Genomic DNA, 51,766 nt, shown 5'->3' on the forward strand with positions numbered 1-51,766 from the left:
ACACACGCCTTGGCAGCGCGCTAGGATGCGATTGCACACGCGGCGCCGTGTCCCTGCAGTGCCGCCCTCCGGCCCCGAGTGCTCGCATGAGGGCAGCGCCGAGCCGGGGGGCCGCGTGCGCCTGGGCTGCGCCGTGCGCGAGGCCGTGCCGCCCCCCACCTTCACCTGGGACCGGGTCCCCCCTGCAGAGCAACCCTTGCAACCCACCTACGAAGGTAAGGGGGGGGGTAACAAGGCACCTGGGGGTGGGGGGCTGTGTAGGGAGCCCGTACTGGGGGGGCCCTGCTGACGTTGCCCGTCCCCGCGGGGGCAGGGGAACTCCGGGCGCTGCTGACCCTGCACAACGTGACAGCGGGGACCGCGGGGCTGTACCGCTGCACCGTGGCCAACGCCTTGGGTGCCGCCTCCTGCACCCTGGAGCTCCGCGTCGATGCCGGTGAGTCCCCCGCGCCGCGACATACCCGCCCCAAACCCTGCAGACGGCACTCAGGTGATGCCCTGCGACAGCATCATCCTGCCTGAGCCCACGGGTGCTCTGTCCCCTGCGAGGATCAGGACACTGGATGTGCTGGACCAGTCCAAACCTACGATTTGAGCAGCCAAAATCCCCCCCCGAGGTGGGGCCAGGCTGAACGGCCCACGGGTACCAAACCGGGGCCTGAGAGAACCCCTAGGCCCAGGGATGCTTCCTGGGGTGGGGGGACGCGTCGGGTGCTGCGCTCACCCGCCAGGGCGCTGCTCACCCCGCGCCGGCGCCTCGCAGCTGCCCACGGCCCGCCGGGCTTGGCCGCGGGCGTCTCGCTGACGCTCACCATGGCGCTGGTGCTCCTGGCGCTCTTCGCCCTGGCACTCTGGCTCCATCACCAGAGCAGCCACAAGCAGCCGGAGGAGGAGGAGGAGGAGGAGGAAGAGGAGGAAGAGGAAGGGTCCTACAATGAGATCAGGTGAGAAAACCTTCCCCTCGCGGCCTGGAAACGCTCCGCTGATGCTCCCCCCCCCAGGGCTGGCTTCATTTCCGCCCCCTCCGTCTGGGGAGCCTCGGTGGAGCCCGGCCCTGTCCACCTCCGGTGTCTCCCCAGGATCGACAGCTTCTCCCCGGGGCGCCTGGTTGTCTCCAAGCCCCCCGCCAGCGAGGCCGCCCCGGCCCCTCGCCCGGCTGGGCCCCTCTGGGTCTTCACCACCTCCACCCCCAGCACCACGTACGCCCACCGGTGGGCGGCCGACGGGAGCCGGGACCCGCCGCCGGCGCGGAGCAGCCCGGCAGAAGGCTCCTCAGCCAGCAGCGAGGAAGAGGAAGGGCGCTGGCCCCCCGTGTGCCGCCGGGAGCACCCCGGGGTGCGGGCGTAGCCTGCGCCCGGAGCAGAGCCCGGCTGTGCCCCATGCCTGGGGGCACCCTGTCCTAGGCACGCATCCCCACCTTGTCACTGCCAGGTTGCAACGAACCCCATCTCCGAGCAGGGGCCCGGAGGGACCAGCCCAGGCACAAGCCAGGTGATGCTGCCCCGAGTGATGCCCAAGGGCCAGGGTTGATCCCCAGAGGGATGTGGCAGCACCCAAAGGGGCTGGTGGCGCCTGGCTTGGCCTCCTCCAACCACGGGTCCCCTCAAACCACCCCAGGCTCAGGGGCAGAGCGAGAGCGAGGAAGACGAAGGGCGCCCCAGGGGAGAAAAGCCCGACCACCCCTGGGTTTTACCCCCTCTGCAGAGTTCATGCCTACGTAGGTGCCAAGCTTTGCCCCTGGGCTCCGGTGTGGGGAAGGGGAATAAACCGTGGGACCTGGAAAAACAAATCACTATTTTTATTTATTTTTGCTTTTTAAATTCAGAGAGTTAAAAAAAAGTCTGTGCCCGCCGGGCCGGGCCAGCCGCAACGGGCAGGGGAGAAGGGGGTGCTCTCAGCGCCCCCGGGGCCCTGCCGCCCCCAGCACCCCGAGCGGGTGCCCGGAGGCAGGGCCGGCCGGGCCCAGGGGCCGCAGAGGGCAGCGCATGGGCCAAGGACGGGGCAGAGACGTCTCGCCGCTGCGAGACCCGCTGTGGCACCCCCGCGCCCCCCCCCGCCGCGCTGGAGCCGGGGCCGGGGCGGCAAGGCAGAGTCGGCCGCAAGCAAGCGGAGGGCTGGCTCGGCCGGGGGCGAGACGGAGGAGAAGGGGAAGGAGAGGGAAGGCAGTGCTGGAGGGGCAGCGGGAGCCGGGGCCAGCGCCCGGGCCGAGCGCGCGTGCACGAAGCGCGGGGGCGTGAGACAGGGGTGACGCTGGGCGCGCGGGCACCTACGGGCCGCCCCAGCGCACCCGCGCGGGCAGGGACAACACGGGCAAGGGGACAAACCAAACAGGAGGGTCCTTATGTCACACCGAGGAGGTACTTTCTAACGGGCGCCGGCTGCTCGATTTGGGCCCGGGGGGGAAGCGTGGGGGTGGCGCGGGGTGCTGCTGCTGCCAGTCTTGCTGCCGGGCGGCCGCGGGCACGGCGGGGCTGTCCTTGGCCGCCGGCCCCTCTGAGTCCCCAGCCCCGCGCGGTGCCGGGCGCCCTCCCCGGCCCCCGTCAGTGGCTGTCGTTCTTGATGACGATCTCCACGCCGTGCTGGCGGAGCTGTGCCCGCAGGATCAGGTTCTTGTTCTTCAGATCCTCCACCTGGGAGAGGGGCAGGAGTGAGGCGGAGCGCGTCACCCCGCTTGGCACCCCTCCGGCCGGCTGGGCACCCTGGCTAAACCACCCTCACGGCCCGCAGGATCCGGGCTGGAAGCGGGGATCAGAGCGAGACCTCACCTGCTGCCGCAAGACCTCGTTGTCCATCTGGAGCTGATCGAGGCCCTGCAGCTCCTCAGAGAGGCGGTGGTTGTTCTGTCGCAGCTCCTGGATGTAGTCGCAAGCTTTGGAGAGGATCCCACCTTTGCTCTGGGCCAGAGGGACAGGACGTGAGAAGGGATGCCGGGACCCGCCACCCACCCTGCTCCCATCCTGGGTCCCTCCAGAACCAGCTCCGTTCTTGCTGGCTCCACAAGCGCCACGCAACGAAACCAGCTCCTTTGCCACAGAGGAAGGGCACCCAGGGCCAGTGAGCGGCCCGGCAGCGCTGGGTGCTCCTCAAGTGCTCATGGGGACACAGGTTCCTCACCCCCCCGGCATGTCCCGCTAGCCCAGCTCTGTGCCCCCTCCACACAAACAGCCCTGTTTCACCACCGGTCTCTCATGCAGGGCTCTAGGAGAAGCGGTTGCAGCCCCTTCCGTGGCGCCGTGTCCCCACAGCTGGGCTCCGACAGGGTCTCTTACCTGCCCTGACTTGGTGTTCTCCATGGAGCAGTCTGGGATGATCTTGGAGAGCTGCACGATCCAGTTGTTAATCTTGTCCCTGCGCCGGCGCTCCACTGCAAGCAAAAGAGAGAACCGGAGCCATCAGCACCATCCCAGCCCGGAGACCCCCTTGGGGGCAAAGCGTCTCCCTCTAGCTGGGTCCCCAGAGGGAGCTGGCCTACGGTGCCGACCTTGACGGGGCGTCTCTCCCCACCCGGCCCTGGCTAAAGGATGGGCAGCACTATCCCAGCGCCCTCCTGGCTGCAGAGAAGTTGGGGTGCCTTGAGGAGGGCAGGGGTTGGCTTTAAAGGCCCAGGAACCCAACCTTTCGAAAGTCTGGGAAAGCAAAGATCAAGCACCCAAATGGCCTTAGCTCTGTCCTTGTAGCCGTGTCCGCACAGGACCTGAGACCACCTCCATCCTTAGCCCTAACCCCTGAGCTCAGCCCCTCGGACTGCCGAGCAGGACTAACGCTCACTCAGCCAGGCCAAGCCAAACCAGCTCTTCGTGGGATGACGGCAGGGTCCGGATTTGATGGATGGGCACCGATCTGCCAGCTCCAGAGCAAGGGGACAACCTGCCCTTCCTGGTGCAGCACAGCAAGCCCAGAGCTCAGGCTAACAGCCCCAGTTTGGCTCAGCAGCCTCCGGAAAAGCCGGGAGAAGGCCAATAGTGAAGGACAGGGGCAGTTTAACAGCTGGACTGAGGCACAGAGATGGGAAAATCGATTTCTTGGTCAAGCCACATGAGCACCTCTGGGTTTTGGCGAAGACGAGGGCTGTTGTTTCAGGCTAAGCAGGATGCACTTCTCAGCCTGTCCCCCCTCACCTTTCACATCATCTTTCAGGTGTTTTTGAGAAGTTATTTTTGAAGCCAAAAGAGCCAGGAATTGGCAAAATGCCTCCTGTCTGGATTCTTTCTCAAATTTCCACCTGCCTTTCATTTCTGGAACCGAACCTCTTCTCCAAGCCCAGCCTGAGCTCAATAATATTGCAGGACACTTCCAAAAGCTACTCTGCAGGGGTTTCGCCAAGCAATCACCCCTCCGGGCCACAGTCTCCACCTGACCGCTCGTGCTAGAAGACACCGACATGCCGACAGCAGGCACCAATATGCGCGAGGGGCTCAAAGCAGAGGCCTCGAGCCCCGGCAAATGCCGCCCGGGGCTGCCATGCCCCTCGGTCGTGTCGGTGAGCTCGCTCACACCAAGGGCAGAGCCAAGGCCTGTCTGGGTGCCTTACCTGTGCGTTCTCAGGCTTTCCAAGGTTTGAGTTTCTTTCAAGTTTAATCTTCTTAGCTCTGGCTTCCCTGCTTCTGATAATTACAGCTCTCCCATAAGAGGTTTTACCCTTAACTGATAAGAGCTTTGTGATATGTCCTTAGAGTTTTTCCATCTAGGTGGGAATAGATAAAGAGTTAACCCAGGGAAACCTCTGCTCCCTGACATTTCTGCAGGCCAAGTTTCCCTCAGAGAGAGCTACTGCCCAAAGAAGACATCTCTCTTCCTTCCCCAGGGCCCTTCCCAGCCCCTCCGGACAGTACCTTCGTTGTGCTGCGCTCGGCGTTTCTCGTCCCGGGTTGTCCGTGGCGCCTCTGATTTCCTAGGAGAAAAGCCAAGTGAAAGGTTTGGTCCCAGGGATGCAGGCAAGGGCTTTTCTGGCATCTCAAACTCTCCCCCCGCAGGCAAAGCAGCCAGCACAGTGGGTACCACATCGTGGGTACTGCGGAGACCAGGAATTCCAGCTCCCAGCCCTGCGGCACAGCCTGGCAGCACCGTTTAGTCGCAGCCGAGTCCTGGCTCTGCCCTGAGGCAGGATCAGCGCAACCCAATCTGTTCCTGAAAGTGCCAGGGAAGAGGCTCCAGGCCTCTATCCTGGCACAGCACAATCAAAACGTTTCCCCCGCCTCCCGCGCGGGTTTCTGCGGCTGCAGTTTAAGCCCGTGGCTACTTGCTCTGCTTCAGCAAGTGCCGAGGACAGTTGGGGACTTTGCCTGGGGACCACCCTCAGGGCACCTCGCGAAGCGCCCGGCGGCACAGGGAGGGGAGAGAAGAGGGGCAGATACTCACGGGGAGTAGGGATGGGTGCGGGGTGCGATGGATCTCTGCGCTCCACCCTGCAGGACTTCTTGGGGCGACATCATCACGAAGAATTGCCCTGCACGGTCAAAAATGGGGTCACGCAGGGAACGTGCCACAAGTCATCTCATCGCAGCAGGGACAACCAGGCAGCCAGACACAGCTAGAGGGGACCAGGACCTCCCGGGGGGGCTCCCAAGGGGACAGAGACGTGATGTCCCCCCATCTCCTCCCAGCAACAGTCAGCCCGGCTCGCAGGGAGCCCGAAAAGCCTGACGGCACGTGGAAAGGGCAGCCCGCTGCCGTCCCCATCACCCCGAGGCCCCCAGCCGTACCCGTGGGCGTGGGCTGCCCCAGGAGGGCCTCCGAGTTCTGCGTGGTGACGACAGCGGTGGCCGTGGTGCCTGCCCCGGCGGACGTGCTGGTGTCAGCCACGGCCGTGGTGGGGAAGTAGGTGTAGTGAGTCTCTGTCGCCGTGGCCTCCGTCTCCACCGCATCCTCGCTGGTGAAGGCGCCCTGGATGACGGCCTGGAGGGGAGGCAGGATGGACAGGGGTCCCCGAGTTAAGACGGGGCGCTGAGCAAAGACCGCAGGCACCACAGGGCCGGGGAGGAGAGCGTTGCAGTAGCCGAGCTCCGTTTCCGGAGTCCTGCCAGCCTGCAGCTGGGCGCCTCGAGCGTTTTCCAGCCTCACTGACTCAGCGCCGTCTGCGCCTGCCAGCACAAGCCGGCGCCGGGCGCCCTTGCGCCAGCACGGCTCATTTCTTAGCCTGGCTCCTGCGGGGCCGCAGCCCTTTCCCACGCGGCGCTGCCAGGTGGCCCCGCAGACGGAAGAAGGAGCTGCCGTGCCGGCCCCACGCGTTGTGGCTCTGCCCCGCCGCATCCCGCTGTGGGCAGTTGGGATCCGGGAGCCGGGGACGAGCGGAGGGGAAGGCCTTGTCCTGCCCTCTTGCCCTCCAGGCTGTTTCCCTGCCCACCTTGAGACCTCGCAGCAGGCTCCGGAGGGAGCCCTTGGACAAGGCTGGGGACAACGTGGCTCTCAGCGCCTACCTGTGTCATGGACTGTGCCGCCGGGTACCCGCTGATGGCACTGGTGCCCTCCGTCTGTCCGTCCAGCTGCCCGTCGGCCACTTGGATCACCCTGTACATCACCTGGGGGAAAGAGCCGTAACTACGGGGACGGGGGACAAGGACGCAGTCCCGCACCTCCCTCCTGCGAAGGTTTAACCCTGCCTGGAGGCCCTGGCGGAGCTCAGCACAGCGCATGATCATGCCAAGAGCATGGTCCCCCACTCCGCATGGTTGCTGTGCACCCCAATCCCTCCTGCTTCCTTCGTGCTCCCCACATCCCCTGCAGATCCTTCCAGCTGTAACGCCAAGGCATGGAACTGTCCAGAGGGGACAAATCCTGCTCCAACTCCAGCACCAACACAAAAACAAGCCCCAGTTTATCTCCTTCAGCAGTGGACTTAACCCCTGCGCTCATGGGATCCCCCACCAGGTCCTACATAGGGGAAACCAATCTGTAGGGTAAGTCGGTGTTTCTCCTTTCCCCTTTTTCCACATCCACGGGATGTTTCCGGGCTTGGAAGACACCCCACGCCCAGCCCGGCAGGGAGATGGAGAGGAGTTTGCGAGCCGCCGCGGCTCGGGTCCGTACCTGCGTCCCGCCGTTCTCTGTGCGAAAGACATACTTGATGTTGGGGTCGGGGAAAGTAGCTGCGGACTGGATGCTGGCAATGGCGACGCTGGTGGGATCCTCGCCTGTGGCCACTGCACCTTAAGGAAAGAAGGTGGGGAGGCCCATAACGGGGAAAGGGAACGGGCGCTCGCGGGGCCCGGCGCGGCAGCTGGGAGCTTTCCCTTCGGCATGGAGATGGGCTCGGAGCCAGCCCCTCTCTCCCAGCAGGGCAAGGCGGGGGAAAGATGGGATTTTAGTGGCTAAAGAGGGTCCCGTGTTACCCCAGCACCTGCCTCCTGCCACAAGACACCTGATGCTGGGGGTACATACAATATTTTGTGGGCTCAGGGTTGCCTTGCACTGCTCCATGTCGGAGCTGGAGCAGCAGGGAGCTGCCTTGAGCCACTCCATCACCTCCCACAGCCTCTCCCGCAGGTATATGGGGATTCATCCCTCCTCCCAAAGCACTGGGCACCGATGGGACTCCCACTCTGGCTGTGGCGGACACAGCAGGAGCTGGACTCACCGGCCTGGACATCCCCCACTGCTCTGCAACCTCCCGGACAGCCCTAAGCCCAAAAGCTCTACCACGGTGCGCTGTGCTTCCGCGAGGCCGGCTCGCCTCCCGCGCCAGCGCTGGGGATGGGGGTCCCCTCTCACCTTCCTGGATCTGCACTGTGCCCTCTTCCGTCTCGGCTGCTTTCTGCTGTCTGCAAACACAAACGAAGTCATGGTGAAGAGCGAACACGCAAGACGGAGACCGGCTGGGGGACCAGCAGCATTTCTGACCCTCTAACGTGGGATCGCTCAGAGGTCTGGGGTGTGGAAAGCTTAATTACTGGCTCCAAAAACACCACAAGCTTGGTCATTAGCTGGACCAGCTTCAGCATTAACCCTCAACCACAGCTTATGTTATCCGTGGAAAATTTGGATTTGGCCTGTGCAAGTGTCTCTGCTGAAGAGGGCCTTTGACAGGATGGGACGCAGTCGCATAGCTGTTGTTCCCATCTATTCAGCCCTGGTGCCCAAGTAACACGCTGGATAAAGGCATCTTTGTCAGCGCCGCGGCAGCCGGCCGCTGCCCGGGTACTCACCCCTTCATCTCTTTGCTCCGTCAGGCATCAGAAGAGCAGGTCTCCGATTTTCCTCCCGAGTTTCTCGCTTCAGAGACTGGTTTTCAGAGCCCTGGGGAGGAACAAAAGCAGCGTCTCAGAGGCGGCAGCCTCGCGGCCGACGGCGCTGCCTCCCTGGCCTGGGCGAGAGCCGCTCTCACGGGTTTTCCCCTCGAGGAGCTTGGCCGGGCTCTGCTCGCTTCCCCTGGTGGGGCTCCCCTTCGGCCATGGGTCTCAGCCTTCCTCCCGGAGCAGAGGATGAGGAACGGCCCTATCACCTCCGTCCCCCCTTGCCACATCCCTCAGCTGGGCCTGGTGGGACAGGCAGGGACATCGAGTCGAGCAGGGCCACAAGCGACTGTCCCGAGGCACAACTCCGCCACGAGCTGCAAACCCCCCCGGCTTCCTTGCATCCAGCCCAGCCCTCCGTGGCCTAGGGATGGCTTTTTGGCTCTGGGATATCCCAGGAAACGCTTCCTCCAACAGCACGGACCTGCCTGTCCTATCTAGACGGAACACGCCTAGGCTTGGTGAATGGCCCCAAGCCACCAACGGTCCCCGCTGCCGCCAGCTCTCCTGCCCTGCGGGACACGCGCCAGTGACCCAAGAGCCTCTCCCAACCCGCTCCAGCTGCGGGCTCCTTTCCAGGCCCCCCGTCTCCCTGTCCCTGCTCAGGTTTGTCACCCCCCTGAGGGGACCAACAGCTGCCCCGCGCGGGCCCTTTTTAGCCCGCGGCACGCTGTGACTTCGGCCCCGCCGGTTTGCACCTTTCCAGGACTCGGCCCCCAGCCCGGCGTCTTTGCTCTCCGGCCGGCGGATCTCCCTGCCGCCCCGCGAGGGGACTGGCCACGCGTGGCGGGGACGGGGATGTCCCCGCCGTCCCACCGCCTCCATCCTCACCCCGGCGCGTGGGAACCCAGCCGTCCCGGGCGGCACCGCTCACAAACATCCCTGCTTTTATATGTATTATTACGCACATATATATTACTTTGAGCGTAGTAAAGGCCAAGGATTGCCGAGCCCTCCCAGAAGGGCTTCTCCACCCCACGCCATGCCCTGGGATCCAGCCATTTGCCAGCTTTTACCTCGCTTCACTACGAGGATCTCAGTTTTTAGGAAACAAGCCCACGGCAGCCTCGCCAGCACCCTCCCCATCCCATCCCCATCCTGCCATCTCCGGGGCTGGGGCCGGCCCAGCACTCGGAGCATCCCTGGGAGGAGGCCAAGGGGCTCGGCTGGCATCAGTACGTCACCCTTGTGCCTTCGTTATATTAATTCCTTCCTCACTGACCTCGAGTCCTTCACGCATCACTGATGTTCAACTCGGGATCCACGACAGGTCTCCCCGCTCGTGCCTCACCTGCGTTTCCGGACTCGGGTCGCTTCACCCGAGAAGCAGCATCTCTCCCCGCTGAACCGAGCGTGTCGGTTCTCCGCGGCACCTCCGCCCGCCCGCCTCGTCCCCGACGTCGGCTGAAAGCCGCCGCGGGAGAGGTTCGCCGAGCTGCCTGTGTTCGAACGAGCGGCGCCCCGGCGCTCCTCCTCGCCGGCTCTCGCCCATTGCGACTTTACGCAACTCCCATCGCCCGGCGGGACCCGCTCGCGCCAAACGTGGGGCCGGCACCGGGATCACGTGGCCGCCCGAAAGCCCCAGATCGCTTCCACACTCGCCGATTCCAGGTTAACGCGACCGCCGCTGAAAAGGGAGCAGTTTTGTAACGCGAATAGCTTCAGCCTAAGAAGGTCACGCTGCACCGAAGTGGGCAAAGCCCATCGGGAACGTGCACGGAGACCGTCCCCTGTCCAGGACGTGGGGACAGCAAGGCTGTCGGACAAGCCGGGGTGGCTTTGCGCTGCCCGCCGCGTCCCCCCGCATCAAGGCTCAACCTGCCTCCCCAAGCCATGGAGAGAGGCACTGGGCTGGTCTCTTCTCTCCTCTTCCCGTCCCCACGCAGCTGCGTGGCTCTCCGGTTATTTTCGGCTTCTTGCTCCCGCGTTGCCCAACCGGGCTCATCCACTGAGCCATTAACACGTTGCTAACGAGGGCAGAGACGGAGCCACTGGCCGGCTGCGCTGCCGCTCGTGAACGTCGTCCCGTTCCTGGCACCGACCAGGACGGAGTTTAACACTGGGTGAAGGGCAAGCGGCGTTGAGACAGCTCTTGGCACGGGAGAGCTCAGCCCGAAAGCAAAGTCGAGGCAGGCAAAACGCAAAGGAAGAGGACGGAGTAGAAAAAGGTGACCCCGTCTTTCCGGATCCCTCTTAATCAGGCGGCTCCACCTTTTCGCCCCCGGCTGATGCCCCCCCCGGGCCGGTCCTGCGGCTCTCTGTAGTCCCCGCGGGCCTGGCGGCAGCTCCGGCTACATGAGGGTGACAACCACATGCCCGCGGAGGCAGCAGGCAGCGGCGACGGCCTCACCGTGAGACTTTGCTCTCGGGGAAGAGGCTGCTCCACCAAGCCGCAGCCCGGCGAGCCAACGGCTGACCTCTCCGACGACAGAGCCTCTGCCCTGTCCTGCCCTCACCTCTGGTCGCAATCAAAGCCACCAGCGTAGTAAATCCCTACGACTTTCCTTTTTAAATCGCCCACGGAGCTGGGAGCGAACAATCCAGCGTAACCGCAGCGAACAGCAGCGCCGCCGTTCGGAGGTGGAGGCAGTATGAAAACCAGCACACAGCAGCGACCCATTTCTCCGGCTGTGACATGACTGCGGGGATAAGAGACGTCCCTAGAAACGCTACACACAGCAACAACGCACGCAGCCTCGGGCACCGGCTCTCGGAGCCTGCTCCAGCCACCCCGGCCTCCTCCTCTCCTATAACAAGGGCAGGGGATCGACTGAGGTACCGGTTACCTGCTGCTCTCTGCCCTGAGCCAAGACCTGCTCCAGCCCCGTGAGGAGGCATTTGCCGGCTGGTATCTCTCCGACAAAGTGGGAGAGCAATAAACTGGCTCCTTCTGGACCGAAGCGCAGGGGGTGGCAGGTCCTGGCTATCGCCGGATCCGTGATAAGCCTTGTGGATTCCTGTGGGATGACAGGACTGCTGGGACCTGCAGGGAACTGGGACAGAGCCCCAAGACAGGAGCAGCCCTGGACCCAACGCCGCGTTAGAGCAAGGATGGGGCTCACGGCGAGCCTCGCCAAGCAGTCCTGCTCCAGCCGCCGCGCTGCCGGCTCCCCAGGTGATGCCTGCTGGCAGCTGGGAGGTGCGGGAGGATTTGCAAACAGAGACAAGTCCCGTAGGAAGGTATGCAGTCATTCCTGCCCCTGTCCGTGGCCGGCTCCAGCGGGAGCTGTGGGGATCCAGTACGTGCAAAACCCCAAGTCAGAAAACGAGAGCTCGGTCCTTTCTCTACCTTTGCTTCGCAGCCATTTGGGGGAACGGCAGCACAAGATGACGCAGACCTGCTGCGACGCTCCTTCGGCCTCGTCCAAACCCCGATCTCTGCCGGCATCACTTGTCACGGCTCTCCCAGCACCAGAAAGGACCGCGTCGCAGGAGCACTGCTGCCCACGGGTGTCCCCAGGAAGAGCAGCCAGCGGGCCGGCAAATCCCCTCGGGGGGCCGCGAGGACGAGGGCAATGCCTGTACGTGGGGCGAACCCGCAGCTCAGCAGAGGCTCCCGGATGGTTTCCGCTGCCATCGCAAGGATTAAATACGCGACACTGGTGGGCGCGTGACAGGGAATCACGAGCCGCAGACCCCGTCCACCAGCAAAAGCTGCCCGCAGGCAGGCAGCTCCGTTGAGACCCCCCTTAACAACTCGGGCGCTCTCAGGAGGAAGCGTGTCATCCGGCTCCGTAACGAGGGGGGAGCCTTTAACGAAGGGATCGCACAAAGACCAAACAGAGCTTCGCTTACCGTCCTGTCACTGTCCCAAGGGCCACTGCAGACAGAGCTAAGGCGTCACTTTGCTCAGTAAAACAGGGGCGCGAGTTGTCCCTGCAAAGCCAGGGCACACACAGGCACCATTTTAGGGCGATCTGGGGGACAGAGGAGTCCCCAGCAGCCCCCGCAGTCCGCCCCTCTTCCCCCTCCGACACGGGAGCTCGTTTCACTTTCACATCCTCGACACTTCCGCACTTCGATTTCAAGCACCGCGGGGAAAAGGTTATTTTCCTTCAAGTAAATAACTCTTCCCACCAGAGCTTTGCAAGCCAGCCAGCCAGCCGGAGGCTTTCTAGTGGACACCAGCTTTCTAATCTCCCAAGGGGATTTCATTTTATCTTTTTATTAGAGACCGAGCTGAACTGAGCAAATAATTCGGTTTTGACAGCAGTGACTCGACACATCTACAGGATGGATCTGCCCACAGTCAAAAAAAACCCTTGGCCAGGGCTGAGAATATCTGTGGGATTTAAAAGACCAGCTGCAAAGATGGAGGGGGGGCTCCGCATTTATGAGCCTCGTGTATATAAAATTGCTGCATTTTTAATCCCCCAAGAAGCCAGGGAGAGTTTATTAACTCCAATTAGGCCTCTCCTTGCCCAAACCAACCTGAGCATCCACGTCAGACCAGCCCCGGCGGTTCAGCCTTCCTCTCCTGTATTTTAGCAGCCAGTTAACCCAGGAAAACACCGGGTTTGCCCAGCTCGGCGGGCGAGGAACGCTTCCCAGGCCCATCTCCATGCAAAAATCACCGGGAAGGACGTGTGCCCTCTCCCTTCGCCGCTCCCCAGCCCGCTGCCAGCTCTCCCGCCCGCGCGACGGCACGCGGTGTCGGAGCCGCAACCGGCTCTTCTCCCATCTGTTTCTTTGTCACCCAGCTGGCGTCACTCGTCCGTCCCCCCCCCGCCATCGCCCGGGCTCGGCGGCAGCCCTCTTCCTCCTCCGAACGCCCGTCTCCCATGGAGCCGGCTGCCGCTGCGCTCCTCACAACGGCGCCCGCTCCGCCACCCGGCCCGAACGCCCCGGCGCGGGTTTGTCCCTCCGCCAGGCCACCGACGGCCGGGGCCTTCCAGGAAAGCTCTTTGTTTTTGCACCCTCCGAGACGCTTCGATTCGAGCCCAACCGGCCTTCGAAAGCGGTTGGCAAATCTATGGGCAATAAACTAAAAACCTGCAGAGCCCGTTTCGAAGCAGCTCGAGGACCTGCCTCGCGTCGGGTCAAGCGAAAAGCGCTTCCGAAGCCCGTCCGATTCCCTCTCTGCCTTTAAGCAGGACTACGACTTCCAGGCCCGGCTATACAAAAACGATATCAGTCAAGCCCAGACCAAACCATTTCCCGGTTTCTCGCCGCGGCAAGCCGGCCCGTACCCACCCCGCAGCTCGGATCCGAAAGCCCACAACCCTTCCCGGATGGAAAACGCTGGAGCAACACCCCACCACCCCCCCACAAAGGGGTTTTGCCCCGCGTTAAACCCCCCCCGCCGCCCCGGCGCACAGTTTCGCAGCGCGGCCGGCGAGCGTCCTCAGCTCGCCGCCGCAGCGAAGCATCCGAGCGGAAAAAAAAAAAGAAATAAACACCCAAAGCGACGGCCGAGCGCCCGGGGGGGGGCCGGCAGCGCCCGTCGCGCCGGGGAGGAGGCGAACAACGGGGGCTTTATCGCGGCGCGGGGGGCCGCGCGCCGCCGCCGGCCCCGGGGAGGCCGAGGCAGGCAGGGACGCCGGTGCCACCCCGCGATACCCTGGCCCGGCACCCCGGGGACAGGGAGCGCTCCCCCCACCCCAAAACACGGCCCCCTCCCACCCCGGGGGTGAGAGAGGTCCCTAGAGGGCAGGAAATACCCCCCGGAGAGGGATAGGGTAGGTGTGGGGCAGTAGAAAAAGGGGTGACAGGCTGGGGGGGGGGGCAATATGGGGTGCTATAGCCCAGGTGGGGGTGACAGGGCTGAAAGGCCAATGGGACAGTAAAAAAGGGGGTGACAAACAGCGGAGGGGGACAAAAATGGTTGCTATGCCCCAGGTGGGGGTGATGAGACCACAGGGGGGGTGACAGGGCAGTAAAAAAGGGGGTGACAGGCTGGCGGGGGGGGCCGATATGGGGTGCGGTACCCCAGGGGGGTGACGGGGCTGGAAGGGCAACGGGGCAGCCGTGGGGGGTGAACCCACAACAGGAGGGCAATGGGGGGGCTGCACCCCAAAGGGGGTGGGGGGCAATAGGATGAACAGAGCGATGTGGGGGGGCACTGTGAGGGGAATGGGGGGCTGTACCCCAAATGGGAGGGGGGGGTAATAGGATGAACGGAGCAATGTGGGGGGACACTGTGAGGGGAATGGGGGGCTGCACCCCCAAATGGGGGGGGCAATAGGATGAACAGTGATGTGGGGGGACATTGGGAGGGGACTGGGGGGCAGCACCCCAAATCGGGGGGGAGGGCTAGCCCCCCACTGGGGAGGAAGCAGGGCAATGTTGGGGGGCTAGTCCCCATCTGGGGGTGACATGACAGACTAGGGGGGATAAGGTGGGTAGGGGCTGCACCTCACAGGGGGCATCAAAGGGGGGGGCTTTACCCCCAGCTGGGTGGTAGCATGGGGGACCAGGAGAATGGGGGGCTGTACCCCAATGGGGGGCAGAGAAATGGGGGGGCTGTACCCCACGGAGGGGGAGTCTGGGGGGAAGGCACAGGGATGAGGGGGTCTTACCCCAAATGTGGGCAGTGCGGGATAGTGGGGGGGGCCCCTACCCCACTGGGGGGGCATAAGGGGGTGGGCAGGGAAATGAGGGGGGGCCTACTCCACTGGGAGGGCCATGGGAACGGGGATCCTACCCCACTGGGGGGGGCATGGGAATGGGGGGACTCCATACCCCACTGGGGGGGGGGCAGGGGAATGGGGAGGCCTACCCCACTGGGGGGGGGGGAGCCATGGAGATTGGGCAGGGGAATGGGAGGGGGGCCATGGGAATGGGGGGGCCCTACCCCACCGAGGGGGGGGGAGGCCAAGGGAGGGCAGGGGGCGGGGCGGCCCTGCCCCACGGGGGGGGGGGGCAGCGGGGAGACATAGCGGGGCAACCCCCCCTCGGGGGGGCAGCGGGGGAGTCAAGAGGGGCCCGCATCCCGGGGGGGCAAGGGTCGTGGGGGGAGGGAGCGGGGCCCCCCCGGTGCCCGCGGTCCCCCGGAGGCCCCGGCCCGGCCCGTTACCTCGCTCTCCCGGGCCGCCCTGTGCGCGCTCGCCCCCTTGTCTCGCCATGGAGCTCTGCACATGCGCAGCGCGCCGCCGCCGCCGCCGCCGCCGCCGCCATGCCGGGGCCGGGCGGAAGCGCGCCGCCGCCCCGCCCCGCCCCGCCCCCGCCCCCATCTTGGGCAGGGCCGCCGCGCAGCGCGCGGGGCGCCGCCGCCGCCATCTTGGCGCCGGGCACGGCCTCCCCGCCCCTCCCGCCCTCCAGCGCGTCACCGGCGCCATCTTAGTGCGTGCAGCCCCTGCCAGGCGCCATCTTAGACGGCGAAGCGCCGCGCTTCCGCCCGGCGCCATCTTTGCTGGGGGCGACGCCATCTTTGAGAAGGGCAAAGCCCCCCACCCCATCCCACCCCCAAAGCCTGTCACCGCTGTGGGGCCGGGGACACCCCAACCCGCCCTGCCCTGGGGCCGCTGCCCCATTCCTCTGGGACCCCACATCAAGCAGGCCACGTCATGCCAGGAAACCGGATCCCAGGCCTTTATTTACCCGTACAGTACCCAAAGTCTCTTGGCCTCGTGCCCGCCGCAGGGATGAGGCCGCAGTTCTGCCATGCCACACAGCCAAGACGAGCTCCCGGAGGGGCTGAGCCCCGCGTGAGCCTAGCAGGACAAGTCTGAAGGGAAAGCAGGGTGCAGGAGGAAGACGTCAGGCCAGCCCCAGCGTCCGAGCGGCTTGGGGCACCAGGCGCCGCTGCCTCAGCCCTCGCCCGCTCCGCCCAGGCTCTCCACCTCCCGCGCTCCCTGCAGAGCGGCCCCGGCCTCCTCCGCCTCTGCCCGCGGCAGGCTCAGTCTGTCCCTTGCCGGTGGCTCCGGCTGGCAGATGGCCGAGCCGGGAGCCTCGGTGGGCGGGGTGGGGCCGGCCGGGGCCTGCGGCGCCTTGCCCGGGGCCAGGCCCTCGGGGGCCACCACACAGCTGAGGGGCCACAGCAGCCTCTGGCCCAGCGGTTTCAGGGGGGCTTTGTGGAAGGGAAGGGGCTTGGCGGTGCCCGACGGCTCCGGCATCTCCTCGCCGCTGTAGGTCTGGATCCTCCTCACCGGCATCTGCGCCAGGTGCCTCTCAGTGGCCAAGGCCACGGCGGTGTCGAAGGACATGCTGCCGCTGTTGCGCCACGCGGCTCGCCTTGCAGCCTGCCCGCCGGCGCCGCTCCCGTCCGGGCACCCCGAGCTGCTGTGGCGCTTCTCCAGCGTCACCCCCCGAGGTCTCTCGGGCACCGCGGAGCCGGGCGGCCGCCGGGGCAGGGTTGCCCCCCAGCCCTCGCTGTCCGCGCCAGCCCTGGCCCAGGGGGCACCAGCGGCCAGCAACGGCGCGGGCTTCAGGGCCGGGGGGATCTTGGCAAATTGAGGCTTGGGCGGCACGACGGGGACGGACTTGGCTTGCTGCACCCTGATGGTGCGGGAGGCCAGGCGGACCGCGGCGCTGCCGTCGCGGCGAAGTACGGCCATGGACTCGGGGCGCGGGGCGGGCTCTGCGCAGCCTCGTGCTGGGACCTCGGGGAGAGCATCCCGCAGCTCCGGGGCTGAGGCGGACAGTGGGGAAGCGTCGGGAATGCCCTCTGGGACGGTCCCCTCTGCGTGCGCCACGGAGTGAGGCAGAAGCTCAGGGACCAGGAGGCTCTGCGGCTCCTGAGGGGTCGTCTCCAGCAAAGCGACTGGAGGGGATCCCTGTGATGGCTGGGGTTGGGCCTTCCCTGTCTCCAGCTCCTCTGCCGCAGGGGGATCACAGGCAGCCCCATCCTCTTCAACATCCCCATCTGGCACATTGGGAAGCAGCCCTGCCTCCGTACAGCCCAGGGCTTGTCCAGCTTCATCTCCAGGGCTGGATTCAGTGCTGGAGTCAGTTCTGCTTGGGCCAGCGCTGCCATCCAGAGCCTTATCCTTGCTGCCTCCTCCCTGTCCCTCTTCCTCCGGGGGTTCGCCTGCGCCCTGTGCACCCTGCTCTGCCGACTCCCCACCCAGACCCCCCAGGTGCTCCCCGTCACCTCCATCCTCCTCCTCCATGGGACACTGCCCTGCTGCCTCCGGCATTGAGAAGCCGTCCTGCAGCATGGCGGTGCCGGTGGTCCCCAGTTCGGCAGCTGCGGGTGGCTCTGGAGCCGTCCCTTGGCCTGCCGGCTCCGTGTGGGGCTCCAGCTCTGTGGCCAGCAGGCTGAGGTCATCATGGGCGCTGAGGAACATGTCCTCGGAGTCGCTGTCCTTGGAGGTGTCCTCAGTGTCGGAGCCACTGGGAGCCATGAAGAACATCTCCTCATCCATGCACTCCTCGATGGACAGGTAGCTGGCGGGCTGCTCCACGGGGGACTCCCCCGGCTGGGCATGGGGACAGACAGGAGGGTGACGGCCACATGGGCAGACTGCCAGCCTCTGCCGGGGCACAGAGCCTGCCCTGAACTTCAAGCTCAGCCTGGCCCAGAGATCAAGCACTACACTGGAGCCAGCTGGATGGGATCCATGCCTCCCTACTCCACTCTCTCCATCATCACCATCCTGCCCTCTCCATCATCACCTCTGCCCTCTCTGTCACCATCCCATACTCTCCATCACCATCCTGTCCTCTCTGTCATCATCCCATCTTCTCCGTCACCGTCCTATCCTCCCCCACCACCTCTGCACTCTCCATCACCACCTCTGCACTCTCCATCACCATCCTGTCCCCTCTGTCACCATCCTGTCCTCTCCACCACCACCTCTGCCCTGTCCATCACCATCTCGTCCTCGCCACCACCATCCTGTCCTCTCCGTCACCATCCTGTCCTCTCCACCACCACCTCTGCCCTGTCCATCACCATCTCGTCCTCGCCGCCACCATCCTGTCCTCTCCACCAGCACCTCTGCCCTCTTCATCACCATCCTGTCTCACCATCACCATCTCTGCCCTGTCCAGCACCATCCTGCCCTCTCCATCACCACCCTGTCCTCTCTGTCACCACCTTGCTCTCTCTGTCATCATCTTGCCTTCTCAGTCACCACCCGGCCACCAGCTTCTCTACCCTGGGCATGGGGACAGCAGAGGTGATACAGTGCCTCCAGCCAGCCCAGCCACAAAGTACCAGGACAGAGATTTCAGCTTACGTTCATGAACCCGCTTTCCATGCCCTCCTCTATGGCTGGGAAGCTGTCCCCGTCCTCGAGGCCAGCGTCTCCAAGCAGGGACCGTGCCACTGGGTCGCCCTCGCTGGCGTAGTCCAGCCACGAGTCCTGGTTATCCAGGAAGGCGAAGGAGTCCCGCAGCTCCAGGGAGAGCCGGGTTTCCTCTGCGTCCGCAGGGCCTTCCACCTTTGCCTCCCCTATGGACAGAGAAGAGGGAAGGGTTGAGCACAGTGGCCCACGGGCTGTCCTCGTATCCCAAGATCCCTGCTCAGAGCGGACCTCCTTGCAGCCATGTCTCACCCATGGGTTTTTCCTGCGGCTCAGGTGCCTCCGGCTCCCTGACAGTGGTGCGGGTGGACGCTGGAGGGCTGGTGACGAGCTCCCTGACTTGGCCCAGCGCTGGGCACTCCAGCCCCCGGGTGAGGCGGGACAGATTGGAAGTGATGTGGAAGGGGACGGTGACGGATAAGGGGCCTGAGATGTGGACCCCTGCACACTTTTCAGCACGGCTGCGGGTGGCCTTGGGTGAGCGGCCTGGGGCAGCCGCCCCCACCAGCGATGCCCGGCCTGGTTTGGGGGTGGTGGGCTCTGACTTGGTGCTGCTCTCGCCCTCCGACTCCAGGCTCCGTGGCTCCTCCTTCGCCTTGAATTTCTCCTCTAGGCTCTCGTCCAGCTCCGGGAAACTCTCCTCCCGTGATGGTGAGGAGCAGGTGTCAAAGCTCTCTCGGCGCTGCGGTGGCTGCTTTATCGACCTCTTCTTGCCCAGCTGAGGGGCATCTAAACCAAACAAACAGGAACAAAATTTAGGGCCAAGAGACACCCAATACTCCTGGACCTTCCTGCACCCAGGGTCTGATCCCAGCCAGGAGATGCTGCAGACCTGGAGGACCAGGGCCATGCCCTGTCGGTTGTCCCCACTTTGCTCTGGTCCCCATTGGAGACCATGGTTACCCTTAGGGCCACTTGATGTGGCCATGACCACATGAAAGGGCTTTGGGGACAGATTAAGGTGGCTTTATACAGACAGGGGTCTCTGCGGGGGGGAAAAGGTGGGTCCCCAGCGAGGGCTGTGCACCACCTCCCACTTACCATCACTGGCGAAAGGCATGGAGCTGAGTGAGTCCATGCTCTTGGCTGGCCTCAAGCTTATTTTACCGCATTTATCCTCTGGGAAGAGAAAGCAAAAGGGGAATAGGGACAAGTGGGTGGGCTAGCAGGGGTCCCATGGCCATCACACTTCTGTCCCCAGGGCACGGTGAAAGGTCCCAAGGGCTCTGCAAGCCGGAAACAATTGGATTTGGCCATGCAGGGCCACCAGATGGACATGTGGGGCCCAACCCAGGATGCCCTCTGAGCAGCCGGGAGTGATGGGGAACCCCCCTTCTCCAGGAATCCCACCGAGATCAGGGCTCCCCACCTTTTTCCTCTGGCTTCACCAGCTTCCGCTTGGACTCATGGCTCGAGCGGCCCAGGTTGAAGATCGACTTCCACTTCTTGGCCTTGAGGGAGCCCTTCCTTCTGCAGGGAACAGGGACATGAGGGCCCCGGCTGGCCGTGTGCAGGTGCCCGGCCCGGCAGCATGCGTGTGCATGCGTGTGCATGGGCCAGAGCAGGGCACACGGCGCTGCCTGGGGCACTTTGGTCCTGGAGAGGTTTGTGTAGGTGTAAGCATGCAAATGTGTGGGTGTGTAGGATTAGGGTGTAGGAGCGTGTGTGTGTGTGTGTGTGTGTGTGCGCACGTATAAATGTGTAAGCATGTGTATACAGTGGCTTGTATGAGTGTGAGTGAGCATGTTTGTGAGCACGCATGAGTGTACGATTACGTGCATGCACAAATGCATGTGTGACAGCAGATGTGTGTGCAGCATATGTGCATATATGCATGAGCTTACATGTATGATGCATGTTTAGGATTACATGCATGACCACATAGGGCATAAGCACATATGCACACGAGCACACACGTGCACATGCATGTTTGAGAGCACGTGTGCTGCATTACACGTGCTTGTACCTGTGCAGGGTCACACATGTGAGCACACAGCAGCGTGAGCACACCATGCCTTGCAGGTCATGGCCACGGGCTCCACAGGGCAGATCCCACCAGGACAGGGCGTCACGGTGGGGGCATCCCGGGACGCTCAGGGTGACACCAGGGGAGAGCCCGGTGCGGAGGGGTGGAGGCGTAACGTACTTGTGGTCGCTGATCTCGATGATGGTGTGGTAGGGTCGGATCTGCGGTGGCCCGTCGCCCTGGTTCAGCACGGCCGGCACGTGGTAGGACACAGGCTGGCCGTCGGGCAGGGGCACCGGCAGGCCCACGCCGGGCAGCAGGGACCTCCGCAGGGCCTTGTTTTCGCTGCCTGGGTGCCGCACACACGGGTTCAGGGTGCCTCCAGGGAGATGCTCGCACACCCCATGGCACAGGGAGGACCCCGGTGTCCCCATGGGGTCAGTGCCAGCCAGGCAGGGCTGGTGCCCCCCGGTTGTTGCCCGCTGGGGCCGTACCAGAGAGAGGAGCGTCCCCGAAGAGCTGCTCCACGTGGGTGAGGATGAACTCCACAACGATGGACTGGACGCGCACCTCCATGAATGCCGCCGTGCCGTTGAACCCCGTGGTTTCAATGTCCTTTGACCTGGCACAGTGGGACAGGGTGTTTTAGGCTCCCAGTGGGGATGCTCAACATCCCGCATCCCCCTGGGGCGCTGATGCCCCCAGGCCACCCCCCTGCCCACGATGCCGAGGAGTCCCTGAGTCGCGGCGCTCACCGGAGCAGGTTGGGGGCCCAGACGATGGCCAGGTTCCTTGCGTGCATGTTGGTCTGGCTGCTGTAGGACGCCATGTGCAGAAGGTGCCTCATGAGAAACTCCAGGGTCCTGTGGGCACCAGGGCAGGGGGGAGTGTGAGGGAGCAGTGGGGACACCAGCAGATGCACATGTGGGGTTCCCCCATATGGCTGGGGCCATGCCACCCCATAGGGCCCTGCCTGTACCTGTAATGCGGCGCTGGCAGCTCCTTCAACACCTCCTTGATCTTCACTAGGCGTGCTTCTTCCATCTGGATAGCCACAGCATCCTGCTGGGGACAGGCATGGGGTGATGGATGCCACCTCCCAGGGCCACCCCAGCTCCAACCTCCCGCACTGGAGAAGCAGGAGGACAGCGGGGTCCAAACCGCGGTGGGGCTTGAAGCGGCACCAGCGGGACTCACGGCGAACTTGTCGTAGAGCTGGTAGGTGAGCAGTGGGTTGGGGAGCTCGCGGAAATAGGCCTTGCAGAGGGAGCTGATGCAGTGGATGTCCTGCCGGTAGACATCCTTGTGCAGGTCCGGGCAGCGGTCGCTCTCGAACTCTTGCCTGCAAGGGAGGCGTGGGGTTCGTCGGGTCCCTGCGCCCCCACGGGGGATGCCCCGGGCCAGCCTGGGGCTGCGGGGTGGGATGGAGATGCCCGCAGAGCCAGGGCACAGTGCACTCCAACTGGGCTGTCCCACGTCCCCAGTGAGCCCCGGGCCCCGCTCCACCTCGGTGCCACAAGAGTTTTCTTATGGATGATGAGCTGGGCTGTGCCCAGGACGTGTCCCTGGGATGTCCCCAAGCCCATGGAGAGCCGGGCTGCAGGGATGGTGTCTGGGCACATCCCTCCCTGCCAGCAGGACCCAGGGAACACATGGGAACCCCCACAACGTGGCCCCAGCATGGCCTTGGGGACCTGACATGGCCCTGATGGCCTGCCAACGAGGTGGGTTCATCAGCCAGGTCCTTCTGCAGTGTGGCCAGGACACTGGGGACACAGGGATGCTGAGGACACTGGGGGGTGCCAGAGATCTTGGGGATGATGGGGATGTTGGGCATGCAGGGGATTTGGGGACACTGAGGATGTTGGGGACACAGGGGATACAGGGACACTGGGGATGTTGGGAACATGGGAAACAGGGATGCTGGGGACACTGGGGACCTTGGGGATGTAGGGGACACAGGGACACTGAGGAAGTTGGGGACACAGAGACATGGGGGATGTTGGAGACACTGAGGATGTTGGGGACATGGGTTACAGGGATACTGAGGATGTTGGGGATATGGGATACAGGGACACTAGAGATTTTAGGGACACTGAGGATACTGGGATGCTGCAGACACTGGGGATCTTGGGGATGCAGGGGACACTGGGGAGGTTGGGGACACTGGGAATACAGGGACACCGGGGACACAGAGGGTATGGGGACCCTGGGGTCCTTGGGGACACTGGGGACACCAGAGACTCCCACCAAGATGGGAAACCTCGAGAGGGTTGTGGAGGGATGAAGGGACGTCGGGGCTGAAGGGGAGACAATGAACGAAAAGAAAGAATTAAAAAGGAAACGAGCAGAAGAGTGAAAGGATGAATCACGGAAAGCTGGAAAGTGAAAGGAGGAATGAAAGAGTAAAGGAAAGAAAGACTGAAGGAACAAAAGAATGAACAAAAGGATGAAGGAACGAAAGTGAAAGAGGGAATAAAAGAACAGGAGAAAGCAACTACAAGGAGGAATGATGGAAGGAGGAGCGCAAGGGGGAGCGAGGGGGCGGCAGCAGTGCCGGCTGTCCCAGCACTTGGAAACTCTGCGCGGGCCAGCTCCAGCCCGGCACCAGCCCAGCTCCCCCCGCCTCGTCCCATTCCCAGCCCAGCCCCATCTCCCTCCTGTCTCAGCCCGTCTCCATCCTGTCCCATCTCCCTCCTGCCTCCCTCTCGTCTTGTCCCATCTTCTCCCTCCCATCTCGTCTCGTCTCATCTCACCCATCTCTCTCCTGTCTCATCCCATCTCCATCCTGTTCTCATCTCCCTCCCATCTCATCCCATCCCCATCTCATCCCATCTCCCTTCCATCTCGTCGCGTCTCATGTCATCCGTGTCTCCCTCCCATCTCATTCCATCCCCATCTCCCCCCCCATCTCATCCCGTCTCCACTCTGTCCTCATCTCCCTCCTGATTCCCTCCTGTCTCCTCCCATCCCCGTCTCCCTCCTGTCTCATCCCATCCCTGTCCTGTACTCCTCTCCCTCCTGCCTCGTTCCATCCCCTCCTCCCTCCCACCTTGTCCCATCTCCATCCTCTCCCTGTCTCCATCCTCAATCTATCCCAGCTGGTCCTCTCCCCATCCCATTCCCATGTCTGTCCTGTCCCCCTCTCGCTCCCATCTCCATCCCGTCTGGGCCTGTCTCCCTCTCATCCCTGTCTCCCTCCCACCCAGATCCCATCTCCCTCTCCCCTCCATCTCTTTTCCTTCTCCCTCCCATCTGGTCCCATCATTTTCTTCTCCCTCCCATCTTCCTCTCATCCTGTCCCATCTCTGCCTCCTCCCATTTGGTCCCATCTCCATCCTGTCTCTGCTCCATCTCCCTCATCTCCATCCCATCTGGACCCATCTCCATCCCATCCTCGACTCCCCCCCCCATCTTCCTCCCATCAGTCCCTTTTCCATCATCCTCCAGTCTCCTCCCATCCTGTCCTATGTCCATCCCATCTCAGTCCCATCTCCATCTCCCTGTTGTCTCCATCCCACCCGGTCCCTCCCATCTCCCTCCCCATCTGCATCTCCCTCCCATTGCCTTTTCCCACCTCCACCTCCTTCCTGTCGCCATCGCCCTCCCATCTGGTCCTGTTTCCATCTCCCTCCTGCCTCCATCCCGCCTCCATCCCGTCCCATCCCCGTCGTGCCTCCGCCCCACCCTCCTCCATCCCTGCCCTCCGCTCACCGCAGCCGCTGGATGTTGGAGGAGACGCCCGAGAGGCGGTAGATGCCGTCCACCACCCCGTGCTGCTCCACGAACTCGGTGCAGCTCCGCAGCACCTGGGGCACTGCGGGGACAGACGTCGGGCGACGCGGCCTCCCCCGGGGCCGGGCACCCACCGGCCGCCTGACCCACCGCCCCGGCTGCGCCAGCTCCGGCCCAGCCCCCGGGGCTGCGAGTTTCGGTCCGGTTAATCCCGGGGATTTATGCTGCCCGTGGCCGGGCTGCTCCAGGCGGGCAGGGCGGCCCAGTCCAGCCACTGCCTGGCTTACTGGGAGTCGCTGGGAGAGCTAAGCTGGGGCCGCTGGGATGGGGCGGAAGCGATGTCCCCTTGTCGGGGGATCCCAGCGGCGCCCGTCCTCGCCCAAACCCCTCTTTGGTCCCACCCTAAATCCCGCCGGTGCCCCAAGCACCCGGACTTGCTCCCCGCTAAGAGCAGGGAGTCACGGGAGGGGCCGGGCTCCTCCCCGACGCCCTCTTCGGGCACCCGCGGGCCCCCGGTCCCCAGCACCCGAGCCGGTGACGCCGTGGGGCAGCCCAAACCCAGGGGCACCCGGCTGCCCGCAGGCTCAGGAGGACACCGGGGCTGGGCGGAGGCCACCCCGGAGACACGTCCCCCAGGGCAGGGCCGAGGCTGGGACATCCCGGCCGGGGGACGCCAGGGCCCGGCCAAACCTCGGCGGTGCCCAGCTGGGGTGCCCGGGGGTGGCAGGCAGGGTGCTGGGTGGTGCCGCCGGCCCCATCCTTGCTCAAGCGCCGGTGATGCAACCGCGTGGCGTGAGTCACCCGCCGCGGCCGCCTCGCCTCGCCTCGGCCCGGCCCGGCGCTCCCGCCCCGGCGCTCCCGCCCCGCTTCCGGCTCGCCCGCGGGATGCGACGGACGGCGCCCACCACGGGGGTTCGCGCCCCCCTCCAAGGCGCCGGGAGCGCCGAGCGGGACCCAACGCGGCCCCGGCGCCGCGAACCCGGCCGGGGCGTCCCCCGCGGGTGGGCAGGCGACCGGGCGGCCGGCGGGCGCTTACCGTCCTGCCCCGACTGCTGGAGATGCTCGAGGAGGTCGCAGCCGAAAACCCGCTCCTTGGCGCCGCCTTTGCGCCTCACCTTCTGCCGGGCCTTGAGAGCCAGCGACATGGGGGCGGCGGGCGGCCCCCCCCGGCGCCCCGCGAGCCCGGCGCCCCGCGGGCCCTGCCAGGCGGCTGCCGAGCGGAAGCGGCCCCAGGGAGAGGAAGTGCCGCGGCCCCGGGGCCCTGACGTAGCCTCGAGGCCCCGTTGCGCCCCTCGGCGCGGCGGCAGGAAGGCGGCTCCCGCCTGCGAAGCCGCTTCCTGCAACTCGGCGCGTCGAAACCGCAGCGCAGGGCGCGGGCGGCACGCTCGAACATGCTTGCGCACGCTTCAACATGCTTGCACACGCATGCACACGCATGCACACGCATGCACACGCAGGCCCTTGGGTGCACGCGTGCCCCCCAGGTGTGCACGCACCCAGCACCACGTCCCTGCAGGTGCCGGCACCCGAGTGTGAGCACACATCGGGCCTGCGTGTAGATGTGGACACATATGCACATGCTTGTGCACGCTTGAACACGCTTGTGCACGCAGGCCCCCGTGTGCACATACGTGCGGTCCCAGGAGGGCACGCACCCGGCGCCACGTCCCCACAGGCCCCAGTGGCCGTGTCCACGCAGGGGCACCTGCACGTGAGCGCACACCGGCGCCGTGTGTAGACACGGACATGCATGCACACGCTCGAACACGCTAGCACACGCTTGCACATGCAGGCCCCTGCATGCACGCGCACACGCGGCCAGGTGTGCACGCACCCAGCCCCACGTCTCTTGCAGGGGCACCCGCGTGTGAGCACAGCAGGCCCGTGCGTAGACAGGGACCCGCTTGCACACGCTTGGGCACGCGTGTGCGCACACGTGCCAACAGGCCCACCCGCTGTCACGCACCCGCCAGGCAGCCCGTGGGCTGACACGCGTGAACACACCAGCGCACGCTTGCGTGCACACGCAGAGGCCTGCCCCCGCGCGCGAGCACACGCCGTGCACCGGCACGCCGACCCACCGGTGCGAACGCACACGAGCGTGAACACAGACGTGCCCCCCCCACCCCCCCAGGCTGAGACCAGACGCACTCGCCACCTGGTCCCAGGGTCCCGCACGGGGATTTATTTACAAAACCAGCAGTGCAGATAAGAAAGGGCGACGGGGACCCCCGTCCTATACACGTATGTACACGCCGGGGCTCTATGTACACCGGGGACCCCTCCGCCAGCCCCGGCCGCGGGCAGCCCCCGTCCCGGGGGGGGTCCGGCCCCGGGGGGTCCCCGCGGCAGGGGGATGCGGGCTGGGACGGGGTCACTCCCCGGCTCCTCGCCCCAGGGGGACGTTTTTTGAGGGCCGGCGGATGGGACAGGGGGGGACGCGGCTGTGCCACGGGGGAAAGGGGGGCGAGCGGGATCGGGGAAGGGGACACGAGCGCCCCAAGCGCCACCGGCACGACGCCAAGCACAGCCCGAGCGGGGACGCCGTCCCCTCCGCATCCCCCCAGCGCTATGCGGGGAAAGGATCCAATCCAGAGTTCAAAGGGGGATTTGGGGGGGGACTGCGTCCCCAGCGGGGTTCGGAGCGCCCCTGCCCACACGTCTGTCCTCAAGGTCCTGGGGCTCGAGGTCCTGGTGTCCCCATGCGGGAGGACCACGTGCCCATGCTCAGGGACATCCCGGAGAAGCAGCTCCCTCCGGAGCACGGTCCCGCGCTGGCAGTTCCGGTGCCTGCAGCTCCAGGGCTCTGTTGCCACCTCCCTCCGGCAGGCCAGCGCCGTCCCGAGTGGGGCACGTCTGACCTCGTGCCAGCAGCCGAGGTGGCATTCAGCGCCCGGAGCACCGTCTCGGGGCACGGTGCGCGTCCCCAGCTTCGTGCCAGGACCAACGCTGGCATTCAGTGAAGGGAGCCCTGTCCTGGGGCACGGGTTTGTCCCCAACATCATGCCAGCAGCAAAGTTGGCATTTGGGGACCAGAGCCCCAGCCCAGGGCACAGTGCATGTCCCATCCACAAACTCGTGCCAGCACTTAGGGTGGCTTTTGGGGACCAAAGCCCCAGGCTGGAGCATGGTGCACGTCCCCAAACTTGTGCCAGCAGCAAAGGTGGCATTTGAGGACCAGAGCCCCATCCTGGAGCATGGTGCACATCTCCAACATCATGCCAGGATGTAGGGTGGCATTTGGGGACCAGAACTCTATCCTGGAGCATGATGCATGTCCCCAAACTTGTGCCAGCAGCAAAGGTGGCATTTGGGGACTGGAGCCCCATGCCAGGTGTCCGTGTCAACCTCACAGGCAGGCTGAAGTGGGGCTGGAGGAGGGAAGGGGGTCCCTTCGCCCTGCCGTCCCCCCCAAATCCTGTGGCTGCCACTCCGGAGGTGCCCGGTGGCACGGCGAGGGGCCGGGGCCGGGCGGCGCGTCCCGTCCCATGCCGTCCCGTGCCACCGCAGCCGCGCTCACACCAGGTGCCCGCGGCCGTTGATGTAGATGCCGTTGGTGGTGGGTTTGGCCTGGAGCATGCCGTTCTCCTGCACGAAGTGGGTCATGGCCTGCTTGATGGGGTTGTCGCTGCCATCCTCCTCCTCCTCCTTCAGCTCCTTGCCCTCCGGGGCGGGCAGCAGCGGAGCCACCGGCACCTCCGTCTGCGTCTCGATCTCCCGCACCGTCGAGAGCGTGGAGTAGCTGCGCCCCTCGGCCTCCTCGCTCTGCGGGGACAAGGCGTGAGGTTGGGGTCCCCCCCCAGGGACCCGTGTCCCCCCCAGGGACCCGTGTTTCCCTGCCAGGCTACAGTCGGGCATGGCACGGCTGCACCCAAGGGTGGCACACGGGGTGGCAGCACGGGACACGGGTGCCTTCACGGCCACACGTGGGGTGCGGTGCCCGAGAGTTCGGTGCCTGGATGTGCAAACACGTGTGCCCACGGAAAGGGGTTTGCACACGTGGAAGGGGGATTTACACACGCGGAAGGGGGGTTGGCACACGCGGAAGGGGGGGCTGGCACACGCAAAAAGGGTTTGCACACCGAAAGGAGATTTGCACACGTGGAAAGGGGTCTCACACGTGGAAGGGTGGTTTGCACACGCACGAGAGCAGGACCGAAGCAGGGGACACGCTCCGGCAGCCGTGGGCAGCACGTGGGCTCGACGCCGAGCTGGGCCCCCCCCCACCCCAACACCCCAGCCAGGCCCCCGCCGTGCCCACGCTCTCACCATGGCGGAGCAGATGCTGGTGCCGCGCAGGCTGTCCCCGCGCAGGCTGTCCCCGCGCAGGCTGCCCTGACGGCTCTCCGCACGCAGGTGCAGCGTCTCCTCGAGCTGAAACACCCGTCGTGAGAAACTTGGGGAGACGGGAACGGGCCCCCACCCAGTGGACACAGCCCCCCCCCCCCCCCCCCCCCGGACACCCTCTCCAGCCCCATGGTCCTGGGGATGCCCGGATGGGATTTGGGGCAGGGGTAGGCTGGAGCCCTCTTTCTGTAGCACCCAAAGGGTCCCATGCACGGGGGACCCCCAGCACCCAGGGGTAACCTGAGCACACCCCACTGCCTGGCACTGCCCACCCGACAGCCCCCGAGCACCCCGATGCGCAGTGCAGCCCCTCCTCGGGCACCCCAATGCCCCAGGCACCCCAATACCACCTCCACAGGCACCCTCCTCACACATCCAGCACCCCTCAGGCACCCCAATGCCCTGTATACCCCAATTCCAGCTCCCCAGGCACCCTTCTGCCCCATCCAGCACCCACAGCACCCCACTGCCTGGCCCAGCTCCCTGGCACCCCAATGCCCAGCACCCTATGCACCCCAGTGCCCAGTCCCCTCGGGCACACTGATATGCAGCACCCCAATGCTTGTCCCCCGGGACCCACTTCCCAACCTTTCTAGGGCACCCCAATACCCAGCACCCTGGCACCCCGCTGCCCAGGCCTCCTTGGGCACCCTGATACCTAGCACCCTAATGCTTAGCCCCCCAGGAACCCCACTGCCCAGGCCTCCTTGGGCACCCCAATACCCAGCACCCTGGCACCCCACTGCCCAGGCCTCCTTGGGCACCCTGATACCTAGCACCCTAATGCTCAGCCCCCTTGTGCACCGCATTGCCCAGCCCCCCTTGGGCACCCCAATATGCAGCACCCCATGCACCCAGATAGCCAGCACTCATCGGACACCCCAATACTGTGCACTCCAATACGCAGCTTCCCTTGGGCACCCTGTGACCCAGCACCCTGAGCACCCGAATACCCAACACCTCGAGTTCCCCGATACCCAGCTCTCCTTGGGCACCCCAATACGCAGCACCTCAAGCACCCTGATTCCCAGTGCCCCTTGGGCATCCCGATCCCCAGCAGCTTGGGAACCCCGATTCCCAGCTCCCCTTGGGCATCTCAATATCCAGCACCTCAGACACCCCAATACCCAGCGCCTCAAGCACCCCAATACCCAGTTCTCCTTGGGCACCCCGATCCCCAGCACCTTGGGATACCCGGGCCCCGGGCGCCCACCTGGGTGCGCGTGTCGGTGCTGTGGCTGGAGTGCAGGCGCCGGATGGAGTTCTCCCGGGTCAGCGTCAGCTCCTCCTCGCTGCGGGCATAGCGGTGGCAATCCTGAGAGCAGGCACCCCCAGCCCCCGGCACCCCCCACCCATGCCACCCCCTTCCCAGGCACCCGCTGGCATCACCTTCCCACCCCCCTGGGCACCCGTGCCCCTGCCCGGCTCTTACTATTTCTCGGAGATGCGCTTGGTCTTGCGTTTGTGGTAGAGGGCCATGACAACGATGACAATGACGAGGACACAGAGCAGGACGGCCGCGATGACACCCACCACCACCACCGAGGCCGAGACCAGGTCCACCTGGCGCACCTCATTGTCTGTGGGGACATTCCGTGAGACGGGCCCAGGCACACGGAGCGATGGGTGGAGGGAGAGGGATAGAGAGATGTAGCAGGGGGTGGAAGGATGAGTAGATGGGTGGATGGATGAGTAGATAGGTGAGTAATGGGTGGATGGATGAGTAGATGGATGAGTGCATGGATGAGTAGATGGGTGGATAGATGGGTACATGGATGCATGGATGAACAGAAAAATGGATGGATGAATGGACAGACAAGTGGATGGATAGAGAGAAGTGGCGGGGGATGGATGGATGGATGAACAGATGAATGGACAAAAGGCTACTTGGATGGATGATGAACAAACGGATGGAGAGACAGGTGGATGGATAGAGAAAAGTGACAGGGGACAGACAGATGAGATGGACGGGTGGATGAATGGACAGATGTGTACATGGATGAATGGGTGGATGGATGAACAGACAAACAAATGGACAGACAGGTGGACGGATAGGCACATGAATGGACAGACAGGTGGATGGATGGGAGACGAGGCAGAGAAGATGGATGGACAGATGAGTAGCTAGATGGACAGATGGATGAGTGGATAGATGGACAGATTCACTGGATGAAGTGGCAGTGAATGGACGGAGCTGGGGAGTGAAAGGATGGATGGATAGACTGGAGAATGGATGGAAAGGAGTGTCTGGGGATGGACAGACAGGTAGATGAACATGCAGAAGAATCTGGGGAGGAAGAGAAGATAGAGAGGAGAAAGGACAGAAGGACAGACAGATGGGCGGATGGATGGGCAAAGGGCCTGCGAAGGGATGGAAGGATGGATGGAGAGAAGTGGCAGGAAGGATGGACAGATGGGCAGGTAGGTGGAGAGAGAGAACAATCCGGGCACAGATGTGTGGGCAGGAGGACAGAAGGGTGGAAGTGGCAAGGAACAGCACAGATAGGGATCCTCTGCCCCACATCGCATCGACCCCACCAGGCACTGCAGACAATTCCTTCCCCCTAACAAGGCTCCCACCGCCGATGAGCACCCGGCAGCTCCCCGGCAGTACCAGGTCCCAGGCCCAGGATCCCCGCCTGAGTGCTCCCACCACGACCCCAACCCCCCAGACCACAGCACCCTCGGGGGTCACCCTGGACACAGCACATCCCGGGTGGCACTGGCACCTGCTCTGTGAGCCAGGATGCCCATCCGGCATGGTGAGCCCCAGGTGACATCATTGGCTACCCCAGGACACATATCTGGCAGCATGAATCCCGTGTGGCATTGCTGACTGCCCTGGAGCATCCATCCAGCACCCCAAACCCTGGGCACTGTCGGTGCCCGGCGGGTGTCCCAGGATGCCCATCCAGCACCCCAAACCCTGGGCACCATCGGTGCCCAATGGGTGTCCCAGGATGCCCATCCAGCACCCCAAACCCTGGGCACCATTGGTGCTCGTCGGGTGTCCCAGGATGCCCATCCAGCACCCCAAACCCTGGGCACCATTGGTGCCCAACAGGTGTCCCGGGACGCCCATCCAGCACCCCAAACCCTGGGCGCCGTTGGTGCCCGACGGGTGTCCCAGGATGCCCATCCAGCACCCCAAACCCTGGGTGCCATTGGTGCCCAACAAGTGTCCCAGGATGCCCATCCAGCACACCAAACCCTGAGCGCCGTCACCCTCCAGGCCCCCGCACCCACCTGCCACTCTGCTCTTTACGCTGACGTTGGCCCGGGCCTCCTTGGTGGCGATGCTGTTGGAGATGCGGCAGACATAGTCCCCAGCGTCAGCCACCACAAGGGGCCGCTGGAAGACGAGGGTGTCCCCCTTCACCCGCACGCCGGCGGGCAGCGGGGCGTTGAGCCTGTGGCAGCGGGGGGACAGCATGAAGCCCCCGTGCCCGCGGGGCTGCAGCGTGCCCGGGCGGGCGCGGGCGGCGGGTGCCGAAATCAAAGCGCGGGTGCGGTTCCCACGGTGCCTGGGTGGCTGACGCCCTGCCCGGGCTCGGCGCGGGGCCTGCCCGGGCACGGCCCGACCTGCGCCGCTCGCCGCCGCGCCGCCCCGCGCCTGCCTGCCTGCCTGCCTGCCTGCCTGCCGCGGCCCCTCGGCACGGCACGCCTGGGCAGGGACACGGCAGGGACAGGCCCAGGCAGGGACACGGGCACCGACGCGGGCATGGGACACATGGCAGCGACACGGATGTGTGCAAAGGACATGGACACGTGCAGGGGTCACACGGTAGAAACAGAGATATGTGCACGGGACGCATAGCAGGGACACAGATGTGTGCGTGGGACAGACAGCAGGGACACGGAGGTGTGTGCAGGGGACACAGCAGAGACAGGGATGTGTACATAGGACATGGCATGACAGGGACACAGATGTGTTCATGGGACACACAACAGGGACACGGATGTGTGCATAGGACATGGCATGACAGGGACACAGATGTGTTCATGGGACACAACAGGGACACGGATGCGTGCACAGGACATATGGCATGAAGGGACACAGATGTGCTCATGGGACACAGCAGAGACATGGATCTGCGCACAGGACAGATGGCGTGATGGGGACACGCATGCATGCACAGGACAGCAGAGACAGGGATGTGTGCACGGGGCACACGGCATGACGGGGACACAGATGCATGCACGGGGACACGGCAAGGACACAGATGTGTGCACAGGACACAGCAGGGACACACAGCAGGGGCACAGACATGTGCATAGGACACACAGCATGACAGGGACACAGACGCACGCACAGGACACGCAACAGGGACATGGACGTGTGCACAGGCCACAGCACAGCAGGGACACGGACGTACACGCAGGTTACGCAGTGTGGCAGGGATACGCAGCACGGCAGGGACACTGCCGCGCACTAGGAACACGGCAAGGACACGGAGGCGCGCACGGAACACAGCGGGGACACGGACGCTCGCGAGGGACACGGGGCACAGCAAGGACACAGACACGCGCAAGGCACACATGGCACAGCAGGGGTCCCGGGGGTCCACGCCTGGGTCCCGTCTCGCCCCGCAGCTGCACCCAGGGCAACCCCCCCACCCCCCCACCCCACCCTTGGCGCTGCACCCCATCCCGGGACACGCGTGTCCCTACCGTGTCCAGTTGTAGGTGGGCGGGGGGTTGCCGTCGCCCAGGCAGGTCAGCGTGGCGCCCTCCATGCCCTCCTGCCAGTCGTCCGTGTGCCCCAGCACCGAGGCGTCCGAGAGGTCTGGGGACGAGGGGACCGTGAGGGGACGAGGGGCACCCGCCGCGCCACGGCAGCCCGGCAAAGCCCCGCTGCCCCCCAAGGCCCCCATGTCCCTCCAGGTCCCTCCATGCCCACCATGTCTTCCATATCCCAAGTCCCCTGTGTCCTTTCGTGTCCCTCCATGTCCCCTATCCCATGTCCCCCAAGTCCCTCCATACCCCCCCATGCCCCCAAAGTCCCCCAAGTCCCTCCCTGTCCCCTATACCATCCCTGTCCCCCATGTCCCTTCCTGTCCCCCAAGTCTCCCACGCCATCCATGTCCCCCATGTCCCTCCATGCCTACGTCCTCCGTGGCCTCATGTCCTTCACAGCCTTCCATGGCCTCCAAGTCCCCCCCATTTCCCCAAGTCCCCCCCTTGTCCCCTGTGTCCTTCCATGTCCCCCATGTCCTCCTGTGTCCCTCCATGTCCCACAAATCCCCAATGTCCCACAAGTCCCCCATGTCCCTTCATGTCCCTTGTCCATGTCCATGTCTCTCCATGTCCCAAGTCCCCTGTGTTCCTCCATGGCCCCATCTCTGTATGTTCCTCCATGTCCCCTGTCCCTCCATGTCCCCCAGGTCCCCCTCACCTCCCATATCCCCCCATGTCCTCCAGGTCCTCCAAGTCCTCCCATGTCCTCCCGAGCCTGCTGTGTCCCTCATGCCCCCCCATATTCCTCATGTCCTCCATGTCCCCCAAGTCCCCCATGTTCCCCCATGTCTCTTCATGTCCCCCAAGTCCCCCTTTGTCCCACGTCCATCCATGACCCCCAAGTCCTCCATGTTCCTCCATGTCTCTTCACATCTCCTGTCCCTCCATGTCCCTCTTGTCCCCCACGTCCCCCAGGTCCCCCAAGCCTCCCATGTCCTCCATGCTCCCTAATGCCCTGGTGCCCCTCATGTCCCTCCATACCCCCCCTGTCCCTCCATGTCCCCCAGGCCCTGCATGTCCCTCCATAACCCCCATGGCCCTCCATGTCCCCCAGGCCCCGCATGTCCTTCCATAACCCCCACGGACCTCCATGTCCCCCAGGCCCCCCATGGCCCTCCATGTTCCTCCATGTCCCCCAGGCCCCCCATGTTCCCCCCGTCCCCCATGTCCCTCCATAACCTCCATGTCCCTCCATGTCCCCCAGGCCCCCCATGTTCCTCCATGTCCCCCAGGCTCTGCATGTCCCTCCATAACCCCCATGTCCCTCCATGTCCCCCATGTCCCTCCATAACCTCCAGGCCCCCTATGTCCCTCCACGCCCACGTCCCTCCACGCCCCCCGCGTCCCCGCCGCCGGGCCGCACAGGCGACGCTGAGCAGGTGGGTGATCCTCTTCTCGTGGCGCAGGCCGGGGTGGGTGACGACGCAGGTGAGGCTCTGGCCGTTCATGCTGCGCCCGGGCACCAGGAAGAACTCGCTGGTGACGGAGGCGGAGCGGGCGTGCGCGGCGCGGCGCGTAGTCTCGGTGCCCCGCACCGCCGTCTCCCAGCGCACCGCGGGCGCCGGGCTGCCCTCCGCCGTGCACGAGGCCGCCAGCGTCCGGCCCTGGCCCTCCTCCAGCGGCGGCCCCGGGTTCAGGATGGGCAGCGGCGGCACTGGGCAGGCAGCGACCGCGTCAGCCGGTCCCGACGGGCCCCAGCGGCTGCCCGCTGCCTGCCGCCTCGGGGCCCCGCACACGGCCGGGGCCCGCAACCGGCGACCAGGGCCTGGGGACCCGTGCCCATTGCCCAGGTCCCAGGTCCCATCGCCCAGGTCCCATCGCCCAGGTCCCAGTGCCCATCGCCCAGTCCCTGGTGCCCTGTGCCCATCGTCCAGTGCCCAGGTCCCATCGCCCAAGGCCCAGTGCCCATTGTCCAGTCCCTGGTGCCCACTGCCCTGTGCCCACTGCCCAGGGCCCAGTGCCCATCACCCAGTCCCTGGTGCCCACTGCCCTGTGCCCACTGCCCAGGTCCCAGTGCCCATCACCCAGTCCCTGGTGCCCTATGCCCATCGCCCAGTGCCCAGTGCCCATCGCCCAGTCCCTGGCACCCAGGTCCTATCGCTCAGGTCCCAGTGCCCAGGGCCCAATGCCCAGGTTCCAGTGCCCATCGCCCAGTACATGCTGCCCACTGCCCCGTGCCCATCGTCCAGTGCCCAGGTCCCATCGCCCAGTCCCTGGTGCCCACTGCCCTGTGCCCATTGCCCAGGGCCCAGTGCCCATCGCCCAGTCCCTGGTGCCCACTGCCCTGTGCCCATCGCCCAGGGCCCAGTGCCCATCGTCCAGTCCCTGGTGCCCTGTGCCCATCGTCAAGTGCCCAGGTCCCATTGCCCAGGTCCCAGTGCTCAGGGACCAGTCCCTGGTGCCCAGGGCCCAATGCCCAGGCCCCAGTGCCCATCACTCTGTCCCTGGTGCCCATTGCCCAGTCCCCAGGGCCCAGTCCCTGGTGCCCACTGCCCATCACCCAGTCCCTGGTGCCCAGGTCCCATTGCCCAGGTCCCAGGTCCCAGTGCCCAGGTCCCAGTGCCCATCACCCAGTATCTGGTGCCCATTGCCCAGTCCCCAGGGCCCCTTTGCCCAGTGCCCATGACCTGACACCCATGGCTCCATGTCCAGCGCCCACTGCCCTGTGGCCACTACCCCATGCCCAGCCCTCCTTGCCCAGGGCCCAACACCCAGTGCCCAGTCCCCGTTGCCCCACGTCTTTTGCCCAGTCCCCATTGCCCCATGCCCAGTTCATGTTTCCCAGTGCCCACTGCCCGCTGCCCAGGTCCTGATGCCCACTCCCCACTGTCCGTCGCCCAGTCTCCCCTCCCAGTGCCCAGTCCCCGTCACCAGTGGCCCTAATACCCTGTGCCCAGTTCCCCCCGTTGCCCAGTGTCTCATGCCCATCACTCAGTCCCCAGTGCCCAGCGCCCCGTTCCCAGTCCCTGTTCCCAGGTCCCATTGCCCTGTTGCCCAGTGCCCATTCCCAGTCCCTGCTGCCCCATTCCCAGTCCCCATTGACCATTACCCAGTCCCCGTTCCCAGTTCCTATTGCCTGTTGCCCAGTGCCCATTCCCAGTCCCTGTCGCCCGCTACTCAGTGCTCCTTGTCCCATTTCCTGTCCCAATTGCCCTTGCCCAGTCCTTTTCCCAGTCCCCATGGCTGTGTTGCCCATTGCCCAGTGACCATTGCCCCTCGCCCCGGTCCCAGTGCCCGTCGACCCTGCCCAGTCCCCATTCCCAGTCCCCGCTGCCCCGTTGCTCCTCACCCAATGCCTGTTCCCAGTCCCCGCTGTCCCATTCCCAGTCCCCACTGCCCCATTCCCAGCGCCCATTGACCCTGCCCAGTCCCTGTTCCCAGGCCCCATTGCCCCGTTGCCCAGTGCCCGTTGCCCCATTCCCAGTGCCCGTTGCCCCATTCCCAGTGCCCATTGCTCCATTGCCCAGTGCCCATTCCCATTCCCCGCTGCCCCGTGCCCGGTCCCCAGTTCCAGTCCCTGGTGCCCCGTCCCTGGTGCCCCATCCCCATTGCCCCGTGCCCAGTTCCCGTCGCTCCGTTGCCCCGTTCCCAGTCCCCGGTGCCCCGCGCCCGCCGGCACTCACCCAGCACCTTGAGGGTGAGGCGCCCCTCGAAGTTGCCCATGGGGAAGGTGATGAGGTGGCACTCGTAGTCGCCCTCGTCGCCCTGCACGGCGTTCTTGAGGACGATGGCGCCATCCTCCAGGGCGCCGGGCGCCCGCCGCAGCACCCGCCCCGCGTAGGGCTCCTGCACGTGCTCGCCGTGCTCCAGGTTGAGCACGGCCACCTCGGCGCTCTGCCCCGCGGGGCCCTGCTTCAGCCACGTCACCTGCACCACCTTCTCGCCCTCCTGCGCCCGGTAGCGACACGGCAGCACCACGTCCTGGCCCAGCACCGCCGTCACGCTGCGCTCCACCTCCACCACCCCCGAGCGGCAGCCTGCGGGCAGCCAGGGTGGCAACGGCGCCGCGGCACACGCTCGGGGGCGCGCGCAAACGGCCACGCATGCTCGGGCACGCTCATGCACGCTCGTGCACGCTTGCACATGCTTGCGCACTCACAAACATCCATGCACGCGTTGCCATGCTCATGCACGCTTTGGCACGCTCGTGCATGCTTGGATACGATCCTGCATGCTTGTGCACGCTTGCAGATGCCTGGGCACGCTCACACACATCCACACACACTTGGGCACACTCCTGCATACTTGGACACACTTGCACGCATCCATGCTTGCTGTGGCACGCGCGTGCATGCTTAGGCACGCTTGCGCGTGCTCAGGCACACTGACACACATCCCTGCACGCTTTGGCATGTTCATGCATGCTTAAACACACTCACACACACTTGTGCACGCTCACACACATCCATGCACGCTTTGGCATGTTCATGCATGCTTAAACACACTCACACACACTTGTGCATGCTCACACACATCCATGCACGCTTTGGCATGTTCATGCATGCTTAGACACACTCACACACACTTGTGCACGCTCACACACATCCATGCATACTTTGGCATACTCATGGGACACACTCACACAAATCTCTGCACGCTTTGGCATGCTCCTGCAAGCCCATGCACATCCTTGCACGCTTTTGCACCCTCACGCATGCTTGGGCACAGTTCTGCACACTTTAGCATGCCTGGGCATGCTCATGCACACTTGTACAGGCTCACACGCGTCTTTGCACACTTTGGCATTGTCATGCATGCTTGGGCACGATTCTGTACACTTGGGCATGCTCAGGCACACTTGGGCACGCTTGCACATGCGTGGGCACCCTCATTCACACATGAGCATGCTCGTGCACATCCAAGCGTGCTTGGACATGCTCAGGCACACTCACATATGCTCGCCTGTGCTTGGACACACTCATGCACACTCACATGTGCTTGGGCACGCTCCTGCCTGCTTGGGCACGCTCGCACGCGCTGGGACACGCTCACATTTGCTCGGGCATGCTCATGCACGCTTGGGCATGCTCACGCTTGGGTGTGCTCACACATGCTCAGGCACGCTCATATGTGACTGGGCACACTCAGGCACGCTAGCGTGCGCTTGGGCATGCTCACACACGCTCGGGCACACTCACGTGTGCTTGGACACAGGTGGGCATTCAGACAACCGCACTCTTGGGCTTATCATACACACTGGGGCACACTTGTGTATTCTCACACACGCTTGTGCGCACTCACGCATGCTTGGAAGCACTCCTGTATGCCTGCGTGTGCTATGGTCTCATGCACACTTATACACACTCACACATGCTTGAACATGCTCATACGTTTGTGCTCACACACACAGGTGTGCTCATATATATATATACACTCAGGCATGCTTTCAGGTATGCGTGTGCACACACACCTTTGCACACTTGCACATGTCCCTATAGGATGCTTGCGCATGCTCACGCACTTGCACGCATAGGCGCACACGCACACGCTTCCACGTCACGTGTCTCATGCCCACCCGCATCCAGATGCGCACCCTCGCACACGCTTGTGTGCGCGCTGCTGCACAGGGGGATGCTCACGTCAGCCGACCCCCTCCGCAACCCTCCGGGCCGCGGGAACGGCCCTATCCCCCAAGGAGCATCAGGAGCCCAGGCGTCCGGGCCCGGCTCCCCCCACCCAGCGCGGGCGGGCGAAGGGCAGGGCCGGGGCACCCCGCCGAGCCGGTCGGCCCGGCCGCAGCCCGCGAGCCGGCGAGGGCGTGCGGTGACGCCGGGAATGCGCCTGCCTCCGGCGAAGCGCCCGGGCCGGAGAGGCCAGCTAAACCGGCCCGCTCGGATGCCGGGGCCCTGCCGCGGCTTGCGAGGGATCCACTCCCTTGCACCGCGCCGCCTCCCACGTCCCACCCGGATCCAGCACCCCGGGGTGCTCCAAGCCGCTGGCCGCGGGGGCACCCGGACCCGCTCCGAGCACCCAGAGCACTGGGTGCTAGCTTGGCCCCCTGCAATTTACCCTTAACTCTGCCCCTTGGCCAGCTGGACGGCCCCGGAGCCGCACTGGGGGCTTCGGAGCAATGCTTTTAATTAAAGAGCGCTAATTACGCGGTGATTAGCCGCCAGATTAATTAAATAATTGCCAGGGCCACAGCCAGGCCATTGCTCACAACCCAGCTGCATTGGAGCCTCGGCAGTCCGAAGCCGGCAGCGGGAGTCAGGGCACGGCACTGCCCCGTGCCTCGCTTTCCCCCGGCGCAAACACGCGCGTCGCCCGCGCACGGGGCGCCGGAGCGGCCCGGGGAGCGCGTGAGTCACGCCGAGGCCCCAGCGCCGCGCAGGACGCCTGGGCCCCGGCGGCTCGGCGGGCAGCCAGCGCCCGCCGCGGGGCATCTCCACCCAAACGGGCTGACTCCGGAGGAAGGAACCGCGTGAGAACGGAGCCGGGAACCGGCTCGACCGGCTCCACGCGGGGTCACTGCCTTTAACCCTCCCGGCGCGGCGGCGGCCCCGGCCTGCTCCGTGCCTCAGTTTCCCCTCCTGCCCGGCGTGCAGATGTGGTGGCACCCCCAGCCTGCTCCGTGCCTCAGCTTCCCCTCCTGGCCGGCACGTGGATGTGGCGGCACATGGGTCGCACACGCACAGCCCTCGCCGCCTTCGCCTCCTTGCACACGTGTGCACGCGCAGCGGCACGGCCGGGGCCTCCCCGTCACGCCAGCACGCCTCGCCCTTGCGTGCGCGCCGGCCCGCTCCTTTGCACACGTGCACGCGTGTCTCCTTCAGGCACACGCATGTGAACACGCAGTCCTGCCGCTCTTCCCCGCACGCGCGGGTACAGCCGGCCATGATCACACCCACACGCACGCGCGTGCAATCACAGCTCCGAGGACACTGTCACGCGTGCGCACGCTCCCACCGGGCGCACTAGCATGTACGCACTTCTCTCACATGCATGCACACGCGTGCACACGTGTGTCTGTGAACACACACACACACTGAATTTCCATTTCGTGCACACACACGCGTGCCTGCACACTTGCACACGCACACCCTGCTCCGCCACGCATGCACACGCGTGCCCGCACACTCGCACACGCACACCCTGCTCCGTCATGCATGCACACGCGTGCCCGCACACTCGCACATGCACACCCTGCTCCGTCATGCATGCATACGCGTGCCCGCACCCTTGCACACGCACACCCTGCTCCGTCACGCATGCACACGCGTGCCCGCACCCATGAGCGCACGCACGTGTGCTCACACACACTCACACGTCCCCCTCTCCCTTGCACACGCGTGACGCCCCCCCGCAGCTCCTGCTCCCCGGCAGCGCCCGCGCTTGCCCCCGCGGCGCCAGCAGCACCCACCCAACCGGTCGGGGTGCCGGGGGCCAGGGTGGGTGCAGGCCTGACGCCGGGGGACGGGCACGGCACCCCACAGCCGCTCTGGTTGTGTCACGGTGGGACCCAGGGTTTGGGGGGGGGGGCGAAGCACCCTGCTCCCGTGACGTCACCCGCTGCCCCAGGGCACCCGGGCCGTTCCCACGGGGCCCCGGACGCCTGGGCCCACCAGTCCCCCCCACTGGCTGGCTCTGCTCCCCGCAGCCCCAGGTTCGTGAGGGGAAACTGAGGCACGGTGGGAGAGCAGGGGGCCCTGCCGCCCCCCCCGGGCCCCCAGCACCCCTGGGTGCAGTGCCCAGGCTTGGGGGCGGTCAGGAGGGAGCCCAGGCGTCCGGGACCTCCTGCCAGCCCTGTCCCCACGGGGGTCCCCCCAGTGGCGTCCCCCCCCTCCCCAGACAGGTCTGTCCTGTCCCCACACTGTCCCTCTCCCCAAATGTCCCCCCCCCCAGCCAGCCTTGTCCCCCCCATGTCCCCAGATGGGTCAGCCCAGTCCCCCCAGTGTCCCCAGCCCTGTCCCCCCCATGTCCCCAGATGGGTCAGCCTGGTCCCCCCAGTGTCCCCAGCCCTGTCCCCACCATGTCCCCGGACGGGCCAGCCCTGTGTCCCCCCCACACCCCCTAGGTGGGGGGGACACACGGGCCGGGTCCCCGAGCACCCCACGGGGACACACGCACACCCCCCGACGGCAGCCAGCCCGTTCACACGCGCACCCGTGCACACCCGTGCACACACACACACACAGACACGCAGGTGCACACAGGTACACGCACACACGGATGTGCACACGCACAGGTGCACACACATGTCCCCCCCCGCCCCCGGCGCTGCCCGGACGCCTGGGACCCCGCACCGCCCCCGCCCCCCCCCCCGGGGCTCGGCTCCCCCGGGTCCCGGTGCCCCAAACCCGGTGCCGGTGCCCCAGCCTCGGGGGTGCCGGTGCCACCCGGTCGCGGTCCCTTCCCCGGTCCGGGTTCCCCAGCCCAGAGGAAGCCGGTGCCCCCCGGTGCCGGTGCCCCCCGGTGCCGGTGCCTTACCGGTGGCAGCGAGGAGGAGGAGGAGGAGGAGGAGGCAGGGCGTCCCGGGCCGCATCCCGCGGGGGGCCATGCGGACACCTGCGGGCTCACGGCGCTGCTCGGCTCCCGGCCAGCACCATCCGGGCCGAACCGAGCCGAACCGGGCCGGGCCGGGCCGGGCTGAACCGAGCCGAGCCGGACCGGACCGCGCCGAGCCGGACCGGACCGGACCGGACCGGACCGGGTCGGGCCGAACCGAGCCGGGTCGGGCCACGCCGAGCCGGACCGGACCGCGCCGAGCCGAACCGGGCCGAGCCGGGCCGAACCGGGCCGCTCCGGGCCGTGCGCGGCGCAGGGGCCGGTGCTTCGCGGCTGAGCCGGGACGGGGCGGGGCGGGGCCGGGAACCGTGGGCGGGGCCTTGGGCGGGGCCTTGGGTGGCGGGGCGGGGCCTCAGGGGCGGGGTCGGGCGGGGCGGACCGGTCCGGCAGGTCGGGGCAGGGGCGGGGCCGCGGGTGCGGCCTTAAAGGGGCAAAGGCCCTCCACGGGACGGGTGGGGCCCACCCCGGAACAGTACCCCCCGCCAGGTCCTGCCGGACCCTCCCCAGCGTCTGCCGGGGGGATCGCAGTGACCCCCATCCATGGGCTCCTCTGCCTCCTCTCTACCCCCCCAGCATCTCCCGGGGGCCCCCATAACTCCCCCATGGTCCACCATAACCCCCCCAGCCCTCCAGTCCCAGTGACCCCCCCCATGTCCTCCCAGCCCATTTCTCCTCCCATGACCCCTCTGCCCCCATGTGCCCCCCGGTGCCTCCCAGGGGTCTCTCCCAGTGACTCCTCAGGACACCCCCAGGGTCTCCCCTAACCCCCGTGCCCCCCCCCAGTGTCCCCCAGTGACCCCGAGTTCATCCCCCCCCCCCGGTACCCCCTGGCACCCCAGTCCTACCCATCACCCTCCATTTGGGGGGGGAACTGCCCCATCCTTGCCCAGACGAGGGTGGGCAGCAATTTGGGGTGTGGGATGGGGGAGAGACACAGGACCCCGACCACCCACGGGGTCCCCAAATCCCCCCAGATACAACAGTACCAGGCCATTGGGGGGGGGGGGCACAGCTGTTTATTAGCACAGCAGGACAGTGCCTACATTGGGGGGGGGGGGGAAGGACTGGGGTGAGGGCGACAGGGTGGGAGAGTCAGGGGAGCTCAGCCCTGCAGAGACCGGGCACAGCTCAGCTCAGCAGTGAGTGGGCACCGACTGGCCCTGCAGAGACCGGGCACAGCTCAGCCCAGCAGTGACCTGCACCCCAGCAGCCTGTGGGGCTCTGCAGAGCAGCAGGGTGGGGTGAAGGGGTGAGGGCAGGAGCGGGGTCCCAGCACCCATCAGGCACCCGTCACTTCGGAGCTCTCCAGATTCGGGTCCTTGGAGGCGGCACAGACGTGGAAGAGCCCTGGGGGGGGGGGGGGGAGAGAGGAGGCCGTGGGGCAACGGGGCGGCCTGGCACAGGCCCGGGTGCCATCGCAGCAGCCCCGCACCCGTGGGTGCCCGTGGCGCGGGGCACAGCAGAGACCGTGCACAGCTCGGCCCAGCAGTGAGCGAGCCCGGGCGGGCGCCGCTACCTGCCGAGACGACGAGGACGACGGCGATCCAGCCCAGGATGTAGGACCAGGAGAAGCGCCACTCGGCGTGCAGCTTCCCGAAGACGCTCCCCGTCACGGCCGTGTACACCGCCAGGCCCAGCAGCGCCAGGAACCCTGCGGGGGCAGGCGGGGGCTCGCTCGGGGGCGTGGGGTGGCACCGCCCCAGGGCTGCGTGCGGACAGCACTCTGCACCCCCAGCTGGGCCCGCAGAGACTGGGCAGAGCTCAGCGCAGCAGTGACCAGGCACAGCTCAGCCTGGCAGAGACTGGGTAGAGCTCAGTACAGCAGTGAGTGGGCAGAGCTCAGCCGAGCAGAGACCAGGCACAGCTAAGTGCAGCAGTGAATGGGCAGAGCTCAGCTGAGCAGAGACCGGGCAGAGCTCAGTACAGCAGTGAGTGGGCAGAGCTCAGCTGAGCAGAGACCAGGCAGAGCTCAGTACAGCAGTGAATGGACAGAGCTCAGCCGAGCAGAGACCAGGCACAGCTCAGTACAGCAGTGAATGGACAGAGCTCAGCCGAGCAGAGACCAGGCAGAGCTCAGTGCAGCAGTGAATGGGCAGAGCTCAGCCGAGCAGAGACCAGGCAGAGCTCAGTGCAGCAGTGAATGGGCAGAGCTCAGCCGAGCAGAGACCAGGCAGAGCTCAGTACAGCAGTGAATGGGCAGAGCTCAGCCCTGCAGAGACCAGGCAGAGCTCAGCCCTGCAGAGAGCTGGCGCAGCTCAGCCCAGCAGTGACCGGGCCCCCAGAGTCCCCTCTCCCTGGGGACAGCTCCCTGGAGGCGCAGTGACGCGTGCAGGGCCAGCGCCACGTTCCCCCCAGCCCCGACCCCCCCGGGGGGCACCGTGCCCGGCTGTCACTGCCACCGCGTCCCCGGCCCCGCGTACCGGCCACGAGCAGGGTGGCGCCGGCCACGCGGAGGCGCAGGCGCGGGGCGCTGCTGGCGGCGGCGGAGAGACCCAGGGCGACGCCGGCGGCGGTGCAGAGCACCGAGAGCAGCATCAGCACCCGCGTGGCGTCCCACAGCGCTGCCGAGAGGGGACACGCGTCGGAGGGGCCCGGGGAGGGCGGATGCCAGCAGGCGCCCGAGCCCCGTCCACTGCCGCGTCCCGCCATGGCCCCATGGGCACGGGGGCGGCACGGGGAGGGGGCTGCGAGCCCCCAGCTGGGTCTGCAGAGACCGGGCACAGCTCAGCACAGCAGTGCCTGGGCAAGAACCAGTCAGCAGAGACCCGACACAGCTCAGCCCAGCAGTGCCCGTCCCCAGCTCCCCCCCCCGCAGAGACCCGACACAGCTCAGCCCAGCAGTGCCCGTCCCCAGCTTCCCCTGCAGAGACCTGACACAACTCAGCCCAGCAGTGCCCGTCCCCAGCTCCCCCCCCCGCAGAGACCCGACACAGCTCAGCACAGCAGTGCCCGTCCCCAGCTCCCCCCCCCGCAGAGACCAGACACAGCTCAGCCCAGCAGTGCCCGTCCCCAGCTCCCCCCCCCGCAGAGACCAGACACAGCTCAGCACAGCAGTGCCTGTCCCCAGCTCCCCCCCCCCCGCAGAGACCCGACACAGCTCAGCACAGCAGTGCCCGTCCCCAGCTCCCCCTGCAGAGACCCGACCCAGCTCAGCCCAGCAGTGCCCGTCCCCAGCTCCACCCCGCAGAGACCCGACCCAGCTCAGCACAGCAGTGCCCGTCCCCAGCTCCACCCCGCAGAGACCCGACACAGCTCAGCACAGCAGTGCCCGTCCCCAGCTCCCCCCGCAGAGACCCGACACAGCTCAGCACAGCAGTGCCCGTCCCCAGCTCCCCCCGCAGAGACCCAACACAGCTCAGCCCAGCAGTGCCCGTCCCCAGCTCCCCCCCGCAGAGACCCGACACAGCTCAGCCCAGCAGTGCCCGTCCCCAGCTCCTCCACCCCACAGAGACCCGACACAGCTCAGCACAGCAGTGCCCGTCCCCAGCTCCCCCCCCCGCAGAGACCCGACACAGCTCAGCACAGCAGTGCCCGTCCCCAGCTCCACCCCGCAGAGACCCGACACAGCTCAGCACAGCAGTGCCCGTCCCCAGCTCCCCCCCCCGCAGAGACCCGACACAGCTCAGCACAGCAGTGCCCGTCCCCAGCTCCCCCCCCCGCAGAGACCCGACACAGCTCAGCACAGCAGTGCCCGTCCCCAGCTTCCCCTGCAGAGACCTGACACAACTCAGCCCAGCAGTGCCCGTCCCCAGCTCCCCCCGCAGAGACCCGACACAGCTCAGCACAGCAGTGCCCGTCCCCAGCTCCCCCCCCCGCAGAGACCCAACACAGCTCAGCACAGCAGTGCCCATCCCCAGCTTCCCCTGCAGAGACCTGACACAACTCAGCCCAGCAGTGCCCGTCCCCAGCTCCACCCCGCAGAGACCCGACACAGCTCAGCCCAGCAGTGCCCGTCCCCAGCTCCCCCCCCCGCAGAGACCCGACACAGCTCAGCCCAGCAGTGCCCGTCCCCAGCTCCCCCCCCCGCAGAGACCCGACACAGCTCAGCCCAGCAGTGCCCGTCCCCAGCTCCCCCCTGCAGAGACCCAACACAGCTCAGCACAGCAGTGCCCGTCCCCAGCTCCCCCCCCCGCAGAGACCCGACACAGCTCAGCCCAGCAGTGCCCGTCCCCAGCTTCCCCTGCAGAGACCTGACACAACTCAGCCCAGCAGTGCCCGTCCCCAGCTCCCCCCGCAGAGACCCGACACAGCTCAGCCCAGCAGTGCCCGTCCCCAGCTCCCCCCGCAGAGACCCAACACAGCTCAGCCCAGCAGTGCCCGTCCCCAGCTCCCCCCGCAGAGACCCGACACAGCTCAGCCCAGCAGTGCCCGTCCCCAGCTCCCCCCTGCAGAGACCCAACACAGCTCAGCCCAGCAGTGCCCGTCCCCAGCTCCCCCCCGCAGAGACCCGACACAACTCAGCCCAGCAGTGCCCATCCCCAGCTCCCCCCGCAGAGACCCGACACAGCTCAGCACAGCAGTGCCCGTCCCCAGCTCCACCCCGCAGAGACCCGACACAGCTCAGCCCAGCAGTGCCCATCCCCAGCTCCCCCCTGCAGAGACCCGACACAGCTCAGCCCAGCAGTGCCCGTCCCCAGCTCCACCCCGCAGAGACCACACACAACTCAGCCCAGCAGTGCCCGACTCCAGCTCCCCCCTGCAGAGACCCGACACAACTCAGCCCAGCAGTGCCCCTCAGCGCCCACCCCAGCCCTCGTGCCGCGCTCCGGGCACCTACCCGGGGTACCGGGATGGGGGCGGCAGACGCTGCCCACGCAGACGCGCCAGAGGCCCTGGCAGCCGGCGCCGCCGGGCGCCCGGTGCTGCACCCAGAAGTCGGTGGCGGTGGCCGTGAGCAGCAGCACCAGGCCGGAGGCGGCGCACAGCAGCCCCCCGCGGGCCCCCATCGCCGCGGCCCTGGGCACGGAGAGGGGGCTGGGGGCTCCTCTGGGGGGCCACCAACCCCCCCCCCCCGGGCCACGCTGGGCACCCCGCACCCCGGCCAGCCCAAGGGCCACCCACGGGCTGGGGGGTGGTGGGGGGCCTGCCCAGAGGTGGCACCTCTGGGGATGTCGAGGCACGCGGGTGGCATCTCTGGGGATGCTGAGGGACGTGGGGTGCCATCTCCACGGACCCCAGGAGTACCTGAGGTGGCATCTCCAAAGGACACTGGGGGTACCACTGGTGGCACCACTAGGGATGTGGGGGGACACGGAGTGGCATCTCTGGGGACACTGGGGGCCACCCAGGATGACATCTCTAGGGATGCTAGGGGGTGGTGGCATCTCCAGGAGATACTGGGGCACCCATGGTGGCATCGCTGGGGTTCTCAGGTGTACCCAGGGGTGGCACCTCCAGGGCCACCTTGAAGTATCCGGGGTGGCACCCCAGGGGTGACACGGGCGAGGCTGGCACCAAGACACCCCCCCCTAGGAGGGGGGACACGTGGGGCCGGGTCCAGGGTCCCATGTGGTCCAGGGCTGCATCCAGCCCGGGGTCCCGCTCACCCACCTTCAGCGCCCAGCGGCGCCGTGGCCCAGGGCCTGTCTGTCCTGTCCGTGCGTCCGTCCGTGGGGGCGAGTGAGCGGCGCGGGGCCGGGCCGGGGTTAAAGGCTCGGGCGCGCGGCGCTGCCATTGTCCGGTGCCACAAAGGCCTGGAAAGGTCTCGGCGCCGCGGCTCGGCCCCAAGTGCTGACGCGGGACCGGGGCCCCGCGGGAAAATGCCGAGCGGGCACTTTCCTGCCGGGCTGCCGCGGGGTCCTGGGGACGCTGGGGACAGTGCGGGCGAGGGCCGGAGGGACGCGGGGCACAGGTGACGTGCCAGCAGGCCACCTGGGTGACCGCTGAGGGTGGCACCGTGGGGTGATGAGGGGGAAAGGCCAGGGGGGCCTCCAGCCCAGGGTCACATCCAGCCTGGGATCCCATCTGATCCAGGGTGACATCCAGCCTGGGACCCAGCTGGTGCAGGGTCGCATTCAGTCCTGGGTCCCATCTGCCCTGGGGTCCCAACTGTCCTCAGTCCCATCTGGTCTGGGGTCTCATCCAGCCCAGGGACCCCTCTGGTCCAGGGTGCGACCCCAGTCCAGCTCAGGGTGACATCCAGTATGGGGTCCCATTTGGGTGAGGGTCACATCCAGCCTGGGGTCCCAACTGCCCGGGGTCCCAACCGGTCTGGGGTCCTGTCCTGCGTGGGGTCCCATCCAGCCCAGGGTCCCAACTGGCCCAGGGTCTCATCCAGCCTGTGGTAGCATCCAGCACAAGTGGCATTCGGCACAGGGTCCCCTCTGGTCCAGGGTGCCATCCAGCTCGGGGTGACATCCAGCACAGGGTCCCCCCTGGTCCGGGGTCCCATCCAACCCCGCATCCCTCAGCGTGGAGGATCCTGCTGCAGAAACACAGCCAACGCGGTGCCAGCCTGGGGACCAGCACCCTGGGGGCCACCACTGCCACGGGCAGGATCAGTCCCAGCCAAGGAGGACCCGCTGCTGCCCTCCCAGGAGGACGATGCCAGCGAGGGGCTGCCGATGAGCCAGGGCCACCAGGGACGCTGGAGACACTGGGGACGCCGGGGGACAGCGGGGACGCCAGGGACAGCGGGGCGCTGGGAACAGCGGAGATGCCGGGTGGAAAGTCCTGCGGTGCTTCCCAGGCAGCTGAGCGCCTGGCTCCTCCGCCAGGCTTCGCTCCCAAAAACCCCACCGGGCAGCGCTCCCGTTCCGGGCGGGTTTTGGCCCAAAAGTGAAGGCTGAGACGGCCGTGAGAGGGGAATGCGGAGCCGTCCCGGCTGCTGGCGCTGCTGCGGGCTGCCTCGTCCTGGCGGGCTGCGGAGGTTCAGGGTGTTGGAGCCCCTGCGCTGGGCGTTTTGGGGTGAAAAGGTCCCGGTTTGGGGTCAGGGCGCCTTTCCCGAACACGGGGGTGGCCAAGTCCTGAGCTTCCAAGGCCTTGGCTCCGGCTGCTGCCATGACGCTCTTGTCCTGGCTGACAGTGCCGTGCACACACGTGGCCTCACGTGCACACGCATGTGCTCTGCTGCACATGTGCATGCCTGCACGCACACGTTCTCGCACAGGAACACACACGCGCACCCGGCTGTGCACAAGCACACGTGTATACACATGCAATCACCCCCGTGCACACACGCACACAAACGTGTGTGCTCTCCTTCCACACGCGCATACCAACACAAATGCATGCACACAACCGCTTGTGCGCATGCAACGTGCACGCTCGCAAACACGTGCACTTAAACACACATGCTTGCCCTCTCACATGCACGCAAAGGCATGCACAAAAATGCATGTGCACACACATGCACACACACGTGCTCACAAACACATGCACACAGAGGCACTCATCCCACACATGTGTGTGCACAAAGGCATGCACACTAATGTGTGTGCACACATGCAGTCACGCCTCGCATGCATGTGCACACACAGAGGCATGCACACCCTTGTGCGGGCATACACTGCAGCACACAGACACATGCATGCACACACACGCACGCTCATGGATGTGCATACACATGCACTCACGCCGCACGTGCACATGCAAAGGCATGACACCAATGTGTGCATGCACACACAGCGCAGCACACAAGCACATGCACACTCACCTGAGTGCACGCACATGCACTCATGCCTCACATGCGCATGGGCGTGCACACTCACATGTGTGCGTGCCCATGCACTCACGCCTCAGATGCGGGCACACACGCCCAGGCACTCGCACCTTTGCACGTGCGCACACACACGCAGCAGCCCACAGACGCATGCACGCACACACCTGCACACTCACGCATGCGCGCACCCACGCACTCGCTCCTGCCATGCACGAACACACACGCACGCACACACGTGCCCCCGCCGCGCTGCTCCACGGGGCATCACGGCAGCCGCAGGGCTGCCGCGAGGAAGAGGAGGAGGAGGAGGAAGAGCAGCGCGGGGCGGGCGGCGCGCAGGCTGCAGGCGCTGTCTGCGGAGAAGGGGGCGGGCAGAGGGGGGGGGAGAAGACCCTCAGGCACCAGCAGAGCCGCGGCCCGCCGCGGGCCTGACGCCACGGTGACGGGCTCCCCCCACACCCACCCAACGTACCGGTGACGGAGAGCGTCACCTCCCAGCAGGCGCAGTCGTCCTCGCCCAGCAGCAGGCAGGTGTAGGCGCCGCCGTCGGCGGCCCCCACGCTGCGCAGCGTGAGCGCGGCGCCGGCGGCCGCCAGCCCGTAGCGGGGGCTGCAGTGCTCGGTGCCCCCCACGCGGCGGCACACGGCGGCGCCGCCCGCCTCGCCGCCGCCGCCCCAGTAGCGCCAGTGCACGGCGCGGAGCTCGCCCAGCCGCGCCACCGCCGGGCAGCCGAGCCGCGCCGCGCCGCCCGCCGCCGCCGTGGCGTGCACCGCGCCGCCGAGCCGGCTGCCGCACTCCGCCGCGCAGCCCGCCGCGGCCCGGCCTGCGGGGCGCCGTGTCAGCGCCGCCGCCGGCACCCGGCACCCGGGACCCCCCCCCCTCCGCCCCCCGCCCCCCGCCCCCCGCCCCCCGCCGCGCTCAGCCCCTGCCCGGACGCCGGGGCCCGTTGTGGGACGGGGGGGGGGTGCGCGGAGAGTCGGAGCGCGGGGATGGGGATGGGGGTGATGCGCGGGACACCCCTGCGGACACGCGGACACGCGGACACCCACCCGCACACCCCCGAGACCCACACGGACACCCACCCCGACACCCACCCGCAAGGACACCCCGGAGACCCTCACGGACACGCTTAGAGACCCGCACGGACACACGGACACCCACCCGGACACCCGCACAAACACACGGACACTCACCCGGACGGACACCCCGGACACCCACCCGGACAATCCCGAGACCCGCACGGACACACAGACACCCCTGCGGACACACGGACACCCCCGAGACCCACCCGCACACCCACCCGGGCAACCCAGAGACCCGAACGGACACACGGACACTCACTCGCACAGACACACAGACACCCCCGAGACCCACCCGGGCACCCCCGAGACCCGCACGGACACGCTTAGAGACCCACACGGACACACGGACACCCCTGCGGACACACGGACACCCCGGACACCCACCTGGGCACCCCGGAGACCTGCACGGACACACTTAGAGACCCGCACGGACACACGGACACCCCGGACACCCACCCGGACACCCCTGAGACCCGCAAGGACACACAGACACCCCTGCGGACACACGGACACCCCCGAGACCCACCCGGGCACCCCCGAGACCCGCACGGACACGCTTAGAGACCCACACGGACACACGGACACCCCTGCGGACACACGGACACCCCGGACACCCACCTGGGCACCCCGGAGACCTGCACGGACACACTTAGAGACCCGCACGGACACACGGACACCCCGGACACCCACCCGGACACCCCTGAGACCCGCAAGGACACACAGACACCCCTGCGGACACACGGACACCCCCGAGACCCACCCGCACACCCACCCAGGCAACCCCGAGACCCGCACGGACACGCTTAGAGACCCACACGGACACACGGACACCCCGGACACCCACACGAACACACGGACACTCACCCGCACGAACACCCCGGACACCCACCCAGACACCCCCGAGACCCGCACGGACACACGGACACCCCGGACACCCACCCGGACAACCTCGAGACCCGCACGGTCACACAGACACCCCTGCGGACACACAGACACCCCCGAAATCCACCCTCACACCCACCCGGGCAACCCAGAGACCCGAACGGACACACGGACACTCACCCGCACAGACACACAGACACCCTCGAGACCCACCCGGGCACCCCCGAGACCCGCATGGACACGCTTAGAGACCCACACGGACACACAGACACCCCTGAGGACACACGGACACCCCGGACACCCACCCGGGCACCCCGGAGACCTGCACGCACACGCTCAGAGACTCGCACGGACGCACGGACACACGGACACCCCGGAGATCCGCAAGGACACACAGACACACGGACATCCCCGGCCCGGGTGGGACGTGGCGGGCG

At 66.2% G+C, this 51,766-nt stretch overlaps 4 protein-coding genes across 5 annotated transcripts; all 4 read right to left on the reverse strand.

Annotated features, from left to right (window-relative positions):
- Positions 1 to 1,781: 1,781 nt before the first annotated feature.
- Positions 1,782 to 15,346, reverse strand: USF1 (upstream transcription factor 1). 2 transcript variants are annotated; one of them, XM_067313216.1, is made up of 11 exons: positions 15,244 to 15,346; positions 8,142 to 8,232; positions 7,708 to 7,757; positions 7,027 to 7,139; positions 6,417 to 6,518; positions 5,703 to 5,895; positions 5,359 to 5,446; positions 4,833 to 4,891; positions 3,270 to 3,364; positions 2,766 to 2,894; positions 1,782 to 2,630 (listed from the first exon to the last, which is right to left on the reverse strand). In XM_067313216.1, the coding sequence occupies exons 2-11, from the start codon at positions 8,147 to 8,149 to the stop codon at positions 2,541 to 2,543; spliced, it is 927 nt and encodes a 308-aa protein (XP_067169317.1). In that variant the 5' UTR covers positions 8,150 to 8,232; positions 15,244 to 15,346; the 3' UTR covers positions 1,782 to 2,540. The 2 variants fall into 2 exon arrangements, with proteins under 2 accessions (XP_067169317.1, XP_067169316.1); XM_067313215.1 differs by having other exon boundaries at positions 7,027 to 7,145.
- A 409-nt stretch (positions 15,347 to 15,755) lies between these two features.
- Positions 15,756 to 25,261, reverse strand: ARHGAP30 (Rho GTPase activating protein 30). Its single transcript, XM_067313164.1, has 12 exons — positions 25,153 to 25,261; positions 24,096 to 24,198; positions 21,579 to 21,723; positions 21,361 to 21,443; positions 21,137 to 21,244; positions 20,876 to 21,003; positions 20,562 to 20,730; positions 19,785 to 19,885; positions 19,457 to 19,534; positions 18,647 to 19,144; positions 18,350 to 18,564; positions 15,756 to 17,587 (listed from the first exon to the last, which is right to left on the reverse strand). Exons 1-12 carry the CDS (start codon positions 25,259 to 25,261, stop codon positions 15,977 to 15,979), a joined length of 3,348 nt encoding a protein of 1,115 aa, XP_067169265.1. The 3' UTR covers positions 15,756 to 15,976.
- Positions 25,262 to 26,277: 1,016 nt separating this feature from the next.
- NECTIN4 (nectin cell adhesion molecule 4) lies at positions 26,278 to 41,878 on the reverse strand. The gene is made up of 9 exons (XM_067313236.1): positions 41,628 to 41,878; positions 36,824 to 37,177; positions 34,564 to 34,854; positions 33,135 to 33,249; positions 31,710 to 31,873; positions 29,896 to 30,043; positions 29,677 to 29,755; positions 28,386 to 28,490; positions 26,278 to 27,881 (listed from the first exon to the last, which is right to left on the reverse strand). The coding sequence occupies exons 1-9, from the start codon at positions 41,695 to 41,697 to the stop codon at positions 27,633 to 27,635; spliced, it is 1,575 nt and encodes a 524-aa protein (XP_067169337.1). The 5' UTR covers positions 41,698 to 41,878; the 3' UTR covers positions 26,278 to 27,632.
- An 887-nt stretch (positions 41,879 to 42,765) lies between these two features.
- Positions 42,766 to 47,920, reverse strand: LOC136994598 (lens fiber membrane intrinsic protein-like). Its single transcript, XM_067313165.1, has 5 exons — positions 47,256 to 47,920; positions 46,483 to 46,661; positions 44,126 to 44,266; positions 43,222 to 43,356; positions 42,766 to 43,052 (listed from the first exon to the last, which is right to left on the reverse strand). The coding sequence occupies exons 2-5, from the start codon at positions 46,649 to 46,651 to the stop codon at positions 42,985 to 42,987; spliced, it is 513 nt and encodes a 170-aa protein (XP_067169266.1). The 5' UTR covers positions 46,652 to 46,661; positions 47,256 to 47,920; the 3' UTR covers positions 42,766 to 42,984.
- Positions 47,921 to 51,766: the final 3,846 nt, after the last annotated feature.

The sequence above is a fragment of the Apteryx mantelli genome, chromosome 31, assembly GCF_036417845.1.
Source record: "Apteryx mantelli isolate bAptMan1 chromosome 31, bAptMan1.hap1, whole genome shotgun sequence".
NCBI lineage: Eukaryota > Metazoa > Chordata > Aves > Apterygiformes > Apterygidae > Apteryx > Apteryx mantelli.

What these genes read in the sequence shown, in the direction of transcription:
- ARHGAP30 (XM_067313164.1), bottom strand. Translation starts at nt 25,261, where the DNA reads ATGTCGCTGGCTCTCAAGGCCCGGCAGAAGGTGAGGCGCAAAGGCGGC. An exon ending in AGCTCTACGACAAGTTCGCC is followed by an intron (nt 21,444 to 21,578) that starts GTGAGTCCCGCT and finishes TGTCCCCAGCAG; the next exon opens with GATGCTGTGGCTATCCAGAT. An exon ending in TGGGCCCCCAACCTGCTCCG is followed by an intron (nt 21,004 to 21,136) that starts GTGAGCGCCGCG and finishes CCACTGTGCCAG; the next exon opens with GTCAAAGGACATTGAAACCA.
- USF1 (XM_067313215.1), bottom strand. An exon ending in CACAGTGCAGATCCAGGAAG is followed by an intron (nt 7,146 to 7,707) that starts GTGAGAGGGGAC and finishes TCTTTCCTTAAG; the next exon opens with GTGCAGTGGCCACAGGCGAG. An exon ending in CAGAGAACGGCGGGACGCAG is followed by an intron (nt 6,519 to 7,026) that starts GTACGGACCCGA and finishes TCTTTCCCCCAG; the next exon opens with GTGATGTACAGGGTGATCCA.
- NECTIN4 (XM_067313236.1), bottom strand. Translation starts at nt 41,697, where the DNA reads ATGGCCCCCCGCGGGATGCGGCCCGGGACGCCCTGCCTCCTCCTCCTC. An exon ending in CCCACCTACAACTGGACACG is followed by an intron (nt 31,874 to 33,134) that starts GTAGGGACACGC and finishes CCGCTGCCACAG; the next exon opens with GCTCAACGCCCCGCTGCCCG. An exon ending in CCAGCATCTGCTCCGCCATG is followed by an intron (nt 27,882 to 28,385) that starts GTGAGAGCGTGG and finishes TTGTCCCCGCAG; the next exon opens with AGCGAGGAGGCCGAGGGGCG.
- LOC136994598 (XM_067313165.1), bottom strand. Translation starts at nt 46,651, where the DNA reads ATGGGGGCCCGCGGGGGGCTGCTGTGCGCCGCCTCCGGCCTGGTGCTG. An exon ending in CCCCCATCCCGGTACCCCGG is followed by an intron (nt 44,267 to 46,482) that starts GTAGGTGCCCGG and finishes CCCTCTCGGCAG; the next exon opens with CGCTGTGGGACGCCACGCGG. An exon ending in CGTCCTCGTCGTCTCGGCAG is followed by an intron (nt 43,053 to 43,221) that starts GTAGCGGCGCCC and finishes CCCCCCCCCCAG; the next exon opens with GGCTCTTCCACGTCTGTGCC.